At 37.2% G+C, this 69,758-nt stretch overlaps 8 protein-coding genes across 13 annotated transcripts; 5 read left to right on the forward strand and 3 right to left on the reverse strand.

Moving 5' to 3' along the window:
* The first annotated feature begins 952 nt into the window (after window positions 1–952).
* On the forward strand, window positions 953–28,041 carry slc38a10 (solute carrier family 38 member 10). Of its 3 annotated transcripts, none has more exons than XM_059532633.1 (18): window positions 953–1,163; window positions 2,108–2,310; window positions 2,599–2,716; window positions 3,022–3,067; window positions 3,146–3,239; window positions 3,965–4,108; window positions 5,257–5,381; window positions 12,312–12,414; window positions 14,606–14,788; window positions 15,933–16,044; window positions 17,717–17,823; window positions 19,709–19,871; window positions 22,171–22,344; window positions 22,437–22,892; window positions 23,116–23,214; window positions 24,078–24,098; window positions 24,799–25,062; window positions 25,236–28,041. In XM_059532633.1, exons 2-18 carry the CDS (start codon window positions 2,221–2,223, stop codon window positions 26,390–26,392), a joined length of 3,456 nt encoding a protein of 1,151 aa, XP_059388616.1. In that variant the 5' UTR covers window positions 953–1,163; window positions 2,108–2,220; the 3' UTR covers window positions 26,393–28,041. The 3 variants fall into 3 exon arrangements, with proteins under 3 accessions (XP_059388616.1, XP_059388615.1, XP_059388617.1); XM_059532632.1 differs by lacking the exon at window positions 5,257–5,381 and adding an exon at window positions 6,669–6,793; XM_059532634.1 differs by lacking the exon at window positions 24,078–24,098 and having other exon boundaries at window positions 954–1,163.
* A 1,166-nt stretch (window positions 28,042–29,207) lies between these two features.
* On the reverse strand, window positions 29,208–30,666 carry ndufaf8 (NADH:ubiquinone oxidoreductase complex assembly factor 8). Its single transcript, XM_059532639.1, has 4 exons — window positions 30,586–30,666; window positions 30,246–30,339; window positions 30,027–30,137; window positions 29,208–29,452 (listed from the first exon to the last, which is right to left on the reverse strand). Exons 2-4 carry the CDS (start codon window positions 30,324–30,326, stop codon window positions 29,432–29,434), a joined length of 213 nt encoding a protein of 70 aa, XP_059388622.1. The 5' UTR covers window positions 30,327–30,339; window positions 30,586–30,666; the 3' UTR covers window positions 29,208–29,431.
* Window positions 30,667–30,819: 153 nt separating this feature from the next.
* tepsin (TEPSIN adaptor related protein complex 4 accessory protein) lies at window positions 30,820–36,088 on the forward strand. The gene is made up of 13 exons (XM_059532635.1): window positions 30,820–31,004; window positions 31,526–31,598; window positions 31,686–31,777; window positions 31,924–32,017; window positions 32,655–32,722; window positions 32,924–33,005; window positions 33,111–33,179; window positions 33,286–33,474; window positions 33,555–33,741; window positions 34,529–34,642; window positions 34,789–34,867; window positions 34,998–35,132; window positions 35,340–36,088. The coding sequence occupies exons 1-13, from the start codon at window positions 30,966–30,968 to the stop codon at window positions 35,838–35,840; spliced, it is 1,722 nt and encodes a 573-aa protein (XP_059388618.1). The 5' UTR covers window positions 30,820–30,965; the 3' UTR covers window positions 35,841–36,088.
* A 533-nt stretch (window positions 36,089–36,621) lies between these two features.
* Window positions 36,622–40,363, reverse strand: si:dkey-21c1.1 (uncharacterized protein LOC100150256 homolog). Of its 3 annotated transcripts, none has more exons than XM_059532636.1 (4): window positions 40,257–40,363; window positions 39,633–39,757; window positions 38,995–39,106; window positions 36,622–38,314 (listed from the first exon to the last, which is right to left on the reverse strand). In XM_059532636.1, exons 2-4 carry the CDS (start codon window positions 39,662–39,664, stop codon window positions 38,063–38,065), a joined length of 396 nt encoding a protein of 131 aa, XP_059388619.1. In that variant the 5' UTR covers window positions 39,665–39,757; window positions 40,257–40,363; the 3' UTR covers window positions 36,622–38,062. The 3 variants fall into 3 exon arrangements, with proteins under 3 accessions (XP_059388619.1, XP_059388621.1, XP_059388620.1); XM_059532638.1 differs by having other exon boundaries at window positions 39,633–39,715; window positions 40,257–40,355; XM_059532637.1 differs by having other exon boundaries at window positions 39,633–39,720; window positions 40,257–40,355.
* An 808-nt stretch (window positions 40,364–41,171) lies between these two features.
* On the forward strand, window positions 41,172–44,193 carry si:dkey-21c1.4 (uncharacterized). The gene is made up of 5 exons (XM_059531557.1): window positions 41,172–41,420; window positions 41,804–42,889; window positions 43,449–43,559; window positions 43,641–43,757; window positions 43,838–44,193. The coding sequence occupies exons 1-5, from the start codon at window positions 41,411–41,413 to the stop codon at window positions 43,864–43,866; spliced, it is 1,353 nt and encodes a 450-aa protein (XP_059387540.1). The 5' UTR covers window positions 41,172–41,410; the 3' UTR covers window positions 43,867–44,193.
* Window positions 44,194–44,324: 131 nt separating this feature from the next.
* bicral (BICRA like chromatin remodeling complex associated protein) lies at window positions 44,325–54,747 on the reverse strand. 2 transcript variants are annotated; one of them, XM_059532641.1, is made up of 11 exons: window positions 54,653–54,747; window positions 52,150–52,195; window positions 52,013–52,061; window positions 51,870–51,935; window positions 50,269–51,651; window positions 50,097–50,157; window positions 49,715–49,799; window positions 49,210–49,355; window positions 49,020–49,114; window positions 48,807–48,909; window positions 44,325–47,138 (listed from the first exon to the last, which is right to left on the reverse strand). In XM_059532641.1, exons 2-11 carry the CDS (start codon window positions 52,188–52,190, stop codon window positions 46,690–46,692), a joined length of 2,478 nt encoding a protein of 825 aa, XP_059388624.1. In that variant the 5' UTR covers window positions 52,191–52,195; window positions 54,653–54,747; the 3' UTR covers window positions 44,325–46,689. The 2 variants fall into 2 exon arrangements, with proteins under 2 accessions (XP_059388624.1, XP_059388625.1); XM_059532642.1 differs by lacking the exon at window positions 54,653–54,747 and adding an exon at window positions 54,385–54,566.
* A 724-nt stretch (window positions 54,748–55,471) lies between these two features.
* Window positions 55,472–56,685, forward strand: tbcc (tubulin folding cofactor C). Its single transcript, XM_059531558.1, has one exon. The coding sequence runs from the start codon at window positions 55,499–55,501 to the stop codon at window positions 56,549–56,551; it is 1,053 nt and encodes a 350-aa protein (XP_059387541.1). The 5' UTR covers window positions 55,472–55,498; the 3' UTR covers window positions 56,552–56,685.
* Window positions 56,686–59,407: 2,722 nt separating this feature from the next.
* prph2a (peripherin 2a (retinal degeneration, slow)) lies at window positions 59,408–62,851 on the forward strand. Its single transcript, XM_059532643.1, has 3 exons — window positions 59,408–60,439; window positions 61,273–61,519; window positions 62,410–62,851. The coding sequence occupies exons 1-3, from the start codon at window positions 59,859–59,861 to the stop codon at window positions 62,617–62,619; spliced, it is 1,038 nt and encodes a 345-aa protein (XP_059388626.1). The 5' UTR covers window positions 59,408–59,858; the 3' UTR covers window positions 62,620–62,851.
* The last annotated feature ends 6,907 nt before the right edge of the window (window positions 62,852–69,758 follow it).

The raw sequence follows: 69,758 nt of genomic DNA on the forward strand, positions 1-69,758 counted from the left end.
CTACAACACTCCGTCGCCAGGTTTCATCCCCCTTCCTTGGCTTCCTGAGGAGCCGTTGACTTTGGTGGCTGATGGGAAATTTTGTGCATGCCTGAGCTCACAAAGGCGCTCTTTCAGCCACATGCATGCTTGACCTCTCGCAGTTCATCACCCCGCTTTGTGCTCCCGTGACCTCGCGCTGACCAGGGGTTTCCCCTGGAGGTCAGCGGTTCAATCGGGTGCCTGTGTCTAATTTCTTCCTGGCTACAGAACCCCCCCCCCCCATCACCACCAAATCTGCCCGGCAATCTGCCCACTGTCTCCCCTTCTGCTGCTCGGGCCTAATTCCAATCTTCAGGGATTAGGTGTGGAGTGACAAGACCCTCCGGCCAATGGGCTGACTTGTCATTTAGGTTCGAAGGCCAATGGTACACAATAGCCAGACTTTTCCTGTCTCCTACCTAAAACCAGCCCCCCTAAAACAACACACTAAAATCCCTTCCCATGAGAGCACATGCCTGACTGGGGCACGCTGGTCCCAACCTCTCCTCCAAACACACCACTAACAGATCAGGAGCCTCTGTTACCCGGATTCCGCAGGGCTCCTGTTGCAGATCAACATCCCTTGTTCCTGCTTCCCTTTCCTGCTCAAATCTCTGTCCAAATGAAACAACTCTGTGTTTCGCCTGTGTACGTGCAGTTGACAGACCGAGCCATTTATATGATCTCAGCATGCATAAATTGGACACCGTGTGTCAACGTAAAGCATCGCGGGACTAAGAAGATATTGCAGTGTTAGTTACTTTGAAAACAAAGCGAACAAACTGTCAACTTGCAATTTAAGATATTTTGGCAAACGAAAATTAACCTGACTAACAGTGACAGGCTGTAGGCAGCGTGCAGTTCTTCTCCTGGCCACTGGAGGCAGCAGGGCGCACTAGTGTCTTTAGTAACGCCACACTAGTAGCGCTGCGCAAGTGCGCATACTTCCTGGTTACAGACTGGGGAAACAAGGACATTTTCGCATAATTCGGGAAATTTCTTTCTAAATACTTGTTGAATTTTATCTCCTGTAATTTAATACAGACGGCACAAATATAACAGGAAGTTTATTTATAATCGTTTTAAAACAGTCATGAACCGATGTCACAAATGAATGACTGATGGGAAAAAGTGTTGACGTGGTATGTAAACAAACTTTTTTTATAACCTCCTCAGTCTTGATATGAGAAGCTTTATAGACAGACAATGTTTACTTACTAGAAATGTTAATTGTTGTATCGAATAGCATGCTAAAACCTTATACAATAATGAATATTTCTGGATTATATATTGTATATTCATATATGTTGTCACATGCACATTAATATTATTCTGATAAATTACATGTTTGTTTTCAAGAGTTTATGAAAAATAAAAGCACGGCATATTTTCTGTGCATGCAAACACATGCTGCCATTTCTGTTTTTATTTTAAACTGAGCCCCTCAAAAACATCTTCCCACACATTACCTATCAATTTGTTCTGTGAGTTGTGTAGAAGTACTCAAAAGTGCTCCTGACAACACAACTGTTACCATATGGCAGGAAAACCTAAAACACATTCGACAACTGCACTGAATGTTTGCAGTCAGCATAGCAATTACGGATATGTCGTTTTTAATGTTTTAAGGGTATCATGTTTGTTGAACATTTACGTAAGCCAACAATAGATAAACGTGTTCAATTTGTTCCAGATGTTTTTCTGTAGTGATCTGCTTTCTTTAAGCATGAAAGGAAATCTTCTAGCCCTGTATCAATCTAAATCTAGCATCTTTTGTTTATTTCCTAGTCTGTTTGGTATAGAGTTTACTAGAGTAAATTGTTTTTATTATATATATTTTATATTCTTCGATTTATATTGATTACTGTTTTCTATAAGCTGTTTGCATGATTTAATGCATACAAAATTAATAAATAAGCTATTTAGTTATTTATTAATGGTTTATAGTTTGCTGTTTTGTATGAAGTTATATATTCCTTCTCATACATAAAGTTTAACACTAACAAATGAGTACATTAAAAAAATCTCTGATTCAGTAGAGTTGAATATGATGCTGGTGTATTTGTTTTCTTCTGCGTCTCCACAGGGTGTCATAGCGGCCAATTGAAGGACAGCTGCATCAAGCCACTTATCTCAATTAAACCTTAGGCCACACACACCTGTTTGGACATTAGAGATCTCAGCTGTCTGAGAGCCAAAATGACTGCGTCAAACTGGGGTCTGATCATGAACGTTGTGAACAGCATTGTGGGTGTGAGTGTCTTGACGATGCCCTTCTGCTTCAAACAGGTTGGTATGAGTTAGAGCGTATGGGAACATGTGCTGTGTTTTGTTTACAGGAGGATTACAAATGTTGAAATTAGTTTTTTATACACAACCTTTCTGGTTAATAATCTGTTTACTGAGTGAACAATAAGTGAATCAGAAATTGATAAACTGCTATTGTAGTTTGTCCATTCTATACAATAATCAGTAAAGCATGCAACTTTTACTGGGCCTGGAATTTAAACATAAAGGACATCTGTGTTTTTGATTGATTTTGAATTTTGATGGCCATTTTTTTCATTCTTTTTGCAGTGTGGAATTGTGTTGGGCACATTGTTGTTGTTCTTCTGTTCGTGGATGACCCACCAGTCCTGCATGTTTCTAGTCCACTCGGCCAGTAACACAAAACGCAGGACTTACGCTGGACTAGGTGAGAGTGACTGAAAGCAACAGACACACTCAGAGGTTTCATCAATTTCCATTGTTATGATAACATTTAAAGCATACTCAGTGTGGATTATAGTGGAATAATTAATTATATTGTTAATTAAATTAGGTGACCAGATTGCAACATCTGTATTTTTCTCATTACGAGTAAGCAAAATAAAACAGAAAAGCCAAGAACCTATAACTCATGGCTAATGCAGACTAAAAGTATTATTTGTGATATGAGTGTTTAAAAAAAAAAATCTAATCAAGAGGAAGATTTACAACCCTTTCTCTCTCCCTTCCCAGCTTTTCATGCTTATGGAAAACCAGGCAAGGCACTTGTGGAATTAAGGTTAGATGACTTAACCTCATGAATTAAATAAGATCTTTTTGCTTGTATTAGCTACTTATATTCTTTCTCTGTTTTCAGCATGATTGGCCTCATGTTGGGGACATGCATTGCTTTCTATGTCGTCATCGCAGATCTGGGTTCCAACTTCTTTGCTCAGATGCTTGGGCTGGAGGTAAGAAATAAGATTTGATGTTGTCACATGACTAAAATTATGTTAATACCTGTTGTTACTCCTAACACATTTCTTCCAAATCAATTAATGATAAGCAATTCCCAGAGCTGATCATTGCCCTTGTTCATTAACCTCCTGAAATGATAAAATCAAAGACTGCTATCTTAAAAAAAGTGCTGAGCTGTGTGTCATGTAACCATAAAAAAACACTTCATAGACACTTTATGACTTTAGTGTAGATGAGATCACAGTTTCTGTGTGAAAATTAATTTTTTTTTTATCACACTTGCCAGTGAAAGGTGATTTCAGAAGTTTTACTGGCTGTAAATATTTCTTACTGGCCTGGCCACATATCTAAATTTTCATGTTACATGCAGCATCTTATGCAAGATGAGCCATCATTTTGTGAAACGGGACCGATCACAAAAACGTGACAAGTCATAGAAGGGATTTTGTTTTTGTATTCTTGTTTTGGTTGCATAATCGTTTCTGAATATTTTACATGATTTCTGTAGATGGCATCTGTATGGCATCTTAGATGAAATGCTGATGGATAAGTAAATACAAAATGTGATGAATAAATTAACAGTTCGCCAATTTTTACTGTACATTAAATGAGTGCCATTTTCATGGAGCTATGTGTTATGTTGCTGTTGTGTATATAAATATACACAGCTTTGTTGCCCTGAATTGGGCAATAACTGCTTTTCTTTTTGCTTTTTCAGGTGACTCGTAGCTTCCGTATCGTGTTACTGATCGCTGTGTCGCTGTTCATTGTGCTGCCGCTCAGCTTGCAAAGAAACATGATGTCATCAATCCAGTCGTTTTCAGCCATGGCGCTTATCTTCTACACACTCTTCATGTTCACGGTGAGTCGTTCCCCTTTCCACAGATTCCATCAGCACACCTTCATTCAGGTGTAGGAATATATGTGTAGACAAACATATACTCACTATATTTGTTACTTGTATGAGAAAATAATTTAATCTTTTATCGCTTTGAGTATATTAAATGATATGAAAATGTTTTATAAAACATTAGAGTGCACTTCAACATGACTTTCAAACAATTTAGATTGCAGCTGTTTATCATGGTTGCTTTAAGGTCATGTTTTTCACTTTCATTTCAAGTCTCTTCAATGATGCAGTGTATTAAGTATGTGTGGAATTCATTTGTAGTATAAAAAAAAAAGAAGAAATTTGCCAATTTTCGGTCACTTTTGAAGAATGTAATCTGGAAATTGCCCATGTTTTTTTTTTTTTTTTTGGTGAATACAGTGTGAATATGCATCACCATGGCAGCAGATTTTCAATGTTTCCTGCTCCAAATCTGTAATGGCGTAAAAGAAAAGAGCATGTTACAAAACATACTGAAACCTTATACTGAGTTACTGTTGTACGCAGAGCTTTTAAATCAAGTTTGTACTTAAATTCAAGACTCGCTTTTTTTTTTTTTTTTTTACAATTTCTGTAGAATGGGTTTAAAATGCTCAGATCATATTGAAAATCTTTCATATTTAAAATTTTTTTAGGATTTTGAAAAAATATAAACAAATAAATGAAAACAAATTTTAGGTTCTGCCCTATTTCTATGTTAATTATCATACAGACAGTCAAGTGTTCCATTGCAGCAAAAGAGTCTCTGGAACATTCTCAAATCTAAATAACGCAGTCTGTTTTTATACATACTTTTGAAGATTTCAAACTGGAACTATTATGCCAATAACATAATTTGTAATAAAATTGTGAAGAATAGAATATATTTATTTTTAGGTGTAATCCAGATTTCTAGACTGAATATCTTATAATAGTTCCAGAGTAATTAACATTAATGTTTTTAGGTTGTTGTATTGCGTGCACAACCTATGCATACCTTTTACCTAGCTCAATGGGCCGTTTTTTCCCAACCCATTTCTTAGTTTAGCGTTTTACCATCTAATTATGTTTTCCCTCTGCCCCCATCTGAACCGCTGCCCCTGACTTCCGACCATCTGATGCTCTGACTTGGCGGCCTATAGATAGTGTTGTCCTCTCTGCGTTACGGAATAATCAGTGGCTCCTGGGTGGAGCACGTACATCTGTGGCGCTTCAAGGGTGTCATACAGTGTCTGCCAATTATCGCCACCACCTTCTGCTGCCACCCGTAAGTAATCCGCCCCAGAGAACGGACCATACCACTGCCATGGATTCAACTACATTACCCAAAATCCCCTTCCTCCTCTGTCCACCTTCATTCAATCCAAAGCTCTGTTTGTCGGTGCCATCTGGTTCAAGGTTTTTTTTTTTTTTGCATGTGTGTGAGAGGTTAGTGGTACGGTGGCAGAATTGATATGTCTTGGGTGTCATCAGAGTTGTCTTGACTCTTATCCAGCGTCCTCTGATATACTTCCGCCAGAGTTAAACCCTACCACTGAGTAAGCTGATCTGGTATGGTTGGGATTGGTGGTGATTCTGATGGTTACACGGGCTGGGGCTCTTGATTTTGATGATTTTGAAGGGAAAGTGGCAAGCTACCGCACATGTTTTCTGCAAAATTGTGCAGTAATCAGATTTTCCCCTTCAAGATTTTTTGGCATGCAACAGGAACCTTTTGCTGTCCTGTAGAGATGAACTGGCATTGAAAATTAAGTGTGGAAGCTGATCAGTATGATTTGTTTTTCCTACATTAGTTGACTTTTTTTTCCCCTTTCTTTATTCCCTTGAAGGAGTAGTTCACCCAAAAATAAAAATTCTATCATAATTTAAAATGTTGTTTTAAACCCATATGGCTTTCAAATCAGGCAGTAATTAACTTGCAGTATTTTTTATCATATATCATATATAGTATCAAATAAAGGTTTGGGGTCAGCAAGGTTTAATTAATACTTTTTTATTCAGCAAGAATGCATTAAATGGATCAAAAGTGACTGTGCTTTTTATAAACTTTCTATTCATTAGATTATACAGTAAAAAATTCCAATTTACACAAGAATATTAAGGAACCGACTTGAGAACCAAATCAACATATTAGAATTATTTTTGAAGGATCACGTGAGGCTGAAGTGAATGGCTGCTGAAAATTCAGCTTTGTCATCACAGGAATAAATTACATTTCAAAATACATTCAAATGGATAGTATGGGCCACTTTTATTATACTTCGATATCTTTGTCTTTTTTGTGAGCATTTGAAAAGAGTGTCCATAATGTGTCCCATGCCAAAATTAAGTCATGCACTTTTGGAATGACATGAAGATGAGTAAAAGATGACAGAATTTAAATTTTAGGATGAACTATCCTTTTAAAAAGATTACAGGATCTCCATGCACTCTTCATTGTCAGTCTAAGGGTCCGATCACAGCGTCATTACTGCCCCTCTCGTCGTCCTCTTCCTCCCTCCGTCCTGTCTTTATGGGATGATCTGTAACCCTCCTGCTTTCCCCTTCACCACAGATGGTGCTCTCCTCCTTCAAACATGGCCTCCTCACTGGCCAGTGGCTGAACAAGGTCATTTACGTTCGGTGGGACGGCGTCTTTCGCTGCATCCCTATCTGTGGCATGGCATTTGCCTGTCAGTCGTAAGTACTCCACAATCCTTGCACCGCCTCTCTCCTCCTTTCTGTTGCCTGAATTAGGCAAGTTAGGTTTAATGTAGGGCTCCATTCTCAAGGTGCAAAAGGACATCATAACATTCCCTGAATTCAAGAGCCAATGAATCTAATACAAGTGTGTTTGCCCTGAGAAAATGGACCCTTGTTGGTAAAGTTATATATATTCTCAAGGTGCTTAGCTTATGTCATAACTATATTCTTTATTCAACTGAATGTGGCACTAACCTGCGTGGAATCTCTAACTTATGCCTTCTGCATATACTGTTTTTATCCTGATCTTAACATTTACTCTGTTCCTTAAAGCATAGTTAAATCTGTGATCATTTAATCACAGTCATGTCATTCTAAACCTGTATGACATTCTTTCTTTTATGTAGGTAAATGACAGACGTTTAAGTTTTTATTCACTGTTTGTCTTCTGTCATAGCTTTAAATTCTCTTGCATATGTACATATTGAGAACTCGCCATGTGAAAAGTCCTACATGTTTGGAATGACAGGTGAGTGAATAATGACAAAATGGGTTTCTTTTATGAGTGAATTATTCCCAACCATGAAAGGCCTCTCTGCCTTTTTTAACGTGTTTGAATAGCTTGGGTTTGCTTAGCAATAATAGACTGACCCACAAGGTCGTCTTGATTTATTTTGTCAGTTGGCAGCTTGTCAGATCTGCATAGAGTTGAAATATTAGTGCATTTTCATACAAGCATTAATGATTCATAAACAAGGAATGATGAGTTTTCGCAGCTTATCACAGTTCATCCATAAAGAGCTCACCATGACCGGATCTTCACCTGATGAATTCAGCTACGGTGCACTGACACAGTCTTTATTTGTATTATGTTGAAACTCTGATATGTTGTGGGAGTACCAAAGACCACTGTTGAGCTCATAGTTGTTACAGGTCTTAAATAATGCTGGCAGACATTTGTCCAGTGTTTATCCACTTTGATAAGAATTCACATTCTTTTTCTCCATCTTAACCTAATTTTATGTTTCCTTTCTTTCCTTTTTGCTAGCTCAAATATATTAACCATGCAAGGGGTTGGTAATCTCAGTGTTTACCTGGTTATGCAATCTTAAATTTGGGCATGGAGTGTCACTGACTCAATTCTTTCTTATCTTTCACACCATTAACAGCATTCACCAATGTCTATTGATCTCCACTCCTAGTTCTTTTCTCTTTTTTTTTAAGTTTAATTTCTTATTGTGCAAATTATTTCCATCATATTACATAAAATCTATACAATACACATATGGTTATCATAGTTTTACTTAGTTTACATGTCTAATATTATCTTTCAAATTCATGTTTTTGTAAACCATTAAACTAAATATATCCAGGTATATTTAGCATAAATATATATATACACACACAGTCAAACCAACATTTATTCAGACACCTTCAACATTGCTCACATTATGTCACAGTTTATTTGCTATAGTTTAGAAAAATAAAATAAAATATTATGTTAAAATAATATGTTAATTCACTTTGATAGAAAGGTATGTAATGGATTACAATCAACCAAAAAGTATTCAGCTGTTAATTTTAAGTGCACAATTAGATAATACCAATTTATGTCAACCAGTTAACAAGCAATGCTTAATTTTGTTCTGTCTGTGGTTTAAAAAGGTCACATTAAAACACTTACTGTATGAAGAAGTTTTGCATATAATATGTCACAGTTCACCTTATTTTGCTTTCCTCATTTAAATTTATGAACTATAGTGTTCGGCACCCACTAGTAAAAAAATATAAAAAAATTTAATCATTTAAATCATAAAATTTAAACATTTATTTGATAAATTAATACAGTGAAAACAGTAATATTGTGAAATATTGTTACAAATCAGAATAAAAAAAGCTGTTTTCTGTTCTAATATATTTTCATTTCTGTTCATATTTTTTTGTCATTTATTCATGTGACAACAAAGCTAAATTTTCAGCAGCCACAACTCCAGTCTTCCAGTTTCACATGGTTCTTTAGTCATTTTTAATATGCTGATTTGATGAAGATTTGTAATTATTATAAATGTTCATAAAATATTCTCAGACAAAAACAGCAATTTGTGACAAAAACAGTAACCTTTACATACAATTAATAACAATTCCATACAATTCTCTGAGATAAATATACATAGAAGATTCCTTCTATTATCCTTAATATGGCGCTTGTGTTTGTGTCTGTCTGGTTATTAATTTGTTTGGACGTGAATAGAATTGAGGTGTCTCGAGTGTACAGATGCCAGCACAGATGTGTGCGTTTGAGAGTGAGGGTGTTGGGGTGGAGGAGGTGTCAGTGTTGGATCCTGGTGTGGATGAAGTAATGCGGCTCTTGAAGCTTTCTGTAACTCCCCCTTTACACACACACATTTACACATCCACACTCTCTTTCTCTGAAGGGTGATGAGTGATATTTGGCTGTGACTCCTTGGCCGGCATTGACATACAATGCCACTTACACCCGATCATTAGAAGAGAGAGACGGCGCGACATGACCTCTGATCCGACCACAAACAGTTCCTGTCAACGCCTACGTTTACCCATCCATTTACATTTATTACTTTAGTACATTTAGTACGAGCTCAATCCAATGCCAAATTGAATCTTTACAGAAAAGTTGACCTGCTTGCTCTTTTGACTAAGAGAACATATACTGTTCATTAAAGAGCAGCATTCTGGGTCCACTGGCACCCTTATACAGCTCCCGCTTAATGTGTAAATTCCACTGTAATGTGTAAACACCATAATGGTGTTATTCCTATCGTAAAATTGTCATGTCAGCTTACACAGTATCAAGTCACAGGTTCACAGCTTAAGGTGTTATGATGGGATCATTTTAGCAGTATTACAAAATAATTATTGTGTCAACACTTGGTAGAGGTGTAGAGAAAGTGCGGTGGGACTGTAGCATCACTGATCTTCCCCCTCCACACACACACTGTAATTTCATCAGAAATGGGTTTTTGGGGTCTTTTCTCTCCATTCATCAGGAATGGCTTTTCTGTGGTACTTTCTTTCAGTCTTATGACACTGAATTCTGTGTAATTATAATTGAATGTCTGAATTCTGTTTTGCATCCATGACATGGCTGTAAAAGCTTTTGATTGGCTGTGTGACTTTCGTCCGCCTCCTCTTATTTCTCTCTCTCTCAGATTCGGATTTCTCAAAAAAGATGAAAGGTATTGTCAAAAAGCTTTTGGAAGCACTTGAAAGACTAACACTTAAACAGAAGGAAATTATAAAAGCAGATTTGTAGGTTTTGAGAGAAATAGCAAGGCTTGCAAGCAAAGTAAAATCAGATTTTAGACTTTAGTTCTGGGTAAATGGCGCCTCAACAAATGATTTGTTTTTTGTTAATTGTGTATGGAACTCAACCATTGGGTGGCAAATGGTGTCATAAATAAGTGTTTCCTTTTAGAAAGAAAATGAGCATGCTTTTTTAGCTGAATCCTACATAATGCCATATTCAGGTCATAGACATTTTTGGCTAAATAAATAGCTAAATAATTAAATAGCAAACATTCTATCAACTACCGTTCAAAAGTCTTATTTGTAAAAAATATTTGCTCAAAATACAGTAAAACATTTTAAAGTAATGGATTGTCTGATTTATTATATTCTAAATATAGTTTATTGATTTGATGGAAAAGCTGAAATTTTCAGAAGCCATTGTTCCAGTATTGTGTGTAAAATGATCCTTCAGCAATCATTTTAATATGCTGATTTGGTGCTCAAGAAACATTTCTTATTATTATCATTGTTGAAAACAGTTGTACCGCTACATATTCTTGGAAACCATGATCATGTTTTTCCTCTGATGAATAGAAAATAAAAAAATGGCTTTTAAATATTTTGTAACGTTATAAATGCTGAATGAAAGTATTCATTCGTCTCTTAAACTTTTTTACTGACCCTGAACTTTTAATAGTAGTCAGTGGGAGATTTTCAAACCTCCAACTAAGTTTGAATGGAAAATTAATGCTTGAGGAATATCAAAACTGTGCTGTGTTGCTGTGTTTTAATAAGTGAAAAATGAAAAAATAAATACACATAAAATGTACAAGTCAACATAGGCCTCTCTCTCTCTCTCTCTCTCTCTCTCTCTCTCTCTCTCTCTCTCTCTCTCTCTCTCTCTCTATTCCTCTCTCTCTATTCCTCTCTCTCTATTCCTCTCTCTCTCTCTCTCTCTCTCTCTCTCTCTCTCTCTCTCTCTATTCCTCTCTCTCTCTCTCTCTCTCTCTCTCTCTCTCTCTCTCTCTCTCTCTATTCCTCTCTCTATTCCTCTCTCCTCCCGCTCTGGTTTTATTGTGAGTGAGTTCCAGCTATGAGACAGACTGGTCTTTGGTGTGAGATCAGGCGTTGGCTTAAAAAGCCCAGAACGTGGTACTGTATATCTTAATAAAAACAGGAATGGGCTCCGACTGTGTCTACAAGAGCTGTGAGTGGGCTGAGAGCAAGAGAGCCCGAACAAAAGCCCATACTGCCAGGAAATTTTATAACATGCTAAAGTCTGACTAGCACTTGTCGCTAATATATAGCTGTTGTAAATTCCCCATTTAATGTTTTGCTGGCGTCTGGTTTTATTGGTTGTCCTGATGACAGACAGAGATTTTTTTCCTGCTCTTTTTGTAGCTGTTTTTTGTTTCTCCGTGATACTGAACCCTTTATCAGTGCTCGTTTCATCCAATTCGACTCTCTCTCCTTCCCACCCTCCCTCCATTTTGTCTTTTGTGTGTCTGAAATGAGTGATGGCCTTCTATATTAAATTCCTGCTTCTCTTGCTCTCTTGCATGTTTGTGTCTCTAGAGCTCAAACGCACAGTTCAGTTTGTCTTTATGCTAAATAATGATTATACTGTGACTGGTCAGTTTGAGTTAACCCATAAATAAGCATTTATGTGAATTCACATAATGTTATATTTGTTATATTTTGTCATAACATTACTATAAATCTGACATTGCACGAATTATGCATCTGATATAATAATGTGTCCTTAAGTATTGTGATACTTAAAAGGAATGCTTTGGGTTCAATGCAAGTCTGTAGACTTCTGTGAAATGCTGTCGATTATAAAATGTTGTCACTTAAGTTGTTATAAAACAGAAAAATCATGTTTACTTGCATATCTTACATATTGGATCAGTCTATGGTAAAATGGTTAGACTCTGTAACATTCACATGATCTACACAAGGACACAAGAAATGAACTGTTTACAAAATGATACATTCACCCAATACAACCAAATGTTCTTTCACCTAGAACCGTAGCCCCTCTGTTAAACAATGATTTAGACTTATTTACAGCTCAAATAACAAACATTTTTGAAGCTTACTTACAAATGCGAGCTGCACATATATAACTGAACACTACATTTATAGCTGTAGTAATCGACAGTATGTCATAGTTTTACGTTGTATTGACCGACTCTAATGTATGCATCTTGAGCATGATGTATATAAAAAGCTTTTTCTTCCACAGGCAAGTATTGCCCACTTACGACAGCCTGGATGAGCCCTCTGTGAAGAGAATGAGCACAATATTCACCTCCTCGCTCAACGTGGTCACAACCTTCTACATCACAGTAAGTGTGTGAGACCATTCATCAACTGCTAACTGATAATGAGCAGCTTGTTTGAGGCCAAAACAATAACCATGCCATTGATTTTTCTGTTTGAACATTTCTTTTAACTGGAGTGACTGGTTAATTAGCTAATGCTTTAGTCACAAGTGTGATCTAAAAGCTTAAAATCTGCCCAGTGCAATCCGACCACCTCTTATCTGCTGCTTTTTAATTTGCTGACAAATGAGAAGTGATCTTTCATGATTATTATATTCAAATTTTATAGAAATAAATAAAAATGTCTTACACTTCGGATAGTCATGTCATATGACGATGAAATGGTCTTAATTTGTATATATTACCGTTAAACCGTTTGGGGTCAGTCTGATTATTATTATTATTTTTTTTAAAGAAATGAATGCCTTTATTACATTTATTGATCAACAGTGACATTTATAATATTACAAAAGATTAGTATTTTAAATAAATGCTGCTCTTTTAAATTTTTATCAAAGAACACTGAAAAATGTGTAACGATTTACACAAAATATTATGCTGTTTTGTTTTGTTTTTTAACATTAACATTTAATTAATAATAATTATTCGTGAGGACCAAATCAACCCATTAGAATAATTTGTCTAAGGATGAGAAGACTGGTGTCATCACAGGAATAAATAACATTTTAAAATATATTAAAATAAATTCTAATTTTAATAATACTTCATTGATACTAATGCATAACTGGTTTACTGTATTTATGGTCAAATAAATGCAGCCTTGGTGAGCATAGTTTTTTTTAATAGTATTTTAAATTCGACAAACTTAAATTTATAGAAACTGTTAAACTTCTAACACTTGTAGCTGCTCTCTCTGTCCTTATTGGCTCCTGAGACCATGTGCCTCAGACACATTAAAGAAATGAGGATTCAAGGATAGCAGAGCTGCTGTCTGCTCACGTTCTTACTCTTAGATCCATATCCGGCTCCACAGATGATCGCCCTTCCTCTGTTGTGGGTGTTGGGCACACACTGATCCACCCGATTCCCTTTCGAAGGAACAGAGTGAGCTCAGACGATGGGGTTAGACTGACTGGCACGTTCTTCTGTGACCCACGTGCACTGGCACGCTCCATCAACATCAAATGCTGTGTCTCTTTTATTCCTTCATAAATATTTTCAGGGCCACTTTGTGTGGAATGTGTTTTAAGACATCGTCAGAATGTTTCTGGTCCCCGTGCTCTTCTCTGAAAACGGGAGTGTAAACGTTACCTTGAGAGATAATATTGCTCGTGATTTTTTTCGCAGTGTTCTTTGTATTCTACTTTTATATTTCATCATCTTTTTGCTTTTTTTTCTCTTTGAACAAAAGCTGAATTGAATCAGGGGAGGGTTTGCAGAATAGAATAGAGAGGGAGTTTTGTGGCAGGCTCAAGGACATCTGCCTGGTGTTGCTACTGAAGGGAACCTTTTCCTCTGCGGATAGATCAAGGCCAGCAAGGTCGGAGAGGGAAGGCACTGCTTTGTTTCTCTGTAGAGAGGGCCTTCGGGGGGCTGATAGGCTTTAAAGACCTTTAAAAAGCAGCTTGCTATTTTTCATCACATAAAAACAATATCATTGCACAGTCAGGAGGTGTTGTGAGGTCATCAAAGAGACAAGGAAAGAGACATGGATCTCTGTTGGAATGCTTCTGTACAATGCCATAAGAAGTATTAGTCCTTATCATTTCAAACAGGATCAAGTGACCTTGTATGAAATTGTATGTTTGCTCAGACGTAACACATACTGAAGTGGAAAATCAATGCAACAGATTCTTTTATTTATTTTTTTATTTTGTTTGCATCCAAACAAACATTACTTTAGAACTGAGTTGTGGTCCAACTTTTTGAAATGAAAAACTTCAGTGAATATATTTAAACAAGGACTGTGCCGAAATGCAAAATATGTTTTGATGATTTTTAATTGAACATAAAAACTTCTTAAAACAATGTTTGTGCTCAGGAAAGAATAAAGCAATACTATAACAAGTTTTTATGATTCAATGGATAAAATCAAGTCTTGCCTTACATTATCTACTATTTAGGATTTAGTTGCAAATTAATCACATTATAAAAGTTATGCTGTTTCATTTTGTCTTGAGTGATATGCAGATTTGTCCTTCATAAGACTCAAAGACTCAAACGCTTACCCGTACTTTGTACTATGTTCCTCCAGGTGGGGTTCTTTGGTTATGTGAGCTTCACAGATAACATTGCCGGGAACGTACTGATGAACTTTCCATCTAACCTGGTAACAGAAATGATTCGTGTGGGCTTCATGATGTCTGTGGCTGTGGGCTTTCCTATGATGATCTTGCCCTGCAGACAGGCTATCAACACCATGCTATTCGAGCAGCAGGTAACAGTTTTACAAAGACAGAGGTTTTCAATCTTCTTGGTGCCATGGACCCCTAAATATAATGTTTCCCTTGCGACCGACCCCCTTTCTAAAATATATAGACAGCAACGTATATATATATATATATAATTATTATTATTATAATTATTATTATTTGTATTTTTTTCTACATGATTTATCTCCCTAATCTTACACTTAACCGCCTTGTTGGCTCCCTTTGGGTTCCTGGACTTCAGTATGATGGCTGCTTTTCTAACCCCAGCACTTCTGTTTTTATTGCATTTACCATTTACTTTTGAGAACCTGAATAGTGTTGTGTTGGATTGACCTATTTTAAAGTAGAATAGGACTGAGATAGGACTGTCTGAAGACCCTGTGGTGTGTATTGTGACTAGTTGGAACTGGTTTTACATAACAACATCCCATTTTGTCCACCAAATTAATACCCCTTTTTAAATAGCAAATAAAATTTTCATACCAACATTTTTGGCCTATTTATAAAATAATTTACTTGCCAACATCTGGTCATTGTCTGGACAAACTCAGGTGTCTCCTCCTTCCTGATGCACATAAACTGCACCAGCTGCAGAAGTATTTTTCCAAATTTAATGGACTCAATAAAGACTTCATTGAGCCTAACAGGGCTTTACACAGGGCTGATGTCAGACCCCAAGTCTGGTCTCAGTGAGCGTGCATTTGCCTGCTCTGTCCCTCCGTATGAATCCCTTGAGGTCCAAAGTATTCTTCCACCTCTCAGACACCAGTGATCCAGCCTCCACTGACAGCAGACTGCTGGAGCACAGAGAGATTCAGGGGGAAATAAAAGGGGCTGGATTGATGAGAACAGGTCCAGATCTCCTCCATAAACTATCCAAGACTTTGTCTCGCTGTCTCACCACCACTGCCATGCTGAATCAGCTCAAATCATGGCTGGATTTGCGGTTGGCTGAAGGGTTTAACGCTGTCGTTAAATTTGGCATTTTGACAACAGAGCGGAGGGGGGTTTATGAAGCTTGCATGCCAAACCTAATATCCTTACATGTATTTCACTTGTTTAGCCATAATAGAGACTTGGAGAACTACATGTGTGCCTGGAATCTAGTAACATGTTTGTGAAAGTGCTCTGTTTGTCTCTGTTTTTCAGCAAAAGGATGGCACCTTCGCTGCAGGTGGATATATGCCTCCACTTCGCTTCAAGAGCATCACTCTTTGCATTGTTTTTGGCACCATGTTGGGCGGCATCCTCATTCCTAATGGTAAGTCTGTTTGTGTGCGCCTAAGTTTTACTCTTCCTAATACCCCAATGACGTCACACCCCACTTCATCTCCCCTTTTAAAATATTTATCCGTCAATCACTCCTTATCCGCCCTCTATATACGATCCATTCATTATCAGCGGAACAGGTTGATAAAGATGTGTTTTTTTAGGCGATGGTGGGGTGGGCCATGTTTTATTCATTCTTCATGGAGATTGGCTGTCGCTGGCTTGGGCTCCATTTGGCTCAGCGGGCCCAATTAGACTAATAGAGAAGGGAAGGTGAGACTCACAGAGACGATTGAATGGGGGAAAGGCGTAGCTCTGTCCTCCATGACGGCTCCGCTGGCCACCGGTGTGTCCTCACGGCCACAAATCTAACCATAAGGAAGCAGACACTGCAGGGCATAAATTTGACTAAAACAATATGGCTGCTCTCAGGATGAAAAACACCCCCTGGGCCCACTGCCCAGCCTTGCAACACAAGGGCAGCGTGGAGGAAGGATGGTAGGAGGCAGATAGAAGGATGAGGGGGGAGCATGTGATGGAGCGGTCTGGGTAGAAAGACTGATGGAGGATGGATGTGGTGATTCAGGAGATGAGATGGTGTAGATTGCCTGGGCCATTTTTTCCGGTTTAAACTGCCTCCTCATGCTGGGCCTGAATATAGAGCAGGTTGGAATAAATTTGTACACTTAGTTGCTGTTTTATTTTGGTTTCTATTGGTTTATAAAATAGTGTTATATGACTTAGAGGGAGTGTCAAGGGCATTAAGTTTATATATTAGTAAAAACAAATCAGATAATATTACCTGTTCATGTTGTTAAGTTAGTTCAGGCTTGGGTTTAAAAGAAAATGTTTGTTGAGCACCAAATCAGAATATCAAAATGACTTCTGCAAATGAAATTTTAAAATATATTAAATAGAAAACAGATATTTTAATGGTAAAAATCCGAATTGATTACAGTTTTACTGTATGTTTGATTAAATAAATACTGCCTCGGTGAGCATAAAATACTTTTTTCAAAAACATGTAATAAAAAAATCTGAAACATTTTGAAAATATTCTTAATAATTACACCACCAGACATTTTACAAGTCCTTTAGAAACTTTCAAGTTTTTTCAAGAGCAATGAACAATGAGTACAAGTAGAAATCTGATGGGCAGTGAATAATTGCAGTTCTTAATTCCAAAATGCTTACACAAATCTATTCTTAAGTAATGTAGTCCATTAGCCTTACATTTGTTTTGGTTTTGTAACGTAACAGTTTAATACATTAATATAAAATTCAACTGTGTATAGCTTCAAATATGACTTGTCCAATCATATTTTATACCTGGATCTTTTGGTTAAATACTATGATTTTTTTTTTTTTAGATGCGTAATTAGTGATGTATGTTAAGGTGAGTCTCACTGTTACTATTGCTCCAAATTACATTAGGGTTTGTTGAGTCAAGTACATTTGAAATCAGTAAACTTTTACGTGTAAATAATATTATCTCAAATGTCTTATTCATCATATTTAGAGACCAGGATACCACGCAATGCCCTAGTAAACACTAATCAACAGCCTCAAGACCTTAATTTCATGTAGTTCATATGCTTTTTTGTAAAAATCTTTGGTTATAGAACGTTCTATAAAAAAAATTTGTTTGTGTGCGTGTGCCATAGTGGAGACCATCCTGGGTTTGACTGGAGCCACCATGGGCAGTCTGATCTGCTTCATCTGCCCAGCTCTCATCTACAAGAAGATCATGAAGAACGCCTGGACTGCACAGGTACAGCACATCCCACAGTCAAATGTTTTACTCATCTGACATATCTACAGTATATAAAACAGTTGTTGTTGTTGTTGTTAAATTGTGATAATATTTCACAATATTCACTTTTACCTTTTTTCAAATAAATGCAGCCTTGGTTAACAAAAAACTGACTCCAAAGTTTTGAATGGAAGTGTAACTCATAAAAGCAAAAAGGGCAAACAATCTAAAGAGAGTGCATCAATTTTGTCTGTTTGATATCTGATGTGATCTGAAAGAAGAAGAATGCACTGGAATTGTGTGTCAGGGAGAAAAGGCAGCTGCTCCTCTCTCTTTGTAATGGAGTTTGTCATTAATTTTGATATCCTGCGAGTGCACTGACTTGCTGTGTGGAGTCATTCCCACAGTGTGTGTGCTGGCACTGTGCCTCGGGCTGTGCCCCCTCTGTCTCCTGCCCAAATTACAGATGCCTTTACTCTTTCACAATAGAGTGAAAGCATCCAAGGTCTCATCTTAGATGATGTGTAACCACAATGCTGATGTCTTCTTCACCTCTTTTATATTGTGTGGTTTGCGAGCAGCCAACATACTGATGTTCATTGTTCTTTAGTGCCAACCATGCCATACTTCCCTGCCCATGAGTCTCTGCCCACAGGGTTACTTCCCAAACACTGGAGTCCACCCAAATGGGTGGCGGTCCTGATATTGGGGCAAGGACCATTCCAAAAGAGCTTCTTGTCATAACGAGTGCAGCAGATGTTTTTGTTGGCATGAGCAGATGCTGCCACTCTTCCTTGTCGCATGCCAAGCAGCCTGACATGTCCAGGTCCACCACTGCACACAGAATACCCACAGATCAGCACTGTGGAACTGGGAGGGACCTGCTTTAATAGATTTCATCAGCGTTTGGGGCACCATTAATGTAACTGTAGGACATTATTGTAGATTGGATGCCAGCGACGCCCTTGCCAGCTTTGTATATTGAATTTAAACCACTAAAATTAAATGTGCTCTGATTCTATTGGAATTTAAACAGTTCCATTAGGGAAGGGGGGGATTGATTCTATCATTTATCGATTTGAATCAAGTCACAGTTTTGTTTTTGAAACAAAAAGATGAAAGTCAAATGCGAGAGTAGCATAACACTTCTTTTGAGAGTGCAAACTTATATCACACTATGAATACATCCTTCCACATTTTCAGTTAGAGAAAATGTTTTTCCTTTTTTTATTATTTGTTAATGCATTTAAAAAATATTTATTACCATTTTTATTACTTTCATTTCATTTACCAATTTGATCTTTTCAAAGGTTTTTCTTTGTTTTATGATATTTTGTAGTAGTTTTACTATGTCTCAGGGCAGCCATGAGTGGCAGCTTGAATGGAATTTGTGTCATATTATTGAGTTGATTAAACTGTGTAGAAAAAGAACATACATTTCATGGTTTACATTTGATTCAGTTTTTTTTTTCTTTGTTGTTTATCACAGTCAAATAAAATCAAATGTATGCATGTATCAAATTGAAATTGGATTCAAAATGGACATCGCTGACCCCAAGAATTGAAATTTCTTCACCTCTAGTTTTTAGGGTTAATAGTAATTAGCAAGATATTTTAAAGGAGAGATATTTTCTATTTACCTCTTAAAAATATTATTTTTGTATTATCATTGTCATTGTGAAATAGCACACATATTCAAGTTAATTTTCAAAGTAAAATGTTTTTTTAAGGGCATGATCAATCATTTTTAAAAGATGTACAGTAATTAAATTTGATGTCATTTAATCGGATAAACATGGTCTTATTAATATGAAAAGGTTAGATTATCTGTTTATGTATGTAATATTTAACAGAACTTTCTTTTATCTTTTAATTTCTCTCCTCATCTTTCTTTTTTTTAAAGCTGGTTCTGTGGGTCGGTCTCGGTATCCTGCTAATCAGTACCTTCACAATGCTGTCCATTTCCTCCAACGAGCCACAGAAATTAAATCCTCCACCGGATGTTCCTGTAAAAGCTGAGGACAAGCCTCCTATCCTTGTCGCCCATGAGTTGCCTAAAGGACCAGGTACATCTATGCTTTATTGATGAAGAGAAAATTACCAGTTGACAGATGACACAAAATAGAAAATGAAGTTCTGAAAGGACAAGTTATAATGAGAAAAATAAAAAGAACAGTGATGGAGCGCAAATGATGAGCTCCAGAAGCAGGCCTCTCTTTGAATCAGTGACCTGAATGATGCCCTTCAAACCTGAGCGCTCGCTGTCCCAGAGCAGCAGTGAAACGGCCGGTGGCGATTTCCCGTTATGGCTCCGGTCAGGGGAGGGAGATGGGAGGGCGTCCAAATCTGGGAGAGGGCAGGTACAACAGTGTTTCCTCCAACACTGGCCGATCCAGGACAGAGGCTCATAAAAAAACAGATACCAGGAGCGTCCCAACAACTTCATCCACCATTACCTCTCCTTTTCTGTTCTGCCACTCCTCCTTCCTCTCCCTCTCACTCCCTCCTGCTGACTGACACTGGCATTTATCACTGAGCGGACACCCACTTCCACACCTGTTTCCTGTTTACGGCGTGCTGGAGAGGGCAGCTGTGTGAAAACACAGGGCTCAGTGAGCGAGTGAGTGGAACATGGGGCCCGCGAGCATGTTGAGGTGTGCGTTTACAGCTGTATGCACATGCATGCTTTGCTTTTCAGGATTGTAGGGAAGTGCACCCCACCCCCAGTACTGTACACTCTTTCTTTCTTTTCAGCTCCCATAGATAATGTTTATCAAAACTGCTGTCCTTTCTCATTTGCAGTGAGTAACTCCTTTCTGTGTATGCAGAAATGCTGTCGTGCAGTAGATTATCTGTTATGGAAGTACACTACAGGCTCAGGTTAAAGGAAGGTGTGGACATTGTAAATATTCAAAGGCTGTTTTGCACAGGACGAGTGGCAAGGTTATATGGAAAGCACTGAGCATTTATCTCGTACCCTTATTAGAAATCTCCTCTATGGTTCAGCTCTTGTCTTGTTGGTCTTTCGTACTCTGCTGCCCTCTACAGGTGTTTGTTTGACACTCTCAGTGGGATTTATTTTCATGACCACTGCAGCAGAAAAGTCATGTGCATATGGCTTCGATTGAAATTAACATTGTATAACCATAGCTGGTTCAGGAGACTAGTTAATTCGTTTGAGACTCTTATTTTATAGAAGCCCTCTGAAAATGCATGCATAAAAGTGGACCCCATTTGTATTTGAATACACGCTCCTGGTCTTATTTTGAAATTTTATCCTAAATGATTTTTTTTTTCTTTGTTGTAGTTTATTGAAAAGTATTAACTTTTTTTTTCCATCTCTGAAACAGCTTTACTTTTCGAATGATGTCACCAAACCCTCTAATTTGTCAACTCTAACCACCTGTCATATACAGTAGCATTCAGAAATTTAGGGTCAAGAAGATGTTGTAATGTTTTTGAAAGAAGTCTCCTTTTCTCATCAACTTTTCTATTTTAATATATTTTAAAATTCGATTTATTCGATTGCATTGCAAATTAGTTCAAGATGCTGATTTGATTCTCAAGAAACATTTCTTATTAATATTGATGTTGAAAACAATTGTGAGGCATAATATTTTAGTGGAAACGGTGATAAACATTTTTTTCAGTATGCTTTGATGAATAGGAACAGTATTTATTTAAAATAGAAGTCTTTTGTTATGTTATAAAAGGCTTTACTGTCACTTTTGATTAATATAATATATCCTTGCATAATAAAATTCTTAATTTATGTAAAAAATAAATCTTACGGACCTCAAGCTTTTTGAATGATAGTATATGCTTTCAAAGGTTAGGACGTAATTGACTGAATTTGTATTTCTTATCTTAAAAACCTATAATTTTAAGACGTTATTTATTTGAAATTGACGAGTTGGACTGTATAGCAAAAACTTGATTCAATTCTGATGGTTAAAATCAAGTTCAGCTTTTTCTTGTTTATTTAAAAAAATGACAGACTATAAAGATTAAATAGCTTGTGTATGCTGCTTCTTGTTGACTTTAACTCTTATCTTTACATGGCTTACACTGAAGACCCATGCAGTGTTGTTAACATAATTAAGCTTGATTCTGGTTTGTCTGTACCCAAAGTAGGGTCCTCATCAAAGTGACTTGTGTTACACTGCAAAGTATTTCTGACAAGCCTCAGGCAAAAACTTATTCCAGGACAAAAAAAATGAAATTTTTGAGACTGCCATTAAAGAGCCACATGAAGCCTGAGAGCCATGGGTGTGGGATAAATTTGACATGTCTTTAACCCCGCACAGAAACTTGACGTTATTTTTTTGTACATTGTGACACTTCTAATGATCTGTGTGTTTGCAGTGCAGGAGAATAGACTGGAACCTGATCCAGGAGAGAAGCCAGATAGGCCACCAATTGAGGTTGAAAAGCCAGTAGAGAAGGCACCAGCAGAGCCCCTTCAAATTAAAGTACCTGTGGAAGTGGCTGAGCGAAAGGATAAGAAGGAAAAGGTCCAGCTGGACCGCCCTGAAGCAGGTAATGCATTAATTTAGCTGTGTAATTTTGATGGTTTTGTGACATATGAGAACCTGTGAGCAGTTACAGTGATCTGGCATTTTTTTTATCAGGTGTTGCGGTCCCAGAAGGGGAAGCCCATCGCCATGAGCCACCCATCCCTCATGACAGAGTTCAGATAGATGAGAACAAAAACCAGGAGGAACTGGAGGATGAAAAGAAACAACCTATAGTTGTGGAGGAAGAAAAGAAACTACCTGCCAGAGAGGAGGAGGAGCTTCTTGCTGAGCAGGGGGCGGGGCAAGCACAAGAGGTGGAAGCTGTTAAAGAGGAGGGATCAAAAGAAAAAGATGCGGTGAAAAGGGATGTCCATCAGGACCAGCATGCAGTTAATGAAGTATTGGACAAGGCGAAAAATCCAGAGGATCTGAAGAAGGTGGAGTCCGTGGTGGTCCATAAAGAACCAGACAACCTGCCTGAATTGAAAGAACAGCAAAATGTGAATGAAGCGCCCCGAGAGAAGAAGCAAGAGGAGATGGACAAAGCCCCTGAACCCCAGGGTGAGAAATGTGAGTGAACTCTCTGGCAACCACTCAGATCTTCAGAAAATGTAAACATCTAGTTTCTCTTTAGCGTACATGACTGATAAACTCTAAGTGGCTTGTAGGCAACGTCTTTGACCTTCTGTTTTTATTCATATTCTGTTGATATGACATGGCACATCATAAGGTCCAAGCATATGACCTTTTCCACTCTGTAATGATTTGTTCATTCACTGACTGCTTCCTGCAGCGAAGGAGAAGTTTCTGGTGCAGGAGCACAAGGAAAAGAAGGTTCCAGATGGAAAGGATGTAGGGGCGGAAAAGGATGGAGATGGGGACAAGATGGAAGGTGAGTGCTTCGTCCATCAGAACATTGTCCAGAATCTCTAGGAAATGTGGTTTGAAATATAACATTTTCTGTTCAGTCATTCAGTCAGATGTCTGAGCTCACAGGTGTGATCTTTGCTTCTCTTTGCCTGGTTCTGTTCTACTTCATCACTCCTAGCTGGATGGCTTTGAACTGGCTTTACTTTTATAGTTTTCATTTTGATTTTAGTTTGTTTCTATTTAGCTTTATTTTTGTTAGTTTTATTTCATCTTAAACTGTAGTTAATTGCCATGGCGACATTCCTAGTTTTCATTTAGCCTTTTTAAAGTAATATTTATATTTTATTTATTTCAGCTTTTTTCGGTTGCTGAAAATTATTTTGAAAAGTTTTAGTTAACCATAACAACACTGGTAATCAAGCAATGCAATACAATCTTAACACTTGAAAATATAGTCATTGATATGTAAAACCTAGTTTATAAGTTGCCCACTAGACAGTAGCTTTATGAACCAGTGTCTTGTCATAACTTATTATATTTTTTTTTTATCATGAATAGAAGAATATAATATTTACCAATTAGCATCAAGAACAGATCTGTTTTGTAATACACCTTTTTTGTCACTTTTTTGCAATGTATAACTTGCCATTTTACTTTTCCAAATGCTTGTTTTACTTTCTCTCAGCAAAATGGCCAACCTCTGAAATGCCGCATTGCATTGCTACACTGCAAAGATGCACCAAATCTTAAATCTCTGTCTCTTTCACATGGCTTGTTTTTTATTAATGCACTTTGCCCTCTTTCTGCTGTCTTTTTCTCTTTTGTTTCTCGATTTCTTATCTTCCTCCGCCATTCTGTTGTGCCACGGACTCCTGCCTCCTACAGTTATTAAAAAGATTGTTGCAGGTACGAGATGTGTCTTAGTCTGACTTCTTTGGTGTAATTTTTAACAGTCATCCTCTCACTCTTCAACCCGTATAGCTGTTAATAACAATAGTCTTTTACCTGTATTGATACATTGACCATTTGCGTAGCCTACGGATGTTTGTACTGTACTAACTCTGGAAACATAACTGAACACCCATCTAGTATTAATTGTCGCTTAGTCTGTCTAGTCTGTCGCTTGTTTGTTTATAAAAGTGATTTCTTTGGTAGAATTCCATACTGATGTTGTTAGGGCTCCATATTTGACTAGGAACTTCAGTACATGCACTACAAACTAGACACTGAGCAGTGCACTACAGATTGCACAGAACAACATTGCAATCTCCTAGTAGATGTGTAGCAATGCCTTCCTAACCACATAGAAACTTCCTACAAACCACGTGAAACACTAAGTGCTCTGGAAACTTGCCTAACATAGCTTAACAAATAGTGGGAAAGCTATTAAGGCAAATACAGCATAATGGTTGTATGGATGGACACCACTAACATTTTCTTCAGAAAACGGAAAACATGATCTATTTTTTGATCATTTTAAATTATGCTCCTTAATTTGATAAACAGTCAGATTGACAAGTATGTTTGACCACAGTTAATTACACTTTTATAAGCAGCCTAAAATGTATTCATTCTAACTTTTACCTTTCTGCTCGGCTGATCTCAGAGGGTCAGTTGGACCACGCTGTGCTGCTCCAGGTAATTAAGGAGCAGCAGGAACAGCAGAAAAGGCTTCTGGACCAACAGGAAAAACTCCTGGCTGTGATTGAGGAGCAACACAAGGAGATCCACCAAATTAAGGAGGGAGAAGAAGAACCAAAGGCAGTCGAACAGCAGAAAAGACATGTGGACCTTGAAGAAAAACACTCAGATGTGAATGAGGAGGTCCATCAAGTAAAGGAAGGAGAAGATGAGCCAAAGCCAGCAGCAGGTGAGTCTTAAAGTCAGCGAACTTGTCTAGATGTAAAAAGTGAAAGTTTTTCTGCCACTGCTGAGCAATAAAAAGAGAACGATTCAGTTAACCTCTAGTGTTACCAGTGTTGTGCTTCCTGCTGACATGATCTTGCATGCAGTGCAGTAATGAAACACTTCATGTGTTTTTAGGAGAGGGTGTAGGTGAGTTGGGGAACATTGTGCAGAAGGAGTTTGAAGGGATGGAAGGGGCAGTGAAGCCTAAGGTTGTTGCTGCCGCTCCAGACCAATTCAAGCAGCCTCGGGGAGAGTCTGAAGAACCTGAAGCAAAGGAGGCTCAAGTCGTAGTCGGTCTTCCCAACAATGCCCTTGAAGCGGTGCAAGATGGACGTGTTAAAGTTCCGAAGAAGGAGGAGCTGGAGCTAAACAACCAAGTAGGGCAAGAAGGAGTACTTACTCCAGAAGTCGGTGCCCGGGGTGTTCCTCTGCGTCGTCGAGAACCAGAACCGGCCAAAATCAATCCTGATGCTCTTGCAGAAGAGGAGGAGAGAGTGAGGCAGAAATTGGCCCAACTGGAGGCGGAGAAGGAGAGAATAGGGAAAGAAAAGTTGGAGAAGGAAAGGATTGAGAAAGAGGTGCAGGCCCGTGTCGAGAAGGAGCGGAAGGAACGAGAAAGAAAAGAGGAACTGGCACGTGAGCAGGAGCTAGAACGTGTGCGGCAGCAAAAGGAACAGCTAGAGAAGGAAAGGCTTGAAGCGGAGAGGATGAAACTTGAAAGAGAGAGGATGGATAAAGAGATCATGGAGAATGCCGAGAAGGAGAAAAGATTGTTGGAGCAGAAGGAGCAGCTAGACCAGCTGCAGCAGGTCATCGATGCGCGACAGGTGAAGGCAAGTCTGGAGGACGGGAGTTTGAAACTGGAACGAGAGAAGACTGATAAAGAGATCATGGAGTGTGCAGAGAAAGAGAAAAGGATACTCGAGCAGAAAGAAAAACTAGACAAACTACAGCAGGTCATTGAAGCAAAGAAGGACGGTGATGCCCCCAAAGCAGAAGAAGTCCTGCCAATGCTTAAGCAAAAAGGAGGCAGGGACTTAAAGGAGAATATAGTTCCACCAGAAGAGGAGAAGAAAGAGGAAAAGAGGAGCAGAGAGGATGGAGGGCTGGACCTTAAGAGGAGACGCAGAGCTGTGGACCCTGAGGGCAGAGGAGGCGCTGACCTGGATCTTCTGCGGGACGTAGGAGGCTTAGACTTACACACTGACCTAAAGGGGCAGCTCCTGGCGGGATCTCTGATTCACACACGCCAGCTTAAACGGACGTTTCAGAGGCAGGAGAATGAAGACTAGAGTAGGTTGTTCCAGAATTACAATCTCTAGAACCCAATGCACCTCTCCCTGGACCTCTCAAAAACAAACATTATCTGGCAGTGAGAAGACTCTCTTTCCTCTTCATTTTAAAAGTAGATGCCTTTATCTAAGACACAACATTTTCTGGGTTCATGATGGCAGTGGGCCCTTTGCTCTGATCCTTTTGTTGTCTGCGGGGAACACTGGATCCATAGTCTCTTATGGTCTTCCATTATAGTTTTGTGTGAGATTTTGCTGAATCTGGTGCAATAAACGGAATGTCTTGTGTAATAAACTGAGCAGGCATCACATTAAAAACAGGCCTTGATGGGCACACAGGGCATTTCAGAATATTGTGTTTTGGACCATCGCATAGGAAAACGGCACAAGTGTACCCTCTTGTGGCTACTATGGTAAATGGTACAGCCGGTTCTAAAATGTAATGTCCCTAGTGCATACTTCCTTATTGAAGTTTTATCTTCTGTGAATGAAAATAGAAGCCAAATTAATATGTTGTTTATCTTTTATCTTCTTGCAGAAGCTTTATTTTCTTCTATAGGAACTATAATGAAAATGGAGTGTTAATGTAACTTTAGCCAACAGGTTCAATGGTCCATCTGCTTGCTAGAATAGTGACATGATATTATCTGAAACTACGGTCACTCTACGTTTTTTACGTATTTGTTTTTCCTGTGAACTGGTGAATTACTAAGTGGTCTGAGATTGATTAATGGTTTTCAGAAAAGGCCTGAAGAAATCATAATTTATTTGTATTTGTCAAATCCTTTATGAAACTTTTTTTTGTAATTTCTTTTTAATTGCAATTAAATTTGTCTATTGAAGGAGTGTCTTTTTTTCTATGTGTCTTCAGGATCAGATTTTCCTTCCAGATGGTTAACTTATGATAATAGTTTATTTAAAAGTGAACTGTTATAACTAAAAGTTAATCAGACCAGCTATAAGTGAATGAATTATGTTTTGATTTTTAATTTATCTTTTACTAGCTGAGTTTTTTTTTTCTTCTGGTTGTCTCAAATGTGTTTCAGTGGTCTGTGACTCTTTGTGAAAGTACTCAACTCTCATCTTTTTAGGTTGATCTGAAATTGGACCCTGTATATATTTAGTGTTGAACATAAGATTACTGTTTCCCCACAGTCAATTCCTTGCAGCTGGTTTCTTTTCAGGGTTGCATTGCTTTTTTCTTGAACATTCCATATTTTTCATGTGAAGATTTGGTTCTGGTCAGTGCCTTACAGGGTTTAAATTCTGCATTGATATGTATTTGAAGACCGTTACACCCACACTGTGTGTGGATTGGAACTTTTTGTCCCCTTTCTGCATTTTCTATACCATGCTGGTTAAACTAATCAGGTTAATAGACTGTATTCTCTTGATGTATTTCCTGATTTCGCTTTTGGGGATCTTTTTCCTATTTCAAAAGAAAGTAAATATATAGATATGGTTTGAAGTCAAATGAGATTCATTGAAAGCTTATCCATATACAGTCACCAGATGATGTGTAGATCTCTAAAAAATAAATCAAACTACATGTTAGCAGATTTCAGAGGTTGATGACTGTTTGATGACCCCAACTATTTTATTTTGTTCTTAAACTGGGATAAATGAATAAACTTATTTATGTAACAGCAGCTCTTTGTGAAATGTTTGTCATGTTGCTTGCATCATATTTCTCCTATTCAACTCCTATTATTTATTTTTAGTTTACACATTGTATGTACTTTATCCTTCTTTTCTAGATTTAATCTTTTTTGCAGTTAACTTAATCCTAAACATACTAATTTTTGAAAGTACAAATATCCTATTTAGTCTCTCAATTAATATTAAGTCATAAATACAACATGTATGACAACTATACATTTAAAAATCACTAGTTCACATGCCATGTATTGCATTGGCATAGTAAAGACATTGAGGCACTGTTTGCCAATGTAATGCTCATTGTGCACAGAACTGATCGTCTGCATAACCCTTTTTAATGTCAGGGCAAGTTCCCCTAAACCATTAGATTTTATAGCCAATTTGGACCAAACACAACCGTTTCCACAAGACCATTCTTTTTCAATTAGCACCTTGTAGTGCACTGAAAAAGTGTGAAAGAATGTCACAAACAATGATTGTATCTAAGCCGAAGCATAAACTGTAGCATGTCTTTTAAGAAATACAGGTTATTGCTTTGCTGGAAATTTTTATACCACTATTCTTAGGTCCTCTAATTGGCTGGTTGAATTGTTTGTTGATCCCCACTCATTAGTGGCTGACTTAATGGCCCTTCTATCAATTAACATGTGGCTAATGAGGGTGCAAGTTATGCAGGAAGGGTGTATTTAACAGTGGCATGGCTTTACATTCCATACGAGATGACTAAGAGCCCATAATCTTTTGTGGTGCCAGTGACATACACCCCACGGATACACATTAATCAGCTGGCCTTTCATGTTTCAGCCCGCTTTTGTTTGATTGGAAACAAAACCCCTAAAACCGCCATCGTAGATTTCAGGAGCGAGTCCAAATTTGGAGTTTAACTCAAACGCTGATCCACAATCGGCGGTCAAGGGCGTGATAATGACCACTCATCATGTAACACCTCATATCTCATTTCTCATTGTGCCGCTCCTTCATTAAATGCACACTCCAAACAACACAGAATATCTGGTTATCATTAGTCTGTCTCTTTTATCCCAATTCTGATATACACATATGTGGAAACAGCAAAGTAATGATGCAGATGATGATATATTTCAGGCCAAACTGCCTCTATATTTTATACTGTAATGTTATAACCATAGGAAGATACTTATGGTTTCACTTTTTATACAAAAAGACACTTCATTGTGGTTTTCTGCACAATGCAATTATCCATCTGAAACACATTATTATATATTTATGTATATTTACAAAGAGAAAGAAATGACAAAGGCTACTATTAAAAAAGGACATAGATATTCATCTTCAGAAAAGTTTAACTGTCTAATTATAATGATCTAAGGTCAACATAATATATATTTTTCACGATGTTCTTCACTTTACTCCCTTTTTTGCCTGCAAATATAAAACAATTCATTAGAAAAGGCCAGCAGAACATACGTTACAAAATTCTTTGCAAATGATATCTATAAACATTAAATGTGTAATTAATATATATATATATATATATATATATATATATATATATACATATATATACATACACACACTATATATATATATATATATATATATATATATATATATATATATATATATATATATATACTATATACTATATATACTATATATATATATATTATATATATATATAATGCTGTCAAATGATTAATCGCATCCAAAATAAAAGTTTTTTGTTTAGATAATATATGTGTGTGTACTGTTTATATTTATTATGGATATATAAATACACATACACATATATATATATATATGTGTATTTATATATCCATAATAAATATACACAGTACACACACATATATTATCTAAACAAAAACTTTTCTTTTAGGTGCGATTAATCACGATTAATCATTTGAAAGCACAATATATATATATATATATATAATGAGTAATTTATTCATAATAAAATACAATAATATAAATTATTCATAAAATATAAATCACTCACAGCTGATTGAAAGCAGCTTTTTAGTGCCTCAAATTCTTTGACACACATGTTTTTGGTCAGCTCCTGTTTGCCAGTGGTTGTGGAGGCCACACATTTACCATAAGCAGCTGCCTAATAATATAATAACAGAAGAACAGAACGATGTACAAACTACAAACAAAACATAAATATATATAATACATATAAATGCTGAGGAAGGACTAGTGAATGAAGATGTACCTCTCCTGAACACTGAGCCAACAGCTCTGGGAAGAGCCTCATTCTCGCTCTGCTGCGACTCCAGACATTTGAACTAGACATAGTTCAAAAACTACTAAATATACTCAGCAATATAATAATTTTCGGGGTTGAACTCCGAAGTTAATCCGAAGTTCATTCAAAATCACTGAGCAGGCCCATAAATGCAATGTGTATTTTCAACACGGACAGCGCCATGCTTGTGACCTCTCGAGTTTAACGTGTGCAAACCTCCCATTGACAAGTGGCCAATCAAAGCAATCAGAAACATATGCACTGCTTTATGATTGGTCGTTTATTTCTGTTGTAGTTTCCTACTTACAGTGGAGAGCCAGTAGTAACATGGAGTTGATTTCAAAGACATTCAGGATTTCGAGAAGTCCTCTCCAGAGTAACTTCCGCATTCAATCACGTGGTCTTTAGACCCACGTTCTATTGGCTGCGACATTTTTAATTCATTACCGCGAATCGATTCTTTTGAACCGATAACAAAAGAAGTAATTCGTGAAAGAATCGGTTCAACTGATTCATAGCAAAGATCCGACTCACAAAGCGGACGTCGCAACGTCAAACCGGAGTGGACGAGCCAAACAGAGGACCGTGTGGTTTGTGAAGTCTTTCTTGGGCAGGCAGGACCTGCACTGTCACCCGCCCTGTGAGCAATGTTAAATAGACAGGCGAAAAAACACAGATTTCTTCACCATGGCCTCATTATTGGAACGGTTGGTTTTCCTTCAGAAGGTACGTATCCGTGGAACTGGGGAAATAACGTCATTTCAGCTATTTTGGACGCCAAACCTGGTTTTCTGCGTTGTTTATTGGCTATCTGGCGCTAGCAGTGGTTAAATATAAAAATATCTAGTTTATCTCTGCATATGCTTGATATTTCTTTTAAAAGAGATTGGGAAAAGACAACCAAAATAACCATGGTACTCACTTTCTTGGTGTTTTGAATATATACCATGGTATTATTGGTAATACCATGTACCATGGTATATATTGTGGTAATATTAGTTATATTTCTAAATACCTTGAAGTACCATATAAATACCATTAGATTCAGTGCTATAATATATGCAAACGTATATGTATATATTACTATTACTGTGCCATGCTACTGACTGTGAGTGGATACAGATGGTAAAAGCACAGTGCTATTGTATGAATATATATATATATATCTCTGTGTGTGTGTGTGTGTGTGTGTGTGTGTGTGTGTGTGTGAGAGATTTTTTGGAAGACACCTCTTTTTTGTGTCTCAGGTGCCAACACTTATGCGAGCAACATCAGATGACGAATCGCCCTGTCCCGGCTATCTCTTTGAGGAAATCGGCAGTATCCTTTTTTGCCATTACATAGGAGAATAGGGCAGAATGATGAATTCTCTTTCATCCGTGGACCTTAACTGTCATGATATTTAAGAAATTTCCCACGAGTCAGTTGGCTGCTGCCAGTGTCTTCTTGAGTACCTCTTGGAGAGACTACAGCTGGAGTCCTGTCATGTCAAACTTAAGGTGGGTTGCCTTGGTAGGAAACCAAAATGTTGTAGGTTCAAACACTGAAAAGTGTGATCGACTTGCTTTATTGAGCTCAGTGTTTTTAAATGTTTTTGAAATGTTGGTTTTAGGTGTGTTTATTGTGCCTTTTAACCCTGTCCAAGGTCCTGAAGATTTTCCTGCATGTATGTGGCCATGGACCACCTCACTTCCTCACAGAGCTACGGCGGAATGCTACATTTATACAAGAAGTAATTGGTAAGCAGATCTACACAGTTCAAGAGGAACACTGTAGCACTTTTAAAAGGAAGTCATATTAACTGATTCTAAGGAGTCTGTGTAAACACATAAAATCATGTTTCAATCAATAACACCAGAGCATCAGTAACTCTTGAACTCTTTCAGTCAAGATGCAGTGATGTCAGCAACCCATTTTACTTGGTGAAACAGGATATTCATTAAGATAAAAATGTAGGCTGGGACTTGGTTTTAGCCACTAGGAATTGATTGGATTGGAAAGTGGTCTCTGTATGACATGAAAAATGGGATGGATTGGTGACGCCAGCCAAACTGGGTAGTCATTTAAATGCAAAGCAGTAATTTTCATTGTGATGAAAGTTTGCAAAGACATATGTTTCTTGAGCACCACATCAGCATATTAGCATGATTTCTGAAGGATCATGTTACACACTGATGATGCTAAAAATGTAGCATTGCCATTCCAGGAATAAATTACATTTTAAAACATATTAAAACAGAAAATCATTTTAAATTATAATATTTCACAGGATTACTGTTTTTACTTTATTTTACGTCTAATAAATGTTGTTGTTGTAAGCGTAAGAGACTCCTTTACACAAAAACAATTTAAAAAATTGTTTTTTTGTTTTTTTAGTGTACAGTGGCCCTCCGGACCCTATCCATGGAAATGCTCTCTTTCAGAAAGTCAGAAGCTCGGCTCAGGTAAAACTGTTTTTTTGTACAGACAAATAAATAACATCGATCAATTAAACTGCAGTAAAATTTTTCCTATGATTAATAACCTGTCTCTTTAGTTTTTCCTCTGTTCTTCTGTCTATTCATAAAGAACATGCAACATATAATTAATACAGAAAGCGGTCATCTATTAATAACTCAATTAAGCCAGTGTTTGTTTGTATACAGGAGTTGGCTACCCTACTCTTTAATGATACCATGTCCCCAGATTCTGGACTGTCTCCACACAAAGCAGTGACACAGTCTGTGGGTGAGTGAACCAGGCTTTGTGTTTTTGAATGTCTCTATTCAGCTTGTTTTATTATAAGTACAAATTATTGACTTGCTTTAGTATGTAAATGATTTTTGTTTGCAGGAATGGGTTCAGAGTCAATCAGGTCTGGCATGCAGGGGTTCGGATACAGCCCAGGAAGGAAAGAATCCAGTAAGACACAGACATTAAATATCATTCATTCTACTCAACTAATATTAACATCTGGAAGGCATTCTGGTGTGTGTCCTGTCTCATTTCAAGTAATGTTCTCGTTCAGGTGGAGGGACTCTGTTGGACAAGATTCAGAAAGCTGCTGAAGTGGTTGCCAGCGCTGTTCTTCCTCCAACAGAGCATCCTGGCATTCGTCTCCATGATAACCACTACCACGCTGTGGTAGCTCCCTCTGCTTCTGTGGAGATGGCAGTGCCAGCATGTGCCTACAACATCCAATCCCACGGCCACAGAGGTGAGCCATGCACTGATTTTAAAAGCAGGTCAAGTGCATGTTAAGAAAGTCAAAGAAATGACCATTTCTCCTCCTCGCAGCATCTCACAGATGCCCAGGGCAGGCTGGTGGAGGCTGGGAGGAAACGGACAGTGGGCACAGCTCCTCACACAACTCATCCCAGGAGGCTGCGGAAGCCAGCCAGACCTCACTGGGAGGAAGCAGTAAGTCGGGTGGCTCGGGCAGCCACTCCGGGGCGAGTCGAGAGAGCGGTGACCTATCAGAGCGGTAAGGGACAGACGGCTCTTGTCCTTGATGGAGGTCAGCACACAATGGTTTCTCAAGTGTTTGAGGTCATTATCACCAGGGCATTTCATAGCTAAGGGGAAATTTAATGCCGGCATCTTATTTCCAGTATTAAGACAGCAGCATCCAAAGTCATTTGTCATAATTTGCAACAAGAACTATAATAAATAAAAATAATATTATATTTTTAATTATATTATATTTTAATGAGGATTATTTTTAGGACCATTAAATTATGAGTTAAATTAAGCATAAGGGCTGTTGTTTTTTCTCAATGACCCTCAGATTATCATTAATGTAAAGCAGTAATATGTAACTATTACAAAAAAAAAAAATAAGTCAGCATTCTTAATGAGCAGTATACAACAAATATTATTATAGTTATATATGTAATTACTTGGACATTTTTTTGGAAAGAAGTCTGTTATGCTCACCAAGGCTGCATTTATTTGATCAAAAATAACAGTTTTCTATATATTATAATTTAAAATGTAATTCATTCCTGTGGTAGCAAAGCGGAATTTTCAGCATCGTCACTCCAGTCTTCAGTGTCACATGATCCTTCAGAAATCATTCTAATATGCTGATTTGCTGCTCAAGAAACATTTATTATTATCGGCAATTTTGAAAATGGTTGTGCTGTTTAATCTCATAAAGAATGAGATTATAAAATAGGCTTAATTTTCACAAAACAAAATATAATAATTACTTTTGAGGTTGTGTGAGATTCACATTGTTTTTTTGTGATATTTGTGTTGATTTGAATCAGTGTGGAGGCCATTCAGTTGGGGGACTGTGGTCAGGAGACGACACTGATCAACAGACTGACCAGCGGTTCTAAAGTCTTCCTGTCCAGAGAAGAGAGCCAGCGTTTTATCAAAGAGTAAATGATTCATTATGAAACACGTGTATGATTTTGGCATCATTGTAGACATATACTGATCTACAGAATACTCTTGGGCTGTAATGTCAGTGCATGCGGTGTCAAAGCTAAACTTGTATACATCTTGATCCTCTGTTTTCTTTCAGATGCTCCACTCTCAACTGTGAGGTGGTCGTTGAACTTCTGTCTCGCAAACTCCAGGACCGCACACAAATCGTCCAGATGGTAAAGTCTCCTATTCTGTTACACTACTCAGAATATTATTTCAAATATTTTTTTTTTTTATTATTTAACATGCATGAGCAATTTATATTGATACCATGCAGCATAACCAATTTATATTTCCTTCCTGCAGAGGGCTTTGTGTGCTCTGGCCTGCCTGATGTCTTCAGATTTCCTCTCTTTAGACCATATTTTCAATATCACAAACAAACGCCTTGCTCAACTTAGTGAAGGAACCACAGGCCCTGTCGCCAACAAGGCAACCAAGGTAACAGTTGCCCTACACAAGTGATTGGAATCTATCAAATTAGTATGTTTTACAAGAAAATACTATTTCAGTCATTCTTTTAAATTTCACCTTTAATTAAATTCCATTTTGTGACTAATTGTGAAATATACTAGCAATTTCTACACCATTTTTTTCTTTATTATCTTGGTAATTATGTAGGATTTACAGACTGTTTTGTTCCATTAGCTCTTAAGGCAGTTTGAGGCCTTGCTTGGTTGTGTCAGAAACTCCAAATGTGACCGGGCTGGACGTCCAACCTCTACCAGCTCTTCGCTTTCAGATCAGCCTCTTGAATCTATAACTGTCCCCTTTGTTCCGGGACAACTAGGAGAAAACGCAACCACTGTTATCCCATCAGAGGAGACCCCATCTACACAACACTTGCAGGGTAACAGCACTGTACCTGCGTCTCATATGAAAGGAGAACAAGAAGAGCTGGAGTACAGGAACACAGAAAAATCTAAGCTCTCAGAGCCACCCAGACTGTCACTCTTCAGTGGAATGGAGTTAGTCAACAGAAGCAAACCTGTATGTTTGGTTGAGCCTGTTCCTGTCGAGTCAGACACCCAGATAAGTGTAGAAGCCACTACAGGCACAGACTGTGCAATTGAGAAAAGCTGTGAGAGAACTGCAGGCTCACACACATCTACTGAGCAAGTGTCTGTCTTCTCTTTCCTAAATCTGTGATGCCAACATTCATTTACAGTTATGTGTTGATTTGGGGGGAAAATAACTTAATTCTAATCTAATAATGATATAATAATTGCTGCAAGTGCCCACGTTTACATGCACATGAACATTTTAGTCTGCGGTAATCTGATTTATTGTCATTACTATTCAGAATGTCTAAAAACTCCAGTATTTCACCAGGGAATAGCAAGAAAAAAACATGCATGTCTTAGTTTATATGCTGATAACATGTATACAGGAATATACCAGTTGCTGTGAAGGATTTTTTTTTATCAGAAATGATTTTGCATGTAAATGTGGTCACAGTCTTAACCAGTACTTATGAAGGTAACATCCACCTGCGATTGCAAACATACACTTTACTTACTATCTAAACACTGCTAGTGGTTCACATTAAGTCAAGTCTTGATGAACAGTAACGGTAAATTTCTTCAGCTCCTTCTGAATTCATGAAGATAAATTTGAGAAAACTCAGGATGCTTTTCTCTTGTGGTGTTAAACATGAGTGTTTCTGCAATAGTTGCTACTATTTGCACTACAGTCTTTCCTCTTACTAAAAGCACGTATGTCTTCCTGTGTGTATTATAAAAGAAGAACAAACATTAACACCCACATTGACTTTAAACAAAATGCATCCTGCTAAAACAATGTCTACCTTATGTGCAAATATATAAAGAACGGTTTAATGTGAAAGTGTATTTAAACGTATAAAATTAAAGCCAGGCATTATAAAAGGCAGGTTTGAATAAAAAAAAAATGTCAGAGCCTGGAACAGAAATATAAAAATGAATACATATTTATTTACACCAACGGAACATTTCATAAAATAACAATGATTTCAAATACTGTATATATGCTAGCTATATATTATGTACAAACATACATAAAAAACAGTTGTGACTGCAGGGACAATTTTCATCATCAAATGCTAAAAGTCTTTCATATGAAGCACAGTGCCTGGGTTGTACAGTATTGTGGATGGAGTAGTTTTAAATACTTAAGTATTTTGTACATGATTGATGTCATTGCTTGAAATGATGCAACTGTCCTCATACAATCTTTTTGGACTAAGCTTCAAAATTTTGTCTAAAATTGACTGAACTATACTAAATTTAGGAGTAGGTACTAGAATTCCTGTTTGGTTTAACATTGTGAAAAGAATTAAGCCATCATGTATATTAAACAGGCTTAAGTGGATTGTATGGATATTCTATGATAAAATATTTAGGATTTTGCAGTGATGTGATACTGTAGAGCGCTTCGTTAGGTGCGAGCTAATTTTAGGTCATTTCTGGTCTGCCCATAGAAGACGAGTCCTCGTATTACACTGAGCACAGTGACTGATCTAAACTAGTGTATTTCAAGCTCTGATTATTGTAAAATGAAACCAGGGAATTCTTGTGTGAATATCAGACATGGCTTTCAATTAGCACTGACTGGATTTGCACAATAATTCATTGGTTTACACCTTTAAATTCCTAGAGAAAGAGTGCATCATGTACATTAACAGACCTGAGTCCAGCATGCATTTTCAGAATCGTTTCTCTACAGTGTGATGTGCTAAAATCGATTTTTTTCTAAGGTAAAAGACTACTATATAAAAAAAAAAATTAAGGATCTGGAACCAAGTTCCTCATTTAAAGTATGAACCTTCATGGCACGCAGAGAGAAATCCTCTAGACCTGAGTTTTGGATATGTAAGCTATCATCAAGCCCCAAAAACTTCCTCAAAGACTCTAAATTCCAGTCAGAACCAAACCGGAATCTTCTGTAAACAGGTCAACAGTATTCTTAATGACTCCAAAGCAGGGGCTGCATTATAATCACATGGTGTCTACACTTCAGCTCTTAAATACAGGAAATTCTTTGAGTTCTTTTCCTTCTCCAGATCGGCCAAAGAGTGTCAAAATTGACCAAATGCACGTGTCTGAATAAAACGTGACCCAGAACTGCAGTAGCACCATGTGTGACTGTAAAGGGCAAAAGCTTACATAAGAACTTGACAATTTTTGAGATATTTCTTTTATATAGCACCTATGTGAAGTTCAATACATCATGTAGAGCCCCACATAAACACTATGAACATGAAAAAGTGCTATAAGAAAGAAGACAAATGCATTTAGAGGGCCTATATTTGTGCTAGGCCTTCAAGTGGCCCCCATAAGGTCCCCTGTACATTGTTCCTTAACACCAATGGGTACTGGAAGAGTCGTTGTGGATCACGTCGGCCCTTGCTGACCACGAGTTTGAAGGCTACTGAAGTGGGCCTCCCTTAAGATACGATTGATGTGATCGTATGAGAGGTTGTGGCTCAAGGAGACGGCCGGTTCTTCTGCTGAGATGGTGGGGGCAATAGGGCTGCAGGAAGCCTGGGATACATGGAGTCCTCTTTGTTCAGTCTTCTGGAAATTGGAAGTGGCTCCTGCCATCCGCTCTGGACTGCTGATCCCACTGCTGTCACTGCTGGAAGACTGTTGGGTGCCAAGGTAATGAGAATGAATAAGAATAGAGTCTTGTTTCTGCCACGAATTAAAAATACAGGCAACTGCGACTTTCCATGAATTATTTATATTTGACAACTCTGGGTTTATATCTCACAATTGCGAGTTTACATCTCGTAGCTCCGGGTGTTTTTTTTGTTTTTGTTTTTTTAGATCTCACAATTTTTTCCTCTGAATTCTGAGTTTACAACAGGCTGCTCTAAATTATATTAAATTGGATTAGATTAAATTAAATAGTTTTTACCATATTTTTCCTCAAATAAATGCAGCCTAGGTGAACATAATAGACTTTAAAAACTACTAATGACCTACTAACTAAATTTTGTGAAGTATAAACTGAATAACATTTTCAAAAGTGATGCAATCTTACATTCATGTCACGTGAGCTAGTCATACCATGCGATCTTGGACATTAATTTGACTATTATACAACATAAATTATTTGATAATATATCGGCCAAAAATGTCTAACAATTTGGTAGTCAGAATTTTTTTTTTCATTAAAAATAGCATCTGAAATTTCAGTTCATTCATGAAAGGTCAAGTCACCGCTTTGGTCTGCGGGATACAGTACTGAAAACAACCTTAACTCTACACTGAAGCATTTCCCCTAGTTTGTACCTAGGGGGTCAACTGTTATGCCTACTTACCTCAAAGTCCCAGACATCACAGCCAACCTCAGGGAGAAAAGAATAACCCCCAGACCTCTTTGCCTGGGGCAAGACCTGAAGCTCCTCAGCATCACAGCTGCGTCTGCGTTTCCTGTTGACCGAGATCATCACCTTTGACTACAATGTTCAACATGCATAGAATAATTTGTGACAGTCTTATTATTATTACTATTATTATTATTATTAAACCAGGTCTTTTTGAGCTGATTCATAACATTCTAGATGCAAATCTTTCTTAGTAGTAAGCATCACCATTTCTTAAGCAATGGGGCACTGCAGACTTGATTGCAACCATTAGTCATCAATATGTCCACTGCAGGATTATGACTCAGATTCAAGAATAAAAATGCCATCAACACACGAGCTGTCAAAGCTTGATTCTGGATAACAGCACAGACTCATTTAACCGATATAGTTACTAGTCAAGAGGATCCGCCTTGTAAAAGAACATCTAAAAATAACCCGCAGACATGAAGTACTACACTAAATCTGCATACACTGTCAACAGCAGCAACATGGATTTCTGCAGGAAACGTGTGTTACATAAATGCATCATGAAACACGCATGCACAATTACAATGCACACAATTATAAGCAAAGATGAGATAAGATGTTACCTGCTTTCTGTCAACATGTCGTATCTGTGCATTTGACACCCAAATAAGGGCACACAGCACCTCTCAGTCTCAGAGACCACCGGCTTCCCTTTCAGCAAAATGAAGGGATGAGTCAAGATTTGGCCCTAATGATGAGCGAAATGACAAATGTAATTCATACTCCCAATGAGAAGCTGCAGACACGTTTACATTGCAGTGCAGGTGTGCAGAAGGCATCCCATTAATATCTAATAATTCAGGCCTGCCAATATACGCGTATATTATCAGCTTAAAAACTGAGCTATTACATTCATACTAGAAAAATGATCTGCATAGGACTGACAAAGAACGGAAGGGAAACACCTTAACTATATCATTTAAATATAAACGTATGATGTTAATTAGCATTAATGTTTCACATGAGTCAAAATGGCTAATTTGCATAAGTGCACTGATGCAAATCGGTAATAATGTCACACAAATAGTGCGTTCATAATGTCAAGCTGAGAGACAGATAGCACAATGCTATGTGTAGTTCACTTTACTTCCTCCTAGCGATGAACTGCTCCTACGACAAAACAAACGAAGGGATTTGAACCGAATAAATAGATTGTGAAGAGACGAAAGGGTTGTGATTTACTCTACCTCTGTCTGTTCACAGATGGATCTTGAGTTCAGTTATTTTATGAAGTTACAACGTTTCCATTTTGCCGGATCTCTCTCTCTCTCTCACTCAGTCAGTCTTCCATCTGTTGCTGACGTAACATGCTTTCCTTTGAGCGAGGGGTGACGTACGATTCGTAACGTTTTATTTTGAATTGAGTTATTATTTTTGGATAATACTACATTGAATAAAACATTTGCGGTGATTTGGATTTTGCAAATCATCTGAAAGTTTAGAGTCTGATCCTCTTTAATAATTTATTCAGTAATGATGACGTCAATTTGTAGTCCAACGCGCAAAGCTAATTCGCCATTGGTGAGAATGTATTTATTAGCCATTATGTTTTTATTATTTTGTTTTGAAAATAAACATTTTCAATATTACGTTTATAGGTTTATATTATTTGATTACTATTTCTTAATTTTACATTTTCAAGAAAGATTATATATAATGATATATGTCTAAATAATGTGTGTGTGTGTGTGTGTGTGTGTGTATATATATGGGATAAAATACATGCAATTCTAAAATGAATTATACATTCATTCTAGAAATAATTTCATGTATTTTAAGAATTACATGTATTTTAACCCATATACATTTTTTGTTGTTTGTTTATAGTCTTTTGCTTGTAATTGTTTTTTAGAATAATAAAATGTGAAAGTAATCAAAAACTCAAATTCTAAAAACCTTCTACAAACTGAAAAGTTTGTATTTATTTACTTACTTATTTATTTATTTATTAGTTTTTTGTAATAATTATATTCATATGTGAATTGCTTCGGAACACCAGCTGTGAACTCTATTCGAACTCTATAACTAGATAAAAAAAAATCAACGGTGTTACGCACACTTGTAGTACTTATACACAGGCACTGATAAAGACGGCTAACGGGGTCTTTATTGACTCCAAATAATCCAGCATGTCTTCTAGCGGTTCGTTACTTTCCGCGGGGTCCGTTATTTTGCTTAATTTGTCCTTAAACGAGCTACATAAAAATACTTTACAGTTTCTTGTACTTGTTTATGTGTGGATGCGTGAGACGTTCCCAATTCAGAGTGTAATAATGTCTTTAAAAGACACAGAGAAGATCTTTCCCTCTTTCATAGAAAGATGGCAGTGAATTTCTAAAGTATGAGTGTAGGTAAGTATCAAATCTAAATATCTGATGGACGATTTGTTAATTTTAGTATCTCGTGTTTTTTTTTTTTTTATTAAGATTATGTAAAATCAAAATTGGACATTTAAGGTCATCTAGATGCCAGTGTACTACTGAAAGTTAACCAAATGAACTTAACTAGCTGTTATACATATATTTCAAATCTAAAGGAATAACACCACACCACACTGAAAACAGCTCATAAAGCAACTTCATCAGGTCTTTCGGATGTTTGATCTGAGAGATGTGGGAAAATATTCAAGTGCTTATATTCTCCGAGCAACGAAGTGAACTCGATTTCAACCCTTTTGGTCCAGTCCTGTAATTTCTGACAATTCTTTGACCCCCCTCCCCCCTCCCCAATTTAGAAGACTGTCCATATTGTGCAAAGCCTTTCAAGAGGCTGAAAACCCACCTCCCTCACTGTAAAATGGCACCAGTTTCACAACCCAAGAAAAGCATTCAAGCACCCAAAGAACCGAGTTCAACCACTTCCAGACAGAAGATCCATATAAAAACAGCAACAACAGAAATAAATAATGTCATATTTGATGAAACCCTAACCTCCAAAGGAAGAAGGAAAGAAGAAGATATTCACAATGCAGATAGTCTTCTCACAACTACTGAGGTCAGAGTCCCATCAGCTCAGACTATGAGCACGGAGAGACCTAAAAGCAGATGGCTTGCTAAAAGACAGAAGGAACTTGAGAGATTACAGCTGTTAGTGCCAGTCTCAAAGAAGCCAAGCAACCCTACCTCTTTATCGAACAATAAAATAGATAAAAGCTTTTGTGAGATCTCCAAAAGAACATTTCAAAGTAATGGAAAAAGTACTAAAGACAAAAAGAAACCAAAGATGGCGCCATTATCAGCTCAGTTGTCCATCACCAAGAGTAAAATCGATATTGTTCCAGCCATTCTGAAAACCGCTAGCCTCCCATCTGAACATGAAAATCCAGAACTCAAAATAAAAGTGAACTTCTTGGAGGAGCCTGAAAGACTGAACAATCAGAACAAGGATTTTGATCTAGAATCAAGGGCAAAAGAGCATAAAGCTCATGCTTTCTTTTCACCCAAGACTTCAGTGTGGGACCACATCAATGACAGTTTGTATTACAAGAGGTCTTATAATCTGTTTGTGCCTTATCCTATTATGGAAACTTCTAAAGATCCTTCCAAAGAGATTTCTGATGTGCGACAATCAAACAAACCTGAAACAGCAGTTACCAAGGTTGCTGTTCCACCTTCACCTACTTTATCTGGAAAAGTCATTCATCAGCCTGCAGAAGAAATCCTTAACTCAAGCCTGCAAGGTGTCAGAAGTCTGTCTTGGAGCCCAGAGACAGTGACTGCTTACAACAGAATACAGTTCTCCACAGAACCTTTAGGCAGCTATGCTAATGAAAGTATTTGGATGAAGGATCGATCTGCTGAACCAGCGAACCAAAGTGAAGGTAATGCATGATGTATGTGATGTTTTGTTCTTTATGTAATCTTTTTTAAGTAAACAGGCAATGCCTTCAGAAAAAAAAAAATCTAGTAGTATCTAGTATATTTTGCAACTTTGATTTATGGGGCTAGTTTCTTGGTAGGCTAGTTTTCATTCTACCATTATGAGAACATCACAGACTGTCTGTTTAGGACTATCACTATATCAAAACATATTGGTGAGATTATTAGAGAGCTAGTTGTATGTAAACAACAGCTATTGTAAATATTTCATTACCTTAGGTACACTTGGGTATCATAGAATTATTATGCACAGTGTCTAGAATATCAGGCCGATAGTGAATGAGCTACACTTTCATCAACTTGGCTGGAAAGGGCTGTTGGTCCTTTGAAGTTATTAGAAATATTGTATGTGAATATTTTATTTCATTCATTCTTTCATGTAAATCTCCACATAGTTCTACATCCTCATTGTGCTTCCACACCAGTTTTCATGACATGTACAAGTTTCTCATACCAGTCCAAAACAAAAATAGATTACAAAATATGCTTTGTTCATTGTAGTGCCTGTAGTGCAGCGAAAACTTGGAGATGTCAGACTGAATGAACTTGGTGTCTGGCTTGGCGCTCGAGTTCCTCCGTCACCCAGAGAGATTGTGACCATGTCGAAGCAAGGTTTGTTCCTTAACAATCACAATACATCATAACATAGCATTTAGTCTAGTGTTTTTGATTTCCTTGGTTGTATGTGATCAGGATGGCAGTGGTACTACAGGAAGTATTTTGATGTTCGGAGAGGAGGAATCAGTGGGATATCCATGCTGTTGACTGGATACTGTGTCCTGTGTTACATATGGAATTACCCACATCTCAGTGAGTCTGAATTAATGGCATCTACACACATCCCATAATCATTGAATAAAATGCCTTGTTTTATTTATGCTGTTTCACAGAGAAAGAACGCTGGAGGAAGTACCATTAGGGACGTCTGGTGGTCTTCATAATTGTAGCACACTTTGGAGAAGCAGCAGGGCGATGAGGGCGTAATAAGCTTAATAATTAATATAGCAAGATTATAACACCAGCAACTTGTAGTTCACTACAATATTAGGTTTGCTTGTATTTTTGTTAGAATTATTTTGAATTATCTGGGAGCATGGTTAATGGAGTTATTTAACTTTAATATTTTTAAATGTTCATTTATTTGCAGACAAAGAGAATGTGTTAAGCTAAACTTGTATTTGTATAATTTGAAAAATGTTGTTATTATGTAATTAAGCAGTGGATTTAACTAAAATTATTATATATTTGTTTTTTTGTAAGTCCTGTCATATATTTTACTGTTGTTTTCATCATCATCCTTTCATCTGCTAACTTGTATGATATAATTATTACGTATAAATAGCCATAATTCATCAAAAATGAAAACATTACAAAATATTGTCTGTATTCAAAATGAATTTAATATTTATCTTTGCTGTTGTAATGAACACTCACAAAAACAACTGACCACATACAGTATGACGTGAACACATACCTAACATAATAAAAATAACTTTTTGTTTTACATTCTTTTTTTTACAAAAAGTATAAATATTCTGTGTTTCATGTTTTAATTTTTTGTAATACAAACATTACAAATCAAGTTTCGGGTGATGCAGTAAATAAAATGTTAAAAGCAACTTTTACCAATGGGGTATTCCGATAACTGAAGGCCACACTCGCACAACAAAAAGCAGTAAAAACTAATGATAGACTATTTTAACTTGTTTCCACTCGCTCTAAGGCAAAGAAGCCCTTCGAAGTGAAGGTCATTCGGAATGCTCTCTAATACCGACCACAAGAGTTCAGATCAGAGAGAAGAGTATGTCTGTGTCATTTTTGGTTGATTTGCTGGGAAAGACCGTGGAGTTTAGTGTAAATGATGCAAAAACAATGGGATGACATGAATAGATGGAAAAAAAGCAACCTTCCCTTCTGCTCTGGAATCGATGCTAATGGAAACGCAGACTTGTGAAAATGTCCGCACACTGCAGTTTCTCTACTCTGGTTAGTTTTTGACATCGTCTTGGTTGTATTCCCATTGTTACAGCTGACAAGCCTTGTAATTGCACCGTTAGTAAATTTTCAAGCTTACAAAATACAACTGAATGAGCTGAAAAGTCTCCTCTTCAGAAATGATTTCTCAAAACTGGTTGTTGAAATGTGGGCCTGTCAGTTAACAGCCATCTCCTAACGCAACTAATTAGAATAAGCATAGTGCATAGTGCAAACCTGATATGCTGTGAGTGACAGCACTACTGCTGCTTCCACAAATTTAGAACTCATAAGAGGGAAGAGATCTGCAAAGGGGCTGTGAGCATGGCTATCTGTAAAGAGCAAGGTCCTTTCTAAATGTGCAAAAATGAAGCTGCCACTAGGAGCAAAAACTGCAAACCGACCACCAAGACTACATCCTGACCAGCAGGGGACTCGATGCACAGGGGAAAATGCAAAGTTTCAAACCAGATCTAGGTGGGTGAATCTCACAGACATCTCAAATAAAAGGAAAGAAACAAGACATTATATTTGCTCACAGAGAAATCAAGCCTATTGTTGACCACTGAGATTTTTCTGATCGCTAACATTATTTCTTGACTAATATAACCAATTTTCATTAATGCAAAACATTTTCATTATAATTAAAGAAACGATATATATATATATGTTAATGTGAGAAAAAAAATACATTTCAATTATAATGTACTTATACATAACAGTATTGTTGCACGGCCTTTATTGCATGCTTATTTAAACTAAATATAAACAATACTTAAAAAAGATTTTGAGATTTTTTTTTTTATATGTAAAATGAATTTAATGTAAATTTAGCAATCAAAATCTGTGGTAAAATGTGCTTTGATTGTCGTGAAAAAATATCAACGTTGCAAAAAATATATTACCGATCCTAAAATAGTTTTAATTTCTTTTTGCAGAATATGACTTATTTTTATTTTCTTTCATTTTGGGTCAAAAGGTGCCTGACAAGTTTTTTCGAGATTCGCCCATGCGAGTTACTGCGACACTATCTTGAGGTATAAAGCGCATATTTTCTCCAGGCAGGGAGCAGCACAGATTTTACAAAAGACAAAAAAAGATTGTAATAATGATAATGAATCATTCCAGAAAAATTAATTAAAACAAACAAAAAAAAGATAAACAATGTAACATTGTACCCTCAATCTGAGGTCTTAACTTTCCCCTGCACAAAACCACACAAGTGAGTTTTCTCTGTGGAGGGGTCACATACCTGTAAGGTACAAAAAAAAGTCAACTAAAAAAGATAAAAAGAGCATAACTAATGCTCAATAACAATTAAATGTGCAGTTGTCTTTGTGTGTGTCACTTGGTCGATGTCTACTGCAATCACACAACATAAGTGTTGAGACAACCATAAAACCTTAAGTGCGGACTGACTATTAATCTAAGTGTCTGATATTGACTGATAAGCTACAAATATCAATGTCTACTCATGACATTTCAAACATCACACTTACTGCTTGATTGTGTGTGTATGTGTGCACATATTTGTGTGTGTGTGTGTGTGTGGTTGCAAGTGTATCCTGTGAAGCATTGTCAAAAAGGCTTTCTTATGTAAACTTCTCTAGAACAACAGGCACAGTATTAGAGTATAACCATCACCAGATTCACCTTCCCGTTCCTCGACAACCCACTATAATGCCAATGTACGTCTGTTCAGCTAGCACACCAATGGCATGAAATGAGATTAATATGGAACAACTAACAAACATAAATATGGCACTGTCTAACATTCTAAGATGCTATTCACGGCAGCCTCAAGCACAGAGTCAGTGTCAGCCAATGGGGCGTGACTATGATCTGAGGGAAGTTGATGTTCATGACCCTGCCCCAGGTTTGAAGGGTAGCCTTGCTGTGATTGGCTGGGAGATGTAGGGTAGTGGGCATGTTGACTGTTGCTGCTGATTAGGTTGTTGAATTTCTTTTTTTTTAGGTCCAGGATGCACTTGATGGGAGGTCTTCTGTGTTCCTCCATTTTTTGTTGTTGAAGTTCTGTCCTATAAGCAGGTTCTGTGTGGCTGTCCATACCCTGTCCATCTCTTCCGGTGTGACTTATGGAATGCCTTGTGGATGTCTTCATTACGCTGAGATTGCCCTCAGGGGTGGCGGGCGTCAACATTTCTGTACTTTGGATCTTCAGTTTAGGGCCACAGCAGAAGTCTTCCATGAAGCCATCTGACAAAGCGATGTAGCGAAACATCACAAACATAAAGCCAATCAAGCAAAAATCTTTTTTTTTTTTTTTCATTTGGCTGCATTAACGTGTTAATCCGGTTTCATATTTTAAAAACATTACAGAAATTACACCAATTATTTTTAAACGTAACCAAAACATTTATGTATAAATTTCCAGTACCATCTTCACAGTCTGCTGTTTTTATTAATGAAATTAATTTTATATATATATATGTTATTTATATATATATATATATATATATATATATATATATATATATATATATATGTTCTCTAAGGCTTTGGTAATTGTATATATTATGCATGTGTTACTTTGCATATCAAAACTGATATGGGTCATTCCACAAAATCGGTGACTTTTCCACTTTACCAAACAAATAAGCTTAATCAATATTTTTTTAAACATCCATGAAATGGAGACACCTTTAAATGACAAGAAATTGTATTGTGCCATCTCAGGCTACATAATTTATTATAGACTATTTTTCTACCTCATGTTTTGGTATTTTTGTCAACCCTGTTACCAACACAAGTGTTACTAGATACTATAGTTTAACTAGAAATCATATGCCACTGAATGATATAAGCATTAGCTCAATAATATACAGAGGGTGACCTTTAAAATGTTTTAATTTTACACAGACAATCTTTTTTAAAACAGGGTCAAACCTAATCAATATCATCCCTGTTACCCACGTTGAAACCTGTTACTCTAAAAAAAAATGGTTGATGGTAACAGGTTTGATGATTTCAAACAAATTTGCTTATTGCAAACTGAAAGTCAAGTTAACAAAAGCACATATTGTACACCTACAGATATTGATTATACTAAATGTAAGAAACAATTGTTTAAATTTACATTTTAAAAATGGTAACAGGATTGACATTGATGATGCAGTCAAGCCTCACCAACCATCATAAATAGAACATTATAAAGGAGTAAGCGAAACATGCTTATGTTTTAAGTGTTGGTATCCTGGTTGACAGATGATGTAACCTCCTAGAAATTATGTCTTAAATGTACATTATTTTTCAAGGGTTTTTTATGAGGGTAACAGGGCTGACATGAAATCAGGGGACACCAATAAAATTATTTATATTTTATAGAAAAATGCATACTTATACCAAAAACAATGCTTAACAATGAGACTATATTTAGAGCAATATGCAAATGTAATTTTTTAAATATTTATTTGCCTTCCATTTGCTAATTAAATGCCCTGCTGAAAATGAAAATTCATAGTAAGGAAAATGCCAAAAATCTTACCCTAACAAGCATAAATGTAATATTGATGAAATACATACATAGTTTTATTATGCTTTTAAAATGCACATTTATTTGTTGTTATATTGAATTTGTTTGATTATTTCTTAGGGAAGCAAAAGGCACCGATTTCATGGACTGACCCATATACACATTTTATTGTGTTGATCACAAAACAGCACGAGTACCAAAATCCAAAAATACATTTTATTTAGGACTACTTGTATTTAACCAAAATAAAACTAATTGGAAATGCTGTGAAGATACTTTGTCAACTCGTGACATGGTTTAAAACACAACATCTGTAAAATGTTTTACTTAGGTTTTAATAATAATGACAGACAATGAAAATAGATAAATTCATCGAGGCTTCCATTTCTTACCTGGATCCACTATTACCATTCGTTTGTCTTGGGTCAAGTTGCCCCGTTCCTCTTGATTAAAAGTCCTGTCAATCATCACCGTTTCTGATGAAGGGCTGGACCTCTGAAAGAAGATGAAGCAGTGTTTGATTTTGCATCAATGGGAATAATATTAGAGCAATTACCTAATATTAGAGTAATCACCTAAATAAAAGGACTGTGTTCTAAACATACCTCTGCCTCGACCATAAGTAAGCGCCTGTATTTGTTCACCATGGCCTGCGTTTTGTTTAACACTTGTATGGCAACTGCTTCAAACTCCTCATCAACTGTAAAGTCAAAAAGAGTTATCAGAACCTAGGTCACATTCAGTCAGTGATCTGTGTTTAAATATTATATATGTTGAGGAAATGTTGAAATGCACCTTTGGTAAAATCTTCATCTTGTGGTAGTGAGCCTTGGAAAACATGATAGGGCAGTAATCTGTCAATGACATCATTAAATGAAGTGAAGTGGGTCCGCTCTGAAGACATGACTCTATCATGATCTCGTCTTAACTGCTGGAGGACCCTGTAAAATAATCCCCAGTGTTACAATCGTTATAATCAAATCATAAAATCAATTTTACTTTTGGTTAAAACTAGTGGTGCAGAAAACACCAGCTGTAAGAGATGTAAGGTATTTGCATACTGAGTCTGAAATTATCGTCCGAAATTTTCGCATGTTAAAAAATAAATACGACCTCATGTTGTGTCAATCACATTTACACACTGCTTTCGAAACTTTCATCCGTAATAACAAAAATTCGAACAAGGTTCGATTTTTTGCATTGTCGCATACGTAGCAAGCAATTTTGATAGGAAAGGATGACGAATACTGAAAACACATACATTGTGCGGGGACCTGTAGACTACAATTTGGGCACTCACATTTCTCCTCTAGTAAGTTGTTGAGTTGCAGGTTGCTTCAGTGTAAAAGGCAATTCCTGACTGGCAGGAGTGAGCGTGTTCACAGCTAAGATTTAACAAAAGAAAAAAGAAAAGAAAAAAAGAAACACAAAAAATATTAAGCAGCACAACGTTTTTCAACATTAATAATAATAATAAATGTTTCTCGAGCACCGAATCAGCATATCAGAATGATTTCTAAGGATCATGTTACACTGAAAACTAAAGGCTGCTGAAAATTCAGCTTTTCCATCACAGGAAGAAATTACATTTTAAAAATATAATGAAATAGAAAGCAAGTATCTGTTAATGAATGAGTAAACTAGATTTCATTAAAAACTGGTTCAGTAAAAAGGAGTCTTACCTTTGGTACCAAGAAGATTAACTAATTGTGTTTGCCCTCTTTGTGTTGCTGCTGTGGTGTCCTATGAAATTGAAGAAACATTCAAATGTGATGAAATGATAACACTTTGAGCAGGCAAACAAGGTTGCAACAAAAAAGAATATGTGGATTAATTAATCCAAATATGTTTCACCTGGTTTAAAGAAACTTGTAACTCCTGAACACCAGAAGTAGCTGGAAAGTTTTGGGCCACAGGCATAAGGAGGTGCTGTCCAGGGGTCATGGATAACTGTTGACAAACCTGTGGGCCTTGGACTGAATTGACCATGGTGAGGTGGCCCAAAGCCTGTGACGTTTGTACAGGGGTTGGGCTAGGTGACGCACTGGCAGTCCAAACCTTGGCCGTGGCACCAGGCCTTTGAGACACCTGCACACCAGGTGTTGGTGAAGCTTGGCCTATTTGACCTCCAGCAACCAAACCTTGATTTACTATTAGCTGCCCTCCACTTGAAAAATTCTGCCCAGCAATAAGCTGTACTGTTGTGTTCTGATTGGTGAGGATGGAGTAGGTGGTAGTGCACATTGACGATGGGTCGCCCACTCGAGTGTTTGTTTGTATCACCTGCCCATTAACAGCCTGGAAGCTGTGAACAGTCGTACCAGGGGTGAGGGAAACAGAAGTGGGTAGCAAAAACTGCCCTTGAGGCAGATTGGACTGGGACTGTTGTTGCACTTGCTGCCCCAGAGGTGAATGCATTAAAATGCTGCTGGCTGGATTGACCATTTTCACCTGTTGAGCAGACTGAGGAGAGCCACTGGCTGTGTATGGGTTACTGACTATATTCGCAGCAGTTGTGGTGCTGGGTTGAAACCCGATGTTGCTGATATTGTATACAGTTTGTCCCCCTGCCTGTAAGGGTTTAGGCTGAATGGATCTAATCAATGTCTGTTGCATAGGGCCTCTCTGGATGATAAAATTCTGAACTGGTATCGTGCCTTTATTAAAGGACATTGACCCCTGACCAGCTGCAGAAGGGGTGAACATAGTACCTTGTCCGCTGTTGTTTGTCACTACATTTCCGCTCTGCCTCAAAAGGATCTGAGGCTGTTCCAAACTGTTGATAGTCATCATGGAGGAGGCACTGCCATTGAAGGATCCCACTACCTGGATGTGTCCAGCAGGGCCATTTGGCAAGGGTAGTTGGGGAACCTGCTGGATAAAAGCCTGAGGTTGTGCCAATGGTGCCACCACACCAGGACCTGCGATACCTCCAAACCCTCCAGAGACCATCTGCTGAGGGAAAGCAGAAGCTGTGGGAATGAGAGAGGGCTGGGAGTCCAAAAGGGCTTCTTCAGCCAATGTCTGCTCTGTAATATCTGCTTCCAACAATGACTTCTGAAGGATGTCGAAGGGTTGGTCCTCGCCCCCAAGATCGACCTCATCTTGTGAGGTTTCACTTTCGAAGTCATCCTCAATGAAAGGAAGACTGCTTGAGAGCTGAAGCTCAGCTCCATCAGCCTCCTCAAATTCTCCCAAATGATTGTGGTCATCTTTGAGTCCAACGTTGGAGCCACCCTGAGTAGAATACCAAATCATTTATTGTTTAGATGCTCTAAAACCCTTTCTAGATATCCCAGTTGCATGCAGACTATACCTATTTGAACCACTTTTAAGTAAATGTTGAAATATTTTATTTAACTGTGTTTGAAAATAAGTTTTTGAGATTATAGTATTTTCACATTCCAGTAGATATGAGCTTGTCTTTCCTTGATAGGAACCTTGTCTATACTCACTGTGTCACTAGTTAAGAATGAACTGGCCGACCCAAACGCTGCATTAGTCACATCATCTTCTCCAATCTTTTTGAATGTAAAGTAAAGTTGTCAATAACATTTCAATATAAAACACAAATGTCTTATAGTCTAAGCATACTTACAGATTTACTATTTGAACCATGAAGATACTCATTCAATGCTTGCACATCTCTGCAACAAAAAAAAAACAGTTCATGAAAATGTATTTGTTATTATGATGGGTAAAAAGGTGTAATCATCAAATTGTAATGCTGCTTACCCTATAAAATCCAGAAGACGTCGGTCGTCTTCATCATCCATGACACCTGTGTACAGTAATTACAGATTAAGAGATTTTTCAAAGGACTCAGTAAAGTACAGGTTCTTTCGATTTTAACACAGCCCTGACTTTGACTACGCTAATATATCATTTGTATATGAATTTGGTCTAAATAGCCTGGTCTAACATCTGAAGGATCCAATAAATGTAGCATGTATAATGTTCTAAACAAAAATCAAAACTATGTAATCTGTCAGGAACCCCAGTTTGTCAATGAACATTCTCAGGTATAGTTTGTCATTTCAAGCCTAGGTTGCGAATGAATGTATAATATTAAATTCAGGTACAGTAATATATTATATATATTAATAAGCCAATCTATGATAATGTAAACACAAAAAAGGTGACAAACAGAAATGAATGAATAATTTAAAATGTTTAAGTAATGCATGATGTGGCACCCTCTGACAACATTCTATTTCCAAAGAAGAATAAATATAAAACAAACAAAAAAGATAGCACATTACTAATTATTACTGTGTACTAAACAGTAATAAACTGTTTTGACATTCCACCAAACACATAAACAGTAAAACTGTATGATATACATGGTCCTTGTATTTAAATACGAATATGATTTCTATGTTTACAAATTCATAAGTCAATTGTGTAACAGAAAGAAGGCCGTTTTCTTTGCTGCAGCCTGTAGACTTCAAAATGGAGGCAGGCGATTGAAACTGCGCCACTGCTCGCAACAGCCCACAGGCAAAAGACAATATGACGCAGAGTACTTGTGCAGTGGTATAATGCTACTCGACTTTAATTTCAGATCATATTTCTTTGTAAATCGCCATAGGAATGTGAACAACTTGAAAATGAACGTGTGGAAATGTGACAAAGGAATTAGCGACGTGGGGGATGGGTGAAACATGTTTGGCCAGTTTGATTGTTCACTGACTTCACAAGCTCCTGTTAATGTTTTTTAACACACTTTATGGTTAAGGCTTGTGACGGAATGAAATTCGTTGTTTGTGTTTTTCCAAAGTGATTACTTGTTTGAACAGCATTTGATGTGTATGTTTTTCTCTTTTATATTTTCTCAAGTACGTGTTAAAACAGCTTAATGAGCTTGCAGAAATCCAAAATGTTAGCCTTTATTTCATAATATAACATGCACACAGGAACAGACAAAATAAACTCAATGATCGAGTCTATAGAGGTTATAAATGGATTCGAACGAATGATAAGATAAATCAATAATAACTGCTCAATATTAAGATATTATATATGCTATTTATATTTAAAACTTGTAACATATTCTAACTAGCAAGACTAAGCTAGCAATATCCGTGTAGTGCAATCTGGACAAAGAAAAAATAAGTATGGCCCTTTTAACGTTACATATCGACTTCAAAATATTTTTAAAAAATCATTCTTATACATACAAATACGGGTTTTATAAACTAAACGATGTACTAAAAGTGAGATATATATATTTAACACTTGTAAACGTTTAGGCTGTAGTCAAGTTAGCAAGCCAAATGAGGGAGGAGATGAATTATTTTTTTTCTTCCTCTCTAACAGAAAAAAACCAATCTGTCCTCTTTGCCTGTTAAGTCAAAGGGGCGGAAAAGAGACACGTAGAAAACCAGCAACCCCTCAAAATACACAGTAAAACCCTGTTGAAGCAATGCGACGCGTTTTACTGATTCACTTGTCAAACGGTGGAAGGGAGGACTAACTTAAAGGGATCTCCATGGCGCAAGGACAGGACGCACAAAACCCGCCTTAATCTCGCTTAAAGTAACAGCTACAAACACACAGGGACTTTGTCCATAAATAGACCGAGGCTGGGGAGGCTCGTTTAGTCGCAAATGGTCATCTAAAAGCGTATTTGCGCATCTGTGACCGCCGAGGAGCGCGAGCGGGACAGACGGCTTGAAGAAACCCGTGTTCGGCTTCGGACGCCTCGTTTCACACCCGCACGGACGTCGTAGGTTTTAAGAAGGGGGTAAAAGCGGATCATCAGGCGAGTTCTAATCGGTCTTTCGTGCTTAGAGTTGATGATAGCCTTCTTGACGTTGTGGACGTTCCCCCGCACCTAACTGACGTTATTAAAAAACGGCTGAATTCGTCGAGCAAAAACCGAACGGAGAACCAATCGTTGGCGAAGCGTACATATTTATTTGAATTTGCATCACATAAAGACGACTTGAATAAGAAGCAAACCCTTACTCCTGTCTTAACTCCTTCTTGAAACCCAATATCTCCATTTGGCAACTTTTCATTTGCTCCCCCTCCTCCTCCTCCTCCTTCTTCTTTTTCTCCCTCTCCCACTCATATATATTTCCCCTCACTGTCCTTGCTGCTCAGTTTCAGAAAGATGTTTCTCTCTCCACGCTTGCTATTCCCTCCCAGAAGGAAGGGGAGGAAGGAGGTTGTGTGTGTTTTTTCCTTGAAATGTTTATCACAAAATTATAATACACTCAAAGGGGAAACTCACCGTCATGAAAAAGCAGTGCCGTGTCCACGGGGTTTCCTCGCCATCTCTGCACGGGCCGCCGGAGCGGGAGAGCTCCAACAGAAGGCAGCAGTACTACATAGTGCACTACACTCCTTAGGGCTCTTCAACGAAAAGGGATCTGTTAAACTATTTGTTTACTATTGATGTTTCTTCCGCAACAATACAAGTTAAACCTGTTGTTTTGATTAATCACTCGAAATACCTGACGTGAATAAATTAATATAAAAACAGTGTTTGTAACAGGGGGCGGGGAATTCTCAACGACCACACCTTTGTGTCCTGAGGCCACACGTGACCCACAGGTGTCAACCAGAACCAAATATAATAAACAATACCTCACTGGATTCTTTGGTCCTTTATCTGAGTGTGTAAAATAATGGAGATTGTTGCCACAGCCAGGCTTTTAATGTTATCAAAACAATGCATACACTGACCATGTACAAAATTCAACAGATAATCAACATAAACTGTAAGGGATATAATAACAATAATACAGTCAAGTCATCTTGCAATTCTTAAAAGAAATACATCAACAATTGTTTTATAAACATGCTGTAAAATACATTTCATATCAATTAAAAATCAATAACTAATTGTAATGAATATGACAGAAGACGTCTAAATAAAGTAATACATCACTTTATTCCGTTTAAATTATGTATGGGGAAAATAGTCATAGGTTTATTATGAACGTGAACATTTAATGCGCCAATAGAACGCCGCGTTACTAACGGTGCTGATTCTTAGTCCAATCATTGATAAGCACACTTTGACGAGTGGTCACATGATCAACGTGCGCTCACCACGACTGTTTAGAGAAAGTACATGGCGGCGCTGGGAGTGGAAGTTAATATGGGGAGTGATGACGGAGAAACAAATACAGCTGTCAGAGTTCCCGAACGTGTTTTACGAAGGGATCAGGCGAGGCTGGAGGAGGTAGAGCGCCGGAGAAACGTCAAGGAGAGCCAGAGCGTGACGGAAGAGAAGAGCGAGTTCTTCACGTCCACCTTTAATGCTGAGAAGACAGCAGTCGAGGAGATGCTCTCCAGCTGTAAAGATAATGACCGCCAAAAATCCGCAAAAACACTGGAAGAAGCCACTTTGAAAATTCAACAGCTCCAGAAGTTCTTCAGTGACAGCATTATGTTTCTAACGCAGTATGAAATAAGACAGGCGCAAGCATCCCTGCAGAAGCTCCAGAGCACTCTTGCTGAGAAAAGAGATGAGCTGTTGCCTAAAAAGAAATTCGCCTTTAGATCCAGGAACACCGAGGCAAGCAAGCAGCCTGCACCAGTTCAACAAACAACAGAGAAGTCTGCATCTGATGCAGCTGGTACTGTAGTGGTGGATGCTGCTGTCTCTGTATATCAGTGTGGATTCTCTAATGCTGACAGTCAAGTCTTAATCAAGCAAGCTGAGGAGATCCAGCAACGAGATGTTCTGTTATCTCATCTGACAAACTGTAAAGTCAGGCTTTATGGCTGTCCGAGCACCTTGCACATCAAGAATGTCCGCGGCTGCGAGATCCTCTCAGGGCCGGTGTCCAGCTCTGTTTTTGTAGACCAGTGCACTGACAGCAATTTAGTATTCCCCTGTCAGCAGCTGCGCACCCATAACACCACTGCCACTCAGATATATCTGCATGTGACCAGCCGGGCAATTATAGAGGACTGTCATGGGGTGCGGTTTGCCCCATTCACATGGACTTATCCAGGGATTCATGATCATTTCACAGTGGCTGGACTTGATCCGAACAGGAATAATTGGACAGAGGTGGATGATTTCAATTGGCTTGCTGCTGGCACACCTTCACCCAACTGGACTGTCATTCCTGAGACTGAGAGAATATGTTGGGATGTTGTGGAACAAGCATCCTAACAATAATGATCTCATTGCATTATTGTGTGACTGCTCAGTCAATATGACGCTAAAATTGAAATCTTATAAACATAGAATGTTCTAGAATTCCTGCTTGCCAATTAATAATTCCTGGTTTGATTAATAAAAAAATACATTAAACGTGCAGTATGGAATTTTTGGCCACCAGGGGTCACTCAATCAAAATAATAACATGAGACGTACTTTGATGACGTCGGGAAAGAGCGTAGGCTCATGGGAGTTGTTGTTCATTGGAACATGCGCTCTGTCGCTCCCCACATTCCTCACTCATTTTAACGGGGCCCGGCATCTCAGCTGCGTGGCGTGTCAGTTTTTAATTTGGCTCCCATGTTAATAGGTTAGAGCTTGCAGACTGTCCGCGTGAGACGCGTGTCTCAGGCGCGGCTCGAGCCGCGCGGAAAACGTGTGCATGCTAGAAATAGAACCGACGCCTATTTTTCACGCGACACGCACGCGTGTTGGAAGCGTTTCCAGGCAAAATATAATAGGAAAATATGTTTATATGTAATTTTGTACACAAATACATATTAATTCATGACATTTTGATGTTTGAAAGTCTATAGGTTTATGTAAATTCAGATACAAATGTAATTTAAAAAAAAATAATAATCGATTTTCAAATATTGCACCTGTCAAACATAAGTCTATTTTGCCGTCAATACTGTTGACGGTGTCCTTTATCAGTAGGCTTTATATTTATGTTCAACATGAAGTATAGATATTGTTGTCATGAAGACTAGAGCCTGGTCTGTCAGCGGTCTCCCTCTATGTCACCTACAGCAGCAGCAGCCGCCACGCTTCTGGCACGCAGCAGAGACGCCACGCAGCCAGTGTGTCACCGGCCTTAGTATTTTGACAATCACGTATTTTCGAACGGAGAGATATATGAATTATCAGACCCCTATCGAATCAATATTCCATCTAGCTAGTAGTAATATATGTTAAAAAAAACACGGTTGCCTTTCGTTAATAATTATAATTAGGCTACGTTTATACTATGATATCGAAACAAAATAGTGAACTGCATTTGAAGCTACTTTATCCAGCTAGACATAGAACACATGTAGATTTACATAATACTCTACATGAGAGCTAGTCCGTCTGCGTTTTACACAAGACCTCATCGTTTCACAAAATATACGGATAGATATAGTTAGCTGAATGGATGCATACCTGTTTATTAGAATGCAAGCATCTCTCTGTAGTTTCAGCTTGTCACGAAGCTCTCTCTATCTTGGAAATGCAACTCCAATATTTACCCGTGTCTCGTTTCTTCTTCGTCCCAAAACCTTCTCAGGTCATTTATTTCACCCGTACGTTTGTGCTTCACAGAACGTGCAGGCAAAGCATAATCATGATCCATAACTAAGTTATTGATTGAGGTATAAATACGAATATAAATATAAATTATAATAGTCTCGATAAAGGCTTTTTCTTCTTCGTCTCGTCTTTGCTTCGGTTCACCTTTGTATTTGGCGGTTCTGCAGGAAGTTAGATAAACTAGAGGGGTCAAAGTTTATATAACGCCATAGACGGGCGACAAAACGGAAATAAAGAAATGTGCCGTGTCTTCTAATTAAACTATAATTTTCTCCGGATTTTAAAGTTCGTGGAAACTGTCGGGATAATGTAAGTACACAACAAAAAAATATATATAACATAGATATAGTGATATCTGCTATTTTTAAAGCAGAAAAATTACATATTGCGCCTTTAATAGAAGGCTGTGTAAGAAAATAATAAAATCTGTTTTTATCGCATTTGTGTTTATTTGTGATTCACTTGCCAAGTCTATGTATTTAATAATTATAATCACTAAATAAAATCAATGTTAAAGGGATAATTCACCCTAAAAATAAATTTCTGTCACCCTCATAATGTCACTCTAAACCTGCAGAAGTCAATATAATCTCAACTATTTGACTACCAGCGTTTTTCAAAATATCAGAAATGCCATTCAGGTTTGGAATGACTTGAGGTTGAGTGAATGTTATCATCAGTTGTCATTTTTGGTGAAATCCTTTTAATTCTGTTACTATTGTTCGGACATTTTAGCCTGAAGAAATATACAATTGGTTTGGTAACACATTTTTTTGTTGTTTTCTATCTTTCAACATAACAGTTTTATGGAAAAAAATGCTATACAGTTCTTAATTTTGGTGCTTTGTGTATTATATCCAAAATAATGCATACAGATGAGATTTTAATTTAATATTTTAAAAATGATAACAGTTTTCTTAAATGGAATTGTAAGAAGTGGTCTGTTATATTTGGGTACTCTAATACAGTGAATAATGTGACCCTGTAGTCTTTTATACAAGTATAATCATTATCTGAATATTATTTTTTTACTGTTTGTTTTGTGGGTAAAATTAACCAAATTAGTTAACATGCTTTAATTGCTTAACGATACTTATAGACTTTTAATATTTAAGGATTCATTAATGTTAATTTCAACATTAATAAATTCTTAAAATTGTAATATCTTTTCATGTTAGTTCATGCACTAAATAATTGTATTAACTAACATTAACAAAGACTAATAAACATTGTAGAATTTATATTCCTAATTCTAATGCATTAACTAATGTTAACATACTGTAAAATGTTAGGGTTTTAACTGCCATCAGTTCCATGAATATTTCAACCTCGAGAAATGTAGAGATGCTCTCAAACAGTGGCGTGTTTGTCATGAACTCAAAGACCCTTGAAGTAGAAGTGTAGTGGTCTTAAGCCTTAGCCTCCTGGTTTTTTGGTGTCTGTGGTTATCCCATTCATACCATGTGACCAATCAAGCCAATCACACGCCACGGCAGCAGCTTACAGATAGGCTCATCTACTGGCCAGGGATTTCTGTAAATGGGATGAGGGTGATTAGCTGGGTTTAGGATGACGTACAGTAACTTTGTGTTTAATCATTTGGATCCTTGGCTTTTGTCCTCCCTTTGCAGATAGAGGGACACCGATATTTGCGTCACTACCTGAGGACACTGCTGTTTTAATTATTGAGATGAAAATCCAGTTTTAAGATTGTAAAGATAATGTATTACATTGGTGTTTACCTTTAGAAGAATCTGAGTTGGACTTAGTCTATTATGGGTGCGAAGATCAACATGAAAGTAGCTAACAAGTTCTCGCTTTTCTGGAATGGATTACACATTGCACCTTGAACGTACTTTCAACGTTCAACTTCTGTAAGCTACATTGCACAGCTGTCTTTGGAGATCACCAAACTCTGAAAATAGTTTTCTTGGACTTTTATTTGGACTTTAACTAGTTGATCATCATGGCTCTAATGAAAGTAAAGTTTGACCTGAAGAAACGGGTGAAGCTGGCCCAGATGCTATGGCTCATGTACTGGTTTTCCATTATGGCCGGAGTGCTGGTCTTCAGCATGGGCCTTTTCTTTAAAATTGAACTGCGCAAGAGAAGCGAACTTATGGACAACAATGAGAGTCATTTTGTACCCAACATTCTAATTGGTGTGGGTCTTTTGGCATGTTTTCTCAATGCCTCTGGGGGCAAAATCTGCTACGACTCGCTCGACTCCACCAAGTTTGTGAAATGGAAGACCGTTTTGAAGCCCTTTCTCATTTGTTGTTTGTTCTTCAACTTCCTCCTCATTGTCATAGCGGTGATGTGTTTTGCCATGCGCATTCCTCTAGAGTTCACACTTGCTGAGGGCCTGAAAAATGGGATGAAGTACTACAAGGACACTGATACACCAGGACGCTGCTACATGAAGAGAACTCTGGATCTCATGCAAATGGAGTTTCGCTGCTGTGGCAACAACAACTACAAAGATTGGTTCGAGATCCAGTGGGTGAGCAACCGGTACCTGGACTTCAGCTCCAAGGAAGTCAAAGAGTGAGTGGGGCTTTTTCTTAATGGATGTCACACTTAAATGTAAACATAGTTTTCTCTTTCTTTATGTCTTTCTTACATATTTTAGAGATTCAGGTTGAGAGGAATGTCATTTAAGATACTTAAAACTTTTAAATGATAAAAAATAGTTTGTTGTGGAAGTTTTTATAATGACTTCATTTATTTATTTTTACAAAATTATTTAGAAATTTACAGTAAGAGGAGGGAATCGGTGATTCGCAGGGGTCAATTTGCAGTGTAAGTGGTATCAGGCATGTTAGCCAGTTTAGATTTATCCGCTAATCTTCTTGGATCACATTTTCTTGCCCCCAGAGCTTACTGTCCCTTTCAATCAGTTGAATACCTGCTAGACTGGCTTGGAATAGACATTGAAATTACCAGCCGAACGCCTGGCTTTAATATCAAATAATTATTTAATGGCTTTTGATGTTTAACACCTAACCTATAAAGTCAATGAAAAGTTTTCTAATGTGGCTTAAATGAGCTATATTAATTAAATTCATTTATATAAATTGTATTTAATTGATAATAAATGACATTATTAGTTATTTATGATGCTAAGTTATGATGCAGTATTTTCTTTAAGTTTTTATTGTGAGTATTTAGTTTTTTTTTTCTGATTGAGAAATGCCTATATCATTTATTTTGTTTTGAAATGATAATTGATGTCAAATGAAACATTCACACAGTGCTTTGTAAATGTTGTTTTCAATTTACTGGACATTTGAGTCATACTTGTCAAATGCATTCTGAAATTTAGCAAAATATATGTTAGTAATAAACTGAAGCATGTATGCAAAACTTTTTGTCTTTAGCCGAATCAGCAGCAATGTGGATGGAAAATACCTAATGGATGGAGTTCCTTTCAGCTGCTGCAACCCTAGCTCTCCACGACCCTGCATCCAACAGCAAATAACCAACAACTCAGCTCATTACAGCTATGACCACTACACCGAAGATCTAAACATCTGGAAACGTGGTTGCCGAGATGCTCTGGTGTCCTACTATGGTGGAATGATGAACACTATTGGGATACTTGTGTTGATGGTCACTCTCTTGCAAGTAAGATGTTTAGCTTTGAAAAATCGTAATGTTCTGATCCAGGATCAGACTTTAATCACATACATTACGTTCTTCTAATCTTAATAGATTAATAGATTGTGATATAAAGGTCAAACTGATCTCTGATCAGTACTTAAGGTACATTTTGTCTGACACTTAAACCTTTAAAAAGTTCAAATCCTACCATTACAAGGTGTTTTGTTGTCTGCTCCTAATAAGGTAAATAATAAACACAAATTGTTTTGGCTGCAGATTTGGGGAGGATTTAAACTCTGTACTTCTTATTAGACCTTATGTAATCATACCATGTTCACTGAGGGGAGCCTTGTTCCATCAATCAATCACCTAACATGGCACAATCATGGAAAACAGCTACATTGCTTAAAATATAATACAGTGTCTGACTACCTTGTAGTAATACCGAAAAATTGATTGACATTCTAAGATAAGATAAATTAAACTACACGATTGAGGAATCAGTGGCTAAAAGGGACTCTTTTTACCTGATCTGAAAGATTGGTAAATCATTTTTTTACCTAATATATATATTTAAAATAATACATCGAAAATAATTCAATAACAATTTTACCCATAGTTTGCTTATAAATATGAGACTCGATGAAAATAATCAAAAAATATTGTTGTGAATTAAATCTGCCAGGCTTATGACATGCAGTAGAAACAACAAGACCTTGAACTAGTTGTGGTGGAGATTAGGAGTGTGAGATGGTGTGGTGACACTGAAGACTCACAGGGATCAAAGGTTCTTATCTTTGGGGTGGAGCTAAATCTTGCTTTCTTGGAAAAGGTGATTTCAAATCACCCACTGGAAATGTAGAACATTTAATACATTTGATTAAAAAAAACATATCTTTCATGTTTTGCTTTAGATAGCTGTAATGATTGGACTTCAGTACGTAAACACCTCTCTGTCTACACTGGTTAACCCAGAAGACCCCGAGAGTGAGAGCGAGGGCTGGATCCTGGAGAAGACTGTCAAAGAGACCTTCACTGACATCATGGCTAAGATGAAGGCCATGGGCAAAGGCAGTCAAGTGGACGAGGGGGCAAATGAAGAGGCTGTTGCCACTGTGAGCTGAGCGAGCCCTGCCCACCAAAATTTGGGCACACCTACCTGAGGTAGAGAGCTGTGGGACACAGCCTAAAACTAACTATATCACTCACACGACGCAAAGTGTAGACAAAGCCAATTAATGAGGAACTGGTGAAGGGGAAAAAAATCAAAATACAAACTTTTGTCAGTCAGACACTTTCCTGTAATTAAATTAGTATATTAGAATTCCATATTATGGTGAAATTACCCCCCCCCCCCCAAAACAACAACAACAACAACAAACAAACTTATTAATATCAAAAATTATTGGCTTGTAAAGAGTGGCATTTTTTTTGCCAGCTTTGCTTCACCCTTTGACTTTGAATATTTACTTTGTAATTTTATAGTTATATTTTATTCCATATTTAAGTTGACATTCAACCTAAGAATGGCTAGTCAGGGATTTGGAATATAGATATAAATATGGAAACTAGCCTCAGTACAGTGAGTCCTTCTGTTTATTAGGAGTAAACAACACCATCTGTCATATGACAGGTATGACAAATGAAAAGAAAACACTTTTTAAATCACCTATTTAAAAAGCTAGACAGGGTTTTTTTCACCCTTGTGGATTTAGATATGAAATGTGTGCAAGTGAGAGTGCACATACTTTTGACAGATGGCTAAAGAGACAAGAAGTTAGATGTTTGTTTAATTTTAAAGTAATTTTTATATTAAAAAAATAAAAGTTATATTTCTGAGGACTGTGATTGTGAATTGGGAAAGGGTATAAAAAAATTACATATATTTTTCTGACCTGCCTGATGATGAGTTCACTGCTGTGTTCAGCATCAGATAACACATGATTTCATGAGCACTAAAAGAAGAGGCTGATTTTGCAGGTTTAGGAGAATAGCAACATTTGAGGCCCCTATATGTGCTACGATACAGAGGGAGAACCAGGTACAGGGTGAGGGGATGCTTGAGAAAGCCCCTGGAGTTGAGGAGACAGCTTGGCAGCTAAACCCTGACCTGTGACTTCTGCATTGCTGGGAGCTCCTGTGCTTTTACATCCGCACAATTACTCCAAGAAACGTCCCAGGCCAGAGACTGAAACTCTATGCACAAACCTGTAATTTTTTTGTAATTATTTTATTTAAATTCGAATTATGTGTCTATGTAAATAGCGTAGAATTATTTAATAATCTACTTTTCTTTTTGTAAAAACACTCGTAAGATTACTTGTAAGAGAAGTTGAAATTATTAGAATGGTGTTTGGTGTGTAGTGTTTGCTATTGTGAATAAAACTTGTTTAATTGTAAAAACATGCAGATTTCTTTTGTCCAGTCATTTGATAACTGTTGTCCAGTCATTTGATTTCTATTGTCCAGTCATTTGCTGAGATCAAAGAGCAGGGCATTCTGGGAGCTCTATGGGAGGTTTGCCTTATCCAATAATCAGCAGAGAATTATGTGATTATTTCTTTCACATGGTGTTTGTTGTGCATGGCCTATGGCAGTGAACTGAATAGTGTGTTTCACCATATGGACAGTTTTTGGTTTGTATTTAAAAAGTGAAGTACATGAAATACCTAAATAGGAGTTTATATATATATATATATATATATATATATATATATATATATAGCCACATAAATGTTGGTTTAATTGTTGCCTAAGCCTAAAAAATTGAGAAGTTACCCATACTAAACATTACAATAAGCTTTTAGGAATGAAACAGCATTTAAGGCTGAAATACTATGGAAAATGGGAAGGCCGTAAAGAGGGCGACTTTCTTTGGGTATTTTAGTTTGCCGACGAGCACATAAACACAGATGATCTGATAAAGACAGTAAGCTGCTTTTGAGTGTGCTCAGCTTAACTTCTTGGCAGGTGACCTGGACTGCTGCTGCATATCCGGTGAAGAGTATCAAGCAGTGTAGGATACAGAAAGTCCTTGAGCAGGTACAGTATGTGTCAAACCGAACTGTGCACTTCTCTTTTCCACCATATTTTCCTTTAGATCACAGGATTTTTGGGAATGGGGACACCATGCAAGTGCTGATTCCCAGTTAGCTTTATATTAACAAAGAAAGTGATCTTATAGCTGTAATGTCAAACTTGGGTCACATATCATCATAACGCGGGATTATGTTACGAAATATAGTGGAGAAGACATATATATGTCTTTATATGCAGTTAAGACACAATAGTGACAAATACACTATATGTGGTTTAACTGTCAGAACAATTTGCAGTTTAAAAACTGTCGACAAAGTAGAAGATGCATGTGTATGTCAGGTGAAGTGAATCAATATAATAAATCTTCAGTACATAATTGGGAATTGACTTGAAGCTTTTAGTTGAGGGCATGCAATATCAAATTTTTTCCCCTTAGTAGATTATTTACAGCAAATAATTATGTTAATTCTTACAAATTGTTGCCTTATTAGATTTATATAAATTATAAATGGTTTGACTCATTTACTAACTCATTTGGATTATTCTTAGATGAAATTGGTAATTTACTTAGATATTAAAAGATTGTCTCCTATCCCAAACACACATTTAGCCTATTTAGTTGCATCTCAATAATGACTAATTAATATGGCATTATTTTTTTCACTTTCATAACAAATACGTACTTTTCATAAAACAGTAGGGCAGAAATCTCACACTTCACCTTTAAAGAGTGTATAAACTCAAAGGATTTGTACACTGTCCTGTTTTTAAATCCTATTTCTTTGAGTCAACCAGTAGGGGTCAATGACAGAACTAGACCAACCAGCATAAACACTTCATTAAAGCTAAACTATCGATTTAAATCTCAGATAAACACTGCCATCTGTTGGTGTGTTCTTTAATGTATGCCTTCAATAATCATTATTATCCCGGTATCGACTCTATAAGTTTCATTTGTTTCTCAGACTGAATTACATCTCTGCAAACACTACAAAACCTTTTTGACTTTTGTGATGGATTGTCTGTCCTCTCTCCGGGGATTTGAGCTTCTCTCTATGTTCCTCTCAGCTGGAAAATTGCCTCTTCTCTCGATCCATCTTTTGCAAACATCTTCAGGCAAGACTGAGCTCCTTCTACACGGAATCATATACAGCCACCCACTCACACTCAGTGGCCATTATACCACCGATGTTCACCCACTTCAACTGCTTCAACATGGTTTGCATTATGATCTGCTTTACAGCAGGCCTAATAGTGTACTCAGAAACGAAAAATCTGTCATTATTTACTCTTTACAAAAGAAGATTTTTGTTTTACCATTAGTGATGAGGAGATTGATTCACGCCAGTGACTTATTCAGTGACTATTTCTTCCTATTGCATATTTACCCCAGTAGATGGCGACAAATGTAGCCTATTTTAATGTGTTATGAATAAGGCATTGAATTGATAAGTTAAAAAACAAAAAGTCTTATTGTTTCATTAAACGTTTTCGTATTTACGAGCCTACTATGATCCATATTCAGAGTCTTCTAAAAATATATTTTATAAACATGGAATTTAGGTCCAATTTGTATATCGACAGACTGTAACAAAAATGTATATTTTTCTGTTACATGGGGAAAATAACAACATAAGCCTGTGGAACAACATGAAAGTGAGTAGGCTAAATGATGACGAAATTAAAACTTTTGGACAAACTTTTCTTTTAGGACAACTCTCCTGGCAGTTATTCTTTCTTATGCTCATGTTTATAAAATAGCTCGCACTAACTGACAGTTAATAAGACAGAGGACTCCGGTTCTCTGTGTCTTTGGCCTTTTACAGCCTCATCAGTAATGTCTGAGTCTGAGAGTCTGATGGCTGAACACAGCCCACACATTCAGCTAAATGGGATCATGTTCTCTGTCTGTTTGAATGATGCAGGGATCCCTGTGAGTGAGTGTACATCTACTGTATAACTTTTCAGAGTGTTCTTTTATGCACAGACTAATAATGGCATGGCCACAAGGCCTTCTTCATTTACATTCAGAAAATAACAATAATGAAAACTCGCAGCTAATTGTTCAAAGAATCAGCATTCCGATTCATTTATTTAAAAAAATAATAATTTCAAGAGTCAAACTACTCCGGTCTCCTGCAGGTTTTTAATTCACTAAAAATAATCAGCTCAGGAGTTATTGGTCGTTAATCAGCAGCAGTATTGAATAGTTACTCGAAAATATTTAATATATTACTCCTTTATCTACTCCTTTCAAAAGCAATATTATTACTTTACTTATTACAGTAATTATTTACACTATTACTTTTTCACGCTCCACATAAGTTGCATATCTTCCCCATACAATTCTTCTAAAATGCTAGCTTACAAACAATATATTTCTGCCTCATAATTTGACCAAAATCCACATTGGATCGCAGTCAGAAGTTAAAACAAACATTCAGTGGTGATTATTAACGTTCAAGTGTTGTTTTAATCTCATGTGTAGCTTAAAGCTAACTATAATTTCCCCGTTATACATATATACGATTATATTAAAAATAAGTTAATAAGAAAAGGTTTCATTCTCTTAAAACTAATTCACACACCTCAAGAAAATTCGGTTACATCGTTGGTAAAAAATTGTACAGGAAGGAACTACTGATCCAAAACATCTTTATCCACTTGTCACCAGTAGAGGGCAGTGCTTTGTTTACCTACCTTCATTTGCTCAAATACAGTGAGCTAACGTAGTCCTAACAGAGTAGACATTTCACTGTAGGTGTGACATAAGAGTCAAATCATTCTAGCAGCTTTATTTCTATATTCTGGTTTAAAATAAAATACTGCACTGTATAACCACCTGAAAAGACTGAAATATTCAGTAAATCATGGTGACCTTGGCTTTTACAAACAAGAGAGTTGGGGCTGGTTGACTCAGGTAAGTTGTAACTGGATATGTCTCAATAACTGTAAGGTTTTGAGACAGACGTCTAAATACACAATTGACGTGGATCCTCTAGCAGTGATTTTTTTTAAATGTCTATCAAAACTAGTAGTTTTTTTTTTTTAATCATTTTATTTCAATATCATCATATTGCATATATACTCAGGCAAGTGTGAACTAGCCAAATGGTTGAAGGGTGTCCTCAGACAAGCAGTATTTCTTATAAATGTCAGGAAGCAGGATGTCACAGTTGTTTTATATATATTGTAGTTCAACAGTTGATTAATTGCAATATGTGTTAGCCTTTTATGTGGTTATGCAAAAACTGGCTCAGTCAGCCACAATTTATTTGTTATCAAATACATTGTTATAAAACATTATCAAATATAAACAGGAATGTTATCAAGATAAAGGAATTTTTGACTGGTCATGTGATCTCAAGATGTTTTCTCCAATGAGGTAATTGGCTAGATGTTGTATAATAAATTTGCTTTTATTAGGCTTTTATGTGACTAGAGTATTCGTGTCCCTTTAAGTGTCTCATGAGAAATGAATGAGACATTAACATAATCATCCTCATGGGGGCAGCATTTACTGACGTGACACATATCGACAGAGACCCTATTCTCTCACAATACAGACAAGTTACACCCTTGTGATCCTTGTATGCAAACCCAATAACTTCTCAACAAAAATATCTGTCACATATAATTCGATTTTAGCAATATACCTATGGTAAAAAGCAGAATGATCTCATGATGATCAAATACTTACACAGTCGTGACCCCAGACGTTTCTCTCACCCCTCTGTGCTCTGTGCTTGGCCTGAGTCCAGGGTTGCTCTCATTCTACGTGACCCGGTGATAAATGCCTTCAAGGAGACCGCGAATGACAAAAACATGCTGGGGACCAAGAAAGAGAGAGATGGATGGGCGCATTGAAGTGAAGAAGGAGAGGTTCTTTGTAGATGCAGCTTCATTGTTGGAGGGCAGGTTAAACTGTGGATAGAGGAGAGAATGTATTGTCTTTTATTATATTGTTGGATGTTGCCCCTCTGAGATCAGGATTAAACAGCAAAGATGGTGAAGTCTGTAGGGAAAGATGTGATTTACAACATGGCTGCCAGCTTAGCTTTGATGACTGGGGGTCTGTCAGGAGACCGTGGTAGCTTTTATAGTTTAAAACACAGGCGACTCTACCCACTTCTTCTTTTTTTTCAGGCAAGTTTTTTTATATATATTTTCTGTCTGAATGCCCTCCAGTGAAGGTTAAAGGCTCTTATGGGCTTGGGCTGTCTTTAATCAGCCTTGGAGCCATTAGCATGTCAAGTTATGCTGAAGTAAGGCTTCATTGAGTAGATGTTGGGTCTTTTTGTTCTCTTTGCAGGGATAGCTGGCAGCAGAGCATAAAGGTATACTTAGGTTTTGATAGTGGTAATCTATATTAAAGGTAAGTTGACAGAGACTTTCACTTTTGCTTCCAAAAGCCCATCTCATCACATCTCCCCCGTTCTGATTCAAAGTAATTCCAACTATTCATTCATCACTCAATCAATTTTATCTACAATTATAATAAAACTTAATAATTACTTTACTAGTCTGTCATCAGTCTGTCCATATATATATTTAAACTAAAACAAACATAAAGAATATTTATGTTGCAACTGTCTGTCGCAATTGTATTTAACCCAGAATAGCCTTATTTAACTATTTTATGCCAATTTGTCTTTATCAATAGGGCCTGGAAGAAAGAACTGACAAGCAGAGAAAAACAAATATTGTTCATTCTATCATCAGTCTATCTAGATAGAGTGCGAGATAAAGAAACATCAGAGGGTAATTCACGTTCAACCCCCGAATCCAATGTTAGTGCCAAAACCAGATTACCTGAGTGAGTTTGACGAGACTTTTTTTTACACTCTTCTTTCTATTTTCATCCAGAAACAGAAGAGTTTAATGTACTTCACTTAAACTCTTAAACACACATCAACTATTGACTCATTCTAATAGCACTATCAATCAATCATTCACAATGACAGGCTTTAAGTCCGACTCCTCCACACATATCACATATTAGATTGCCAAGAAAACTATTTCTATCGGTGTAAACTGGATTAAGGTGAGAAGGAGAGGTGTTAGACAAAGAGCATAAGACAACAGCTTTCTCAGGGGAGAGAAAACAGCATAAAAGGAAGACTGTTTATATCAAAATAATTGTATTATCCGCAATAGCTGTTAAAACATTTCTAGGGTCATAATTTTAGATTATTAAGAATTAATAATATTTTACTAACTTATT

The sequence above is a fragment of the Carassius carassius genome, chromosome 40 (genome assembly GCF_963082965.1).
Source record: "Carassius carassius chromosome 40, fCarCar2.1, whole genome shotgun sequence".
Lineage (NCBI taxonomy): Eukaryota > Metazoa > Chordata > Actinopteri > Cypriniformes > Cyprinidae > Carassius > Carassius carassius.

Coding starts and splice junctions, on each gene's coding strand:
- ndufaf8 (XM_059532639.1), bottom strand. CDS start 30,326: ATGTCTAGTTCAAATGTCTGGAGTCGCAGCAGAGCGAGAATGAGGCTC. Junction 30,138..30,245: donor TGGCTCAGTGTTCAGGAGAG/GTACATCTTCAT, acceptor TTATATTATTAG/GCAGCTGCTTATGGTAAATG. Junction 29,453..30,026: donor AAAGCTGCTTTCAATCAGCT/GTGAGTGATTTA, acceptor TTATATTTGCAG/GCAAAAAAGGGAGTAAAGTG.
- slc38a10 (XM_059532633.1), top strand. CDS start 2,221: ATGACTGCGTCAAACTGGGGTCTGATCATGAACGTTGTGAACAGCATT. Junction 16,045..17,716: donor CGGCATCCTCATTCCTAATG/GTAAGTCTGTTT, acceptor CGTGTGCCATAG/TGGAGACCATCCTGGGTTTG. Junction 17,824..19,708: donor AGAACGCCTGGACTGCACAG/GTACAGCACATC, acceptor TTTTTTTTAAAG/CTGGTTCTGTGGGTCGGTCT.
- tepsin (XM_059532635.1), top strand. CDS start 30,966: ATGGCCTCATTATTGGAACGGTTGGTTTTCCTTCAGAAG. Junction 31,005..31,525: donor GGTTGGTTTTCCTTCAGAAG/GTACGTATCCGT, acceptor TTTGTGTCTCAG/GTGCCAACACTTATGCGAGC. Junction 33,742..34,528: donor AGCGGTGACCTATCAGAGCG/GTAAGGGACAGA, acceptor GATTTGAATCAG/TGTGGAGGCCATTCAGTTGG.
- si:dkey-21c1.4 (XM_059531557.1), top strand. Junction 42,890..43,448: donor ACCAGCGAACCAAAGTGAAG/GTAATGCATGAT, acceptor TGTTCATTGTAG/TGCCTGTAGTGCAGCGAAAA. Junction 43,560..43,640: donor TGTGACCATGTCGAAGCAAG/GTTTGTTCCTTA, acceptor GTATGTGATCAG/GATGGCAGTGGTACTACAGG.
- tbcc (XM_059531558.1), top strand. CDS start 55,499: ATGGCGGCGCTGGGAGTGGAAGTTAATATGGGGAGTGATGACGGAGAA.
- si:dkey-21c1.1 (XM_059532636.1), bottom strand. CDS start 39,664: ATGCACAGATACGACATGTTGACAGAAAGCAG. Junction 39,107..39,632: donor GACATGTTGACAGAAAGCAG/GTAACATCTTAT, acceptor CTCGGTCAACAG/GAAACGCAGACGCAGCTGTG. Junction 38,315..38,994: donor GTGATGTCTGGGACTTTGAG/GTAAGTAGGCAT, acceptor GGCACCCAACAG/TCTTCCAGCAGTGACAGCAG.
- bicral (XM_059532641.1), bottom strand. CDS start 52,190: ATGGATGATGAAGACGACCGACGTCTTCTGGATTTTATAGG. Junction 51,652..51,869: donor CATTCTTAACTAGTGACACA/GTGAGTATAGAC, acceptor TATTCTACTCAG/GGTGGCTCCAACGTTGGACT. Junction 49,115..49,209: donor AGATGAAGATTTTACCAAAG/GTGCATTTCAAC, acceptor TTGACTTTACAG/TTGATGAGGAGTTTGAAGCA.
- prph2a (XM_059532643.1), top strand. CDS start 59,859: ATGGCTCTAATGAAAGTAAAGTTTGACCTGAAGAAACGGGTGAAGCTG. Junction 60,440..61,272: donor AGCTCCAAGGAAGTCAAAGA/GTGAGTGGGGCT, acceptor TTTTGTCTTTAG/CCGAATCAGCAGCAATGTGG. Junction 61,520..62,409: donor TGATGGTCACTCTCTTGCAA/GTAAGATGTTTA, acceptor GTTTTGCTTTAG/ATAGCTGTAATGATTGGACT.